The sequence below is a fragment of the Salmo trutta genome, chromosome 12 (assembly GCF_901001165.1).
Source record: "Salmo trutta chromosome 12, fSalTru1.1, whole genome shotgun sequence".
Taxonomy (NCBI): domain Eukaryota; kingdom Metazoa; phylum Chordata; class Actinopteri; order Salmoniformes; family Salmonidae; genus Salmo; species Salmo trutta.
The window spans coordinates 82,165,837-82,235,488 of NC_042968.1; the positions used below are offsets into that span (position 1 = coordinate 82,165,837).

Sequence of the window (69,652 nt, forward strand, 5' to 3'; positions counted from 1 at the left end):
GTCAGTCAGTCACTCGGTCTCTGTCTCTGTGGTGCAGCCAGGGGCTCAGGTGGTGGCTGCCCTAATGAGGCGAAGCTTTTGGCTGCTATCCTCAGTCCTACGTGACGTCATCATCACAGCCTCATTACAGGGTCCTGCACCCGGCCTCTCAGGTCTGGCTGAGACGGACTGTGCTGATACAGTAGGATCTCACACACTCATACACAAACACATTGACAATGCTCAGAGACGTGGTGGCATAGAATATACGGTATACTTTGTGCCCTCTCCCCCCCCACACTGCCAGAAGAGAAGAGCTGAGGATACAGAGCTGAGGATACAGAGCTGCATTAGATGAGGATGGGAAGAGAAATTGGATCTGAAATGAAAGGGAATTGGGAGGTGTAATAAAGGCGAGTACAACTGAGAGATACTGTGAGAAAGGTGGAGGTTACCTCTGTGTACACAGCTTTAGGAACCATGGTGCAGGGCTCTGTGGAGCACATCAGAGGCACACTGTCCCTTTTAATTACGCAGCAATCTGTTTCAGCAACTCCTTCACGCAGTTCACTGCTCTACCTGCAGGGCACAAGTGTGTGTGTGTGTGTGTGTGTGTGTGTGTGTGTGTGTGTGTGTGTGTGTGTGTGTGTGTGTGTGTGTGTGTGTGTGTGTGTGTGTGTGTGAGATAGAAGGATAAATAGAGAGAGAAAGAGAGAGGAGGAAGGGAAGAAGGAAGCGGAAGGGAGGAGGAGGAGGAGGTGGAGGAGGATAGGAAGGAAGGAAGAGAGGGATGGGGCATATAACCTGTCTTATTGTGCCTCTTTCAACCTGCTCAGTGAGCCATGTGGTTGCACTTGTAAACTCTCTGGCAATACTTGATTACCTTGTCAGTCTATTAAAATGGCTTTTGAACTGGAGGAGAGAGAGAGAGAGAGAGAAGCAACTGAGGGGATGTGTACTGAGAAAAAACTAAAAAAACTGAGAAAAAGGGTGTGCTCTGCTCTCTGCTTTTTTTATATGTCTATAGAGAAATAGCCAATGGCCAGTGCAAATGTGTCTATCGAGAGATAGCCAGTAGCCAATAAAAATGTGTCTATAGAGAGATAGCCAGTAGCCAATAAAAATGTGTCAATAGAGAAATAGCTAGTAGCCAATAAAAATGTGTCTATAGAGAGATAGCCAGTAGCCAATAAAAATGTGTCTATCGAGAGATAGCCAGTAGCCAATAAAAATGTGTCTATAGAGAGATAGCCAGTAGCCAATAAAAATGTGTCAATAGAGAAATAGCTAGTAGCCAATAAAAATGTGTCTATAGAGAGATAGCCAGTAGCCAATAAAAATGTGTCTATAGAGAGATAGCCAGTAGCCAATAAAAATGCGTCTATAGAGAGATAGCCAGTAGCCAATAAAAATGTGTCTATAGAGAGATAGCCAATAGCCAATAAAAATGTGTCTATAGCAGTGGCAATTTTAGCATGTAAATCTTGGTGGGGCAAAAAAAAAAAGTGGGACACATGCCAGCAAAGCCACAACACAACACTAAACAATACATTAATTGCACTATAACGGTGACAAAAGGTGCCCACAAACTGTTCTACATAAAGCTGTCCCAACAGCAGAGTCCCAACAGCAGTCCCAACACCTTACCACTGCTACACCTGGCTTTCAGCGGAGCCTTGTCTGGCAGCTAAACAGTTCATTCAGCTTCATTTACTGCATTTAAAAAAACATAGCTAATATGGCTGACTTGCTTAAACAAATGTGGTTTCTATTGACAATTGAGATGTACAAACTATGGCATAAGGGGACGACAAGCGGATAAGAGGCAATCCGTAATTTCAATTAAGACAGTAATGCGACGACGGACGTAGTCAATATAACTACTTGTTCAGCACTTTTGAAATGTACAGCAACAGAATTCAGAACATGGGCTGTTCTTACAGTGTACTGCTATCAGTAGCACTGTCAAAGCTGTACAAAAAAGTTTGCAAACAAACACACACCGGCCACGAACGATGTGTTTACAATACCGCGGTGGTGAAAATAGACCAAATTATTAGGGTGAGGCACATGGGCTACTAACAGCTTACTACACAACATACACTTAGTATTACCTTCTACACAACATACACTTAGTATTACATTCCCGACTTCCCAGCTGCAATTAGCCACTGTCACCGATTCCTTACATTGTTGAATTTGCGATCTCCAAATTGTTGTGTAATGTTTATGTCCAATGAGCACCGATATGTTTTATCTATATTTTCCTCTTCATTATTTATCTTCATATGACAAGGATTTTTTTATTTTATCTTTATTTAACTAGGCAAGTCAGTTAAGAACAAATTCTTATTTTCAATGACGGCCTAGGAACAGTGGGTTAACTGCCTTGTTCAGGGGCAGAATGACAGATTTTTATCTTGTCAGCTCGGGGATTCGATCTTGCAACCTTTCAGTTACTACTCCAACGCTGTAACCACTAGGCTACCTGCCGCCCTGATTAAAAATGATTTGCCAGTAGACTTAATTCATGATGATGACTGCTAGCTAAGATTGTGAAAGTAAGTTGACATGATCAGTCCAATCAAAGCTACAGTACATATAACGTGATTTGACGTCATTTCTGTGGCCAATGACCTTGAGCCTTCTTGGAAGGGCACTTCTAATGTAACTCTATGGCAGCACCCAAAGGGCTCACATTCTTGATGTCTACCCTTACTAAAGGCGGGTGACGTAGTGTCCCTATGAGTGACAGAACACTGAGCCAATCACGGTGCAATGCTGAGCCAATCACGGTGCAATGCTCCTATTTTCTGCTGGCCTGCCCCACCACCACAGAAAGCACTGAGCTTGGCTGAAACACCTGTATTTTGGAGCTGCCTGTTTGTATGCGGCTTTATTAACTCAATTATATATTCTTTTTTTTTTTTACATTGTTTGCAAACTGATATATGACACGTATTAAAGCCAAAATAACATGCAAAACAGGCAAGCCCCCCCATAAAAATACATATACATATATTTTTCAAAAAGCCCCACCTGCCCTGAATGACGGGTCACCACTGGTCTGTAGAGAGCTAGCCAATAGCCAATAAAAATGTGTCTATAGAGATAGCCAATAGCCAATAGCCAATAAAAATGTGTCTATAGAGATAGCCAATAAAAAGGGTTGCATGCACATGCAGCACAACATATTTCATAATTAGTAGGTCTATCAAACATGCCAGTCACTTTCTTTCTTTCTTTCTTTCTTTCTTTCTTTCTTTCTTTCTTTCTTTCTTTCTTTCTTTCTTTCTTTCTTTCTTTCTGTACAAGGGTAGGGTGGTATGGTCCCAGCTGTTGTCTGTCTTCCCCAGCTCTCCCAGAGGAGGCTCCCAGGTAGAACCATGCCGCTGCCACATGCCCCAACCCCAGGATCTGTGCTCCACATAGCAAACTACAGATTAGCAGCATGAGACACAGTGGGCAAAACACACTCATACAAGCTGTTATCATAGCAACAGTCTGTTCAGAAAGTGACAACGGCAAGGATGTTTTGCGTCATGTTTGAGCCGAAATGCATTATGATCTCGTTCAGTCAGCAATGTTGAGATGGCAAGTTGTGAAGGGACAATTCATATGTACAATTCTGAAGGCACAGCATGAACAGGCACAACAGGAGTATGTGTACCTTGCCATTTAAGCTCAATGTCCTCAATGCAAGGTCCAATCAATGTGCCAAGGCACATGTACTGGCACATTGATATCCCCTTGATTTGAGTACAGTTAAGGTACATGTTGTGCCTGTCAGATGTTTGCCACTGTGAATTTTACATATGAATTGGCCCTTCACAACCTGCCATCTCAACATGGCTGGGACATAAGGGTTAGTGTAGAGGGTAAACTGGGATTTTGTGAGTGGAACCTCAATTGCTTGCTGTTTGTCAGTAGCTAGATTTCCATCCAATTGGTGACAAATTTTCATGCAAATATTCAAAAATATGCAAAAATAAAATATGCACATTTTCCCACCAGAGATGTGTTTCCATTAAATTGACCTGATGCCTATAAAAGTATGTGCTTGATGACATAGTCCACATAAAACTTACTTTTGCGGTTAAATTCAAATGTAGCGAATAAAACATATAAGTTAACTGGGTTTCCATCGCATTTTCAGCTCTATTGGTGGTTTTGTCATAAAACATTTTGCGTTATAGAGCGAATGTTTCTATTCTGGTATTGACATGTGGGCTCTAGACAACAGTTTGCAGATACAGTGCATGTATAGCCAACACGTTGAGATTATTATGGACAAAGATTCGTTTTATTTGTCAAATGGCAGCCAAGCATCGATCATCATAAGACCCTCAATATTTATTGGAAAGGTGCATCAAGCTCATCACTGCACTTTCACCACCCTGTGAAGTTCATCATAATGTATTTAATCTGTAGCCTAATAAAGGGCATGCTTTCCCAAATCGTAGTGGGAGGACCACACATGTCATCCCGTGACTCAAAATGTACTCAAAATGACTCAAAATGTGATCAATATTTGCTCATAAAATCGTTTTTTTGTCAACATTTGGAAAGTTTACCGACAAATGTGCTGTTTCCATCAGGCCTGTCATACATTTTTTTATTCGACATACTGGAAACCTAATCAGCTGTCTTGACAGTACTGTAGCAAAATGTATCGTGTTCTGTGGTACAGGCTGCCACCCTCTGGATACATTCTGAACGGCATTGTAGTTGATTTCCATCTCACTTACAAATATTTAGGTAGCCTATTCTTAGAAGACTTCAACTCATTTCTAAAACTTTGTTACATTGCAAAGAAGAATTTCAGGTAAACAGCTGAAAAGCTATTGCTATAAATCGACTAGACTAATACTGTCCAATCGCGACTTGTGTTTTTATGACGTAAAATCAAGGTATGAAAAATGGCGGCTTTGTGTAGTGAGTTTGGCGATTTAGTTGAAATTAAAAAACAGCTGATCACTGTGATATCGCTTTGTAAAGAAAGAGGACTTGTACATAGCGTGAAATGGTAAGAAGCTCTATTGTTGATGTTATGATCATTGTATTTCTTTCAGTGAAGAATAGCTTCAGTTGGTGAACTCACACTTGTTAGCTAGCTAGCTTGCTAATGCTAACTAGCTATCCAACGATTAACTTGCAAGTCTTGTCAAATCTAGCCTATTTTTTTCAGACCGGTTCAGGCTCTTATTTTCTTAATACAGCTTCATATTGAAGTTGATAAAACATTGCGTTAACTACGTCAGTGATATCACCGATGGTTGTGTGAAATTATTTTAGGGCTTCAGAGTTGGCATTTGCCTTGGACCCCCTTCCCAAGAATGAATTACCTCCATCGGCAACTTTTACTGAGGTTTGTGGCTAAAGATAATATTTCCCTTATTAATGCATGAACAAGTTGCTTGTGTTTTTGAATTGAAGGCCATTTGAGTGATATGTACAATCTGTTACCTCTGTCATCCTGGTTGTAGGAGGATGGTCAGGACCTGGATGCTCTTGGCCTGGCCAAGTCCTACTTTGACCTGAAAGAGTATGACCGTGCTGCCTACTTCCTTCGCGGCTGCCGCAGCCAGAAAGCATACTTCCTGTACATGTACTCTCGATATCTGGTGAGGTGTTTCAATTCACAGCAACATCACCTCTAGAAATCTAGTTGTCAAAATGGGAATAGAGACAATACAATTGTCCAGAACACTTGTAACTCCTCAATGGGGGCCATCCAATGTAGCCTGTCATTTCAGGGATGTTGTCAAATTCTGACACTCATCTGTTTCCTTGGTTTCCAGTCTGGAGAAAAGAAGAAAGATGATGAGACTGTGGACAGCTTGGGTGAGGAGCCACCAAATAATGCCACCAAATAAAAGCATCAATGCCACCTAAATCAAAATTGTGTCTCACGACAGAGTTCAATGTCTTCCCTGTGGCTCAGTTGGTAGAGCATGGTGTTTGCAACGCCAGCATAGTGTGTGCAACGCCAGGGTTGTGGGTTCGATTCCCACGGGGGGCCAGTACAAAAACAAATGCATGAAATGAAATGAAATGTATGCATTCACTACTGTAAGTCGCTCTGGATAAGAGCGTCTGCTAAATGACTAAAATGTAAATGTCTTGATTTGTTGTTTTTGCCTGCTGTGATTGGCTGCAGGGCCTCTGGAGAAAGGTCAGGTGCGTAACGAGGCTCTGCGGGAGCTGAGGGTGGAGCTGAGTAAGAAACACAGTGCTGGAGAGCTGGAAGGATTCACTCTGTACCTGTAAGCACCTCGCACTCTCACACACACTCAAATCAAAATCAAATGTTATTTGTCATATGTGCTGACTACAACAACCTGTATTAAGCAGTGAAATGCTTACTTACAAGCCCTTACCAACAATGCTTTAATAATTTAAATAAGTGTTAAGTAAAAAAGAAAATTAAAGTAATAATTAAAGGGCAGCAGTAAAATAACAGTAGTGAGACTATATACAGGGGATACCGGTACAGAGTTAATGTGGAGGCTATATACAGGGGATACCGGTACAGAGTCAATGTGCGGGGCACCGGTTAGTTGAGGTAATATGTACATGTAGGTAGAGTTAAAGTGACTATGCATAGATTTATAAACAGAGAGTAGCAGCAGAGTAAAAGAGGGGTCTGGGTAGCCATTTGATTAGCTGTTCAGGAGTCTTATGGCTCCAGTACTGCTTGCCGTGCGGTAGCAGAGAGAACAGTCTATGACTAGGGTGGCTTGAGTCTTTGACAATTTTTAGGGCCTTCCTCTGACACTGCATGATATAGAGGTCCTGGATGGCAGGAAGCTTGGCCCCAGTGATGTACTGGGCCGTTTGCACTACCCTCTGTAGTGCCTTGCAGTCGGAGGCCGAGCAGTTTCCATACCAGGCAGTGATGCAACCAGTCAGGATCTGAGGACCCATGCAAAAACTTTTCAGTCTCCTGAGGGGGAATAGGCTTTGTCGTGCCCTCTTCACAACTGTCTTCGTGTGTTTGGACCATGATAGTTTGTTGGTGATGTGGACACCAAGGAATTTGAAACTCTCAACCTGGTCCACTGCAGCCCTGTCGATGAGCATGGGGGCGTGCTTGGTCCTCTTTTTCCTGTAGTCCACAATCATCTCCTTTGTCTTGATCACATTGAGGGATAGGTTGTTGTCCTGGCACCACACGACCAGGTCTCTTACAACCTCCCCCATATACGTGTACAGTGAGTCTTTAACCTCACAAACCTGTGCGTTTGTGCAGGTATGGGGTGGTTCTGCGTAAGCTGGATCTACTGAAGGAGGCGGTAGAAGTGTTTGTGGAGGCGACCCATGCCTTACCTCTACACTGGGGAGCGTGGCTGGAGCTCTGTAACCTCATCACCAACATTGACATGGTAATACACACACACACATACACACACAGATAATTTCTCCTCTGTACCCACTACAGTAGTTCCCAGATCTACTGGACTACATTACATGTCAATGAACTTATATAGAATATTACAATGATATACTTGTGGCTCCTCTCTCCTCTCGTCAGCTGAAGTCCCTGTCTCTGCCAGACTGCTGGATCAGAGACTTCTTCATGGCCCACATGTACACAGAGCTGCAGATGATCAAAGAGGCCCTGCAGAAATACCAGAGTCTGATTGAGTCCGGCTTCTCCAAGAGCACGTATATCATCTCACAGATTGCTGTGGCCTACCACAACATTCGAGGTCTGTCAAGTCAATAAAGTAATATGAAGAAACATTCTGCTAGGTATTTTCTTTCCTCTATTCAGTTTCACACCTATGCTTTTCTTTGTCATAGATATTGACCAGGCTCTGGCTCTGTTCAATGAGTTGCGGGAGCAGGATCCCTTTCGCATTGAGAACATGGACACGTTCTCCAACCTGCTATACGTCCGTGTGAGACCCCACTTAATTGACTGTCTCCATCTGTCGGGCTCTGTCTTTATGAACATGTCTGACTGTCTGTTGTGTTTCCACAGAGCATGAAGCCAGAGCTCAGCTACCTGGCCCACAACCTGGTGGAGATAGACAAGTACAGGGTAGAAACCTGCTGTGTCATCGGTAAGGATTCTGCCACTACACAGCTAAACAGGACTGAGAAGAAAAAAAAAGCAGGACAGAAAACCACACCTCTTCTCAAGTCAAAGCCGGACATAAACACCCTTACCAGAACTCTTTACTATGTTCAGTAATCACAGACAGACCTTTCAAGACTTAAGAAGTACAACCAACTCTACCTACAGGTGATATGTTATGTTTCTAACGAGTGTATTCTGTCTGTCCTGTGTGTAGGTAACTACTACAGCCTGCGGTCGCAGCATGAAAAGGCAGCGCTGTACTTCCAGAGGGCTCTGAAGCTGAACCCTCGCTGCCTGGGAGCCTGGACTCTGATGGGCCACGAGTACATGGAGATGAAGAACACCTCTGCTGCCATCCAGGCCTACAGGTCAGACTGACTGTCCACTATGGCATGGCTTAGAGCTGGGACAATAAACCAAAAATTATGGCTACTGACCCAATCAGTCATTTATCGAGGACATTTTACTGATATTGATAGTAATGAGTAATTTTTACTTGAGAAATGTGAAGTTTGCTAGGGCTATTTCAAACAGGACAATTTATAGCTACAACATTCAAAATAGTAGTGGTTTAATATAAAGAAATAACTGGTGCACACCACACTGGCATTACTGATCCTATGGGTCTGAGAGAGTTGTGCTCCATGCTTTTCTATTTCTGTGTATGTTTTCTTTGTTGGTCAGGCACGCTATTGAAGTGAACAAACGAGACTACCGTGCCTGGTATGGCCTGGGACAGACCTATGAGATCCTCAAGATGCCATTCTATTGTCTTTACTACTATCGAAAGGCCCACCAGCTCAGGTGTGTGTTTGAGTAAAAACCAAGGTAGAGGGTTCTGTTGTCAGTGGGTGCTTGGTATCGTGTAGTAAAGTCTATTACCAAATCCTTACATACTGTAGTGTGAATGACGTGTCACTGTGGCCCTCAGGCCCAATGACTCTCGTATGCTGGTTGCTTTGGGAGAGAGCTACGAGAAACTTTCACAGCACGTCGAGGCAAAGAAGGTTAGCAACAGCAGCATTCTCTCTACCATTTATTTTTCATTTTCCTGTAGATTTGAATGTAATATATGAACCACTGCTGTGATCTGTCATTAAGTTTTATTCTTCCTTTTTGTCCAGTGTTACTGGAGGGCGTACTCTGTGGGGGACGTGGAGAGAATGGCTCTACTGAAACTGGCAAAGTATGGACATCAAAGCATGTATATGTGTGGGTCCACTTAATGCTGTGTTGAGACTTTTATATTCCCTAATACATATGTATGTTGACAGACTTCACGAGCAGCTTAATGAGTCTGACGATGCGGCCCAGTGTTACATCATCTACATCCAAGACATCTTCTCCTGTGGGGTGAGCAACCCTGTGTGTGTGTGTGTGTGTGTGTGTGTGTGTGTGTGTGTGTGTGTGTGTGTGTGTGTGTGTGTGTTTATATTACACACACAGTACCAGTCAAGTTTGGACACACCTACTCATTCAAGGGTTTTTCTTTATTTTTACTATTTTCTACATTGTAGAATAATAGTGAAAACATCAAAACTAAGAAATAACACATATGGAATCATGTAGTAACCAAAAACGTGTTAAACAAGTCAAAATATATTTTATATTCTTCAAAGTAGCCTTGATGACAGCTTTGCACACTCTTGGCATTCTCTCAACCAGCTTCATGAGGAATGCTTTTCCAATAGTCTTGAATGAGTTCCCACATATGCGGAGCACTTGTTGGCTGCTTTTACGTCACTCTGCGGTCCCCCACTTCCCAAATCATCTCAATTGGGTTGAGGTCAGGTGATTGTGGAGGCCAAGTCAACTGATGCAGCACTACATCACTCTTCTTATTGGTCAAATAGTCCTTACACAACCTGGAGGTGTGTTTTGGGTCATTGTCCTTTTGAAAAACTAATTATTGTCCCACTAAGTGCAAACCAGATGGGATGGTGTATTGCTGCAGAATGTTGTGGTAGCCATGCTGGTTAAGTGTGCCTTGAATTCTAAATAAATCACTGATAGTGTCACCAGCAAAGCACCATCACACCTCCTCCATGCTTCACGGTGGGAACCACACATGCGGAGATCATCCGTTCACCTACTCTGCGTTTCACAAAGACACGGCAGTTGGAACCAAAAATCGCAAATTTGGACTCATCAGACCAAAGGACAGATTTTCACCTGTCTAATGTCCATTGCTCGTGTTTCTTGGCCCAAGCAAGTCTCTTCTTTTTATTGGTGTCTTTTAGTAGTGGTTTCTTTGCAGCAATTTGACCATGAAGGCCTGATTCACGCAGTATCTTCTGAACAGTTGATGTTGAGATGTGTCTGTTACTTGAACTCTGTGAAGCATTTATTTGGGCTGCAATCTGAGGTGCAGTTAACTCTAATGAACTTATCCTCTGCAGCAGAGGTAACTCTGGGTCTTCCTTTCCTGTGGCGGTCCTCATGAGAGAGTTTCATCATAGCGTTGATGGTTTTGCGACTGTACTTGAAGAAACTTTCAAAGTTCTTGAAATGTTCTGGATTGACTGACCTTCATGTCTTAAAGTAATGATGGACTGTCATTTTTCTTTGCTTATTTGAGATGTTCTTGCCATAACATGGACTTTGGTCTTTAACCAAACACTTTTTGGGTTCTACATGATTCCATATGTGTAATTTTTTTCATTTTGATGTCTTCACTATTATTCTACAATGTAGAAAATAGTAAAAATAAATAAAAACCCTTGAATGAGTAGGTGTGTCCAAACTTTTGACTGGTACTGTATGTAAATGTGATATTTCAATTTTTTTGCATTGTTATTATGAGGGTATTGTGTGTAGATTGATGAGGGGGAAAAACTATTTCATCAATTTTAGAATAAGGCTGTAATGTAACAAAGTGGAAAAAGTCAAGGGGTCTGAGTACTTTCTGAATGCACTGTATCTGTTTTACTGTTTAGAAATTAAAGCACTTTATGTATTTAGTCACCCCATTTGAAGTTGTCATAAATATTTGGACAAATTCACTTAGTGTTTTTGAGTATGGTATTTGGTCACATTCCTAGAATGCAATGGCTACATTACATAAAACTAGTGCTTGTTGGATGCAATTGCACTTTGTTTTGGATTATGTTGTGCCCAATAGAAATTAATGGTAAAAATGTTTTGTCATTTCGGAGTAACTTTTAATGTAAATAAGAATAGAATGTTTCTGAACACTTCTACATTTTAATGTGGATACTACCAGGATTGCAGATAATCATGAATGAATTGTGACTAATGATGGGTGAGAAAGTTAGACACATTATTTACCATTCATTTCTATTGGGCACAACAATCAAAAACAACAAAGTGCAAATGCATCCAACAAGTTTGTAGTCATTGCGTGCTAGGAATATGGGACCAAATCTAAACTTCTAACAATTTTATTCACAATAGGTGAATTTGTCGAAATATTTATGCCTTCAAATAGGGCGACTAGATACAAATTACTTTAATTTCTAAACGGTAAAACACCCTCAAATAAAAGGTAACATTGTGTACTGTCACTTCATATAAAACATTTTATCGCAAATCCAAAATGCTGGAGTATTTGGCCAGCATTCTGCTGGCCAAATACTCCAGCAAATACTCCAGCAAAATGCTGGAGTATTTGGCCAGCAGCATGGCCAGGTGGACTGGGGACAGCAAGGTGGACTGCTCCTTGCTGTCCCCTGTCCACCTGGCCATGCTGCTGCTCCAGTTTCAACTGTTCTGCCTGCGGCTACGGAACCCTGACCTGTTCACCGGACGTGCTTGTTGCACCCTCGACAACTACTATGATTATTATTATTTGACCATGCTGGTCATTTATGAACATTTTAACATCTTGACCATGTTCTGTTATAATATCCACCCGGCACAGCCAGAAGAGGACTGGCCACCCCTCATAGCCTGGTTCCTCTCTAGGTTTCTTCCTAGGTTTTTGGCCTTTCTAGAGTTTTTCCTAGGGAGTTTTTCCTAGCCACCATGCTTCTTTCACATGCATTGCTTGCCGTTTGGGGTTTTAGGCTGGGTTTCTGTACAGCACTTTGAGATTTCAGCTGATATATGAAGGGCTATATAAATAAATTTGATTTGAGTATTGAGCCAAATTGTTATGTGGGTTATTGCATAGGTATGTTTGTACCATTGAGTCAGTCTAGGACCAGTCCCTGTGTTGGCACAGCTGGGGGCATATTCATTACGCCGATTCTGTTGCATAACGTTTATTCAAACGGAAGCAAACAGAGACCTACCTAACTTTGTTCAATGGAAACTCGTTTTGCTCAGTTTGCTTGCGTTTTCGTTCAACTGTAAACGGTTTCCATTATGAATATGCACCTGGAGTTAGTGAAACGTTTGTGCTTACAGGAGCAGCTGGAGCATGCAGAGGTGAGCACGGCCCTGCGTTACCTTGGCCAGTACTACTTCAAGAACAAACTTTATGATGAGGCTTCACTGTGTGCACAACGTTGCTGTGACTACAATGACGTAAGCAATGCCTCCAGTTGAACTGTTGTCCGTGGGGAAAAAGTGTCCCATCATATCGAAATATATCTACATACACTACTGCTTGTCCGGTACAGCTAAAGTGTCAGTCCTGTTGGAGTTGCAGACCAGATTTATGGTGCTGGCTGATTGCTTTGGTGTCCCTCTACAGGCACGTGAGGAAGGCAAGGCTCTACTCAGACAGATCTCCCAGGTCAGAGACCATATGGAGGCCTCATCCACAGACCTGTTTGGACCGCTGTCCTCCAACAACACCCCTGTTAGGAGGGTGTCTCCCCTCGATCTGTCCTCCTTCTCCCCCTGACACACCACCCCACTGGCTAGCTGAAAGCTCTGCATCACTTTGACTAATGGGACAATCTCATCTCTGCCTTATATCCTGTTGGTTCCATGTACAGTTATGGTGAATTAGTACTTAATGCCATAGAGGGAGACTGAATGTCTACCCTTATACATAATGTAAATATTTTCTGTGTATGTTTACATGTCGGTGCAGCAGTTGCCATCCTGCTTTTGAATATGAAAGAATTCTCTGAACCATTGACAGGTGGGAGTGTCATTAAATCAATGGAAAGTAACATTAGCATGCAGTTAGAATAAATGCTTTTTTTTTTACAAGAATTTATAAATTTCACTGTTGCACCAAAGTATATTGAAAGACGACAAACATTGAAAGCAAAACCTTTACATTAGAATGCAATTGAAACATTTAAACTAAATAATGTCTAATAGTAACTCTTAAAGCACTTTAGCAGGAGGTAATATGTGCATCAGTCCTCATTCAACCAGAATCTAATGTTACCCTGCATTTTGACAAACATTTATCAGATCAGAAACTGAAAAGTTGTAGCATTGTGTTTAATACTCAGGTATACCAGAGTCCACTACAAAAACAACTTTTGCATTCATAAGGAAGATAGCAGTGCAGATACTGTAGTAACACTTGAAATAAAAAAGGCATTTAAAAACAATTGTTTGCATAACGGTAGAGGATAAAATCAGCATCCTGACTTTTAGTTCTCAAGTCAGCACTTGGTAACCCTGTACCTGCCAGAGGGGCCAGGACTTGGGGGAGGGGACTGTTGGCGGGAGCGAAGGATCCGTGAGTAGGGTGTGGTTTGAGGTTCTCGGGGGCGTCCCTGTTGTCTGCTTCGTGACGGGGTGTGTTGTGGGAAAAGGGAGCGGAAGAAGTGTCGTTTCTCTGGGGGCTGGTTCTCAGCGTTGCCTGCTGCCCCACATCCCCTCTTCTGACAGGAGCCGGGAGTAGCAGAGGCCGAGCCACAGGGGGGCATCTGACCCATCTGGGCCAGTGTCTCCGCCTTCCTCCTCAGGTCAGCCTTGACCAGCAGCAGGCCGTTCTGTAGCTCTACCAGGGTCTGGTCCTGAGGGAGTGGACAGGGTGAGGGGTGGACAGGGTTCTCTTCTTTACATTGGGGGGGGGGGGGGGGGCTACGAAGTCTACCTCCCACAGATTTCCAGTTGAATACATGCTTTTTCAAAGTGGCAGAAACACACCAACTAGTAGCAGCCCTCCCCTGCCTAGGATCACTAAGAACAAAGTGTTCCCCTGCCTAGGATCACTAAGAACAAAGTGTTCCCCTCCCCTGCCTAGGATCACTAAGAACAAAGTGTTCCCCTCCCCTGCCAAGGAATGAAGTCCTATTGAATTCTATAGGTGTGTACCTGTTTGGCCAGTGTGTGGTCTGCAGCAGTGAGCGCATGGCGCAGCCTCTCCCCACCAGTGTTGCGGCAGCATGCCCTCTCTCCAGACTGCAGGTTCAGACCCAGCCTCTGCAGGTCCAGACGCAACTGACGCAGGTTCTGCAGCAGAGGCACAAACATGTTAAAATCCCAGCAATAGTTATAGTGTTTAATACAAAAAGGTACGGCGGTAATGTGAGAGGAGACTACGCCCCTGGCTGGAGTACCGACCCTCTGGCCCTCCCCCAGCTTGCGGTCGGCAGCGTTGGTCAGGGCGTCGGAGTGCTCTGGTGGTGTGAGCTGCCCCTGGACGCGCCTCAGTTCTGGAAGAGAGTTAGTTATAAAGACCCGTGCCATTTGCCAATCAATCATCTAGACTTCCCTCGTTCCCAATTGTCCTGGTCCTCCCTCTCCTCTTACCTTGTGTTTTCTCCAGCAGCTCAGTACGACACTGGTCCAGCTCAGCCCTCACTCTGCACAGCTCTCCTGTGGTTGTGGAGGCCAGGCGCTGGGAGCGACGGGGCGTGGGACCCTCAGCCTCTCCCCCCAGGGCTAGGGGTGGGAAGAGGGGGAGCGGGGCTGGCTCTGCTAGGGACACACCTCCCTTTTTCTCCAGGGCTGCAGTCAGTGCCTCAATCTGTTCATCACGCTCCTAGGATGGGGGGGGAAGGTGGAAAGGAATCAACCATCTGTAGCATAGAAAACTCTATTCTAAACCCACTGAAAGACCTGATAACTTCATCTACAGACTGTCCTATCCCTCACCTCTATTTCCTGGTTGTAATATCTCTTGAGGCTTTTCTGCAGGTTGTTGATCTTGTCCTCAAACCTCTCCTCCATCAGAGCCTTCTCTGTCTCCAGGGTCTGGCTGAAGTCCTTCTCCATACCAGAGATGACCTCCATCATCTCAGAGAACACCTGCTCTCTGATGGTGGCCTCCAGCACCTCCTTCTCTTCCCGCTGCCTCTGCACCTCTCTCTTTAGTACCTCGATGGCCCGCAGCAGAGCCTGAACACAGCACAGACCCAGTCAGTCATTGAGGTCCAACACACACAAGTTGACATTTCATTCAGTGGGACGGAGGACATACATCTGAATCAAACATGGTGATGTCCCCATCTTCATCACTGTCCTCGTCTTCCTCAATCAGAGTGCTGTCATTGGAGTGAGGCTGGGGCTCCCGCAGCAGGGACAGGATGTAGGCCACCCGGGTCTTGGTGGATGGCCCATGGACCAGCTGAGAGAGGAGACCGACGACAGAGGTCACAACCACACCCACTGAATATTTATCTGAAACCAAGGCTGTATTATTAACTGCAAGGCGAGAGCTGTTTGTACCTGTGTGGCGATGGCAGAGAACTTGAGGGCCTGCAGGGTCTCGTCGTAGGTAGAGGCACAGGGGTTGATGTTGACCACCATGCTGGAGCGCCCGCGGCCGCAGAAGAAGCCCTGGAGGACCCGGGTCAGTTTACTGTCTCTGAACGGCACCACCTGAGGGGGTCGCGACCTGTAGGGACAGGAGAACGTGTCATCTGGACAGTACAATGCTGGGATGCATTTAATTTACATTTGATGAATTCCTCTTGTTTAGATGTGTGTGTGGCCTACTTGTTGTTCTGGTTGTGCCTCAGAGCAGCGATACAGCGGCCCAGGGTGTGGAGGGAGGTGTTGATATTGTTGGCCTCCTTCATCCTCTCCTCGTTGCGCTGGTCCTTACAACGCTCTGAGCCAGCCAGGTCACAGACAGACAGCCTAGTGGGACAGAATCACTATTATACTAATGCTAGATCAGACAGCCTAGTGGGACAGAATCACTATTATACTAATGCTAGATCAGACAGCCTAGTGGGACAGAATCACTATTATACTAATGCCAGGTCACAGACAGACAGCCTAGTGGGACAGAATCACTATTATACTAATGCTAGGTCACAGACAGCCTAGTGGGACAGAATCACTATTATACTAATGCTAGGTCACAGACAGCCTATTGGGACAGAATCACTATTATACTAATGCTAGATCACAGACACCCTATTGGGACAGAATCACTATTATACTAATGCTAGGTCACAGACAGCCTATTGGGACAGAATCACTATTATACTAATGCTAGATCACAGACAGCCTAGTGGGACAGAATCACTATTATACTAATGCTAGGTCACAGACAGCCTAGTGGGACAGAATCACTACTACTACCACCACCAATGTCAGATCAGACAGAACACTCAGGATAAGACAGTGGGTTGGAGAATGAGAAGCCTGGATGGGACGTACTCGCTGACACGTGTGGCCTGGCCCTGGTCAGCCTCTGGGTGGACGTGCAGGATCCGGGTGGAGAAGATGCTGTGGCTGCGGCTGGAGTTGTGGTTGAGGTGAGTGCTGGCAAAGCTCTGGTTCCTCCGGCCAGCCCGGAGCACTCTCCAAGCCTCCACTGCACTGCGGACCTGCACCCAGGTGAGATCTGCACAACACAAAAACAAAGGTCAGTAATGTGAATAAACTACAATGAAAAACATTAATACTATCTACATATTAGATATTATCTACAAGCATGTTCATAGTGAATGTGTGTTACCCTTGACGTAAGGGTTCCCCTGCTTGTCATCACTCAGCCGCAGGATGGCCCTCTTCTTAGGCTGGAGGCAGGGTGGAGCCTCAAGCAGGTCATACAGGAACTCATTGTAGATCTCGTAGAAGGACACCCACACAGAGAACTGAACCCCCTCCTCCAGCTCCTCCCCTCCGCTGTGAGACAGGCTGTCTGGCTCCAGACACACACTGTCAGAGTCTGCTGGGAGACAAGGGCGTGTTAAGCAGTGACCACACAACCTCCAGGATTATACTCTACATACTACCAATGCCTATATTAAAAAAGCAGCTTTGTAAAGCGGTGTAAATGCTGTATAGGTCTAAATCTAGACTTGGCTTCAGGGCCCACCAGGCGTCAGAGAGCAGAGTCATGTTACACTCTGAATGCCCTCACCCTCTAGCTGGGTGGCGATATGGCTGGTTATGGAGTGTCCACCGATGCCGCTGTCCCAGGTACTAGTGCCGCCTCGCATCCGAGAAGTCATGCCATCCTCCTGTGATAGAGAAGACACAGGGAGAGGTGAACGTGGCATCGTGACTTAGTTGACAAATGATTCCAGAGTGATTTGTGCTTCTGTTTCCCTCACATCTTTGAGCAGAGAGTCTCTGCGGATCTCCTCAGCCCGGACCTCACCGGCGTCCAGCTGGCGTACCTCCTGGTAGAGGACAGGCTTGAGGTCCATGGCCCCGTAGAGACGGCCCTGCAACTTCCTGAACAAAGACACCAGGGCCCGGGGCAGGAGGCCCGCCTCACGACCCACTCCTACAGGGGAAAGGTCACGTCAGTACTTTGTGGTACCCATCTCCACTGTATACTTAGCAAACAGCTAAACCAAGAGTGAAAATGTCTAGCTTTCTGTGGTTACATCAACCAATCCTATCTCACCCTGAATAGTGTAGGTCTTGCCAGAGTTGGTGACACCATATGTGTAGAGGAGCCGACTCTCTCCACGAAGCACATCTCTCACCATCTCCTTCATGGTGCTCTCGAAGAAGTCCTGCTGTTTGGTCTCTGGACCAAAGATCTAGAGGTACACATGAAACGACATCTGTGATCTGTGTATATTATAATGTAGTATGTGTCATAGTATAGTCTTATCTCTCAGGTCTTGTGTGAAGGTGAAACTGTACCTGTGAGAAGCTGAACTTGTGCATGCTCTGGGCGACTCCCCTCTCTGCACTCTTCATGTTCTGGGAGTCTTTGGGGGCTTTGAGCATCAGGCTCTCTTCGTTTTGCACACACACAGAGCCCTGAAATGAGAAGAGGGGAAATCTCACCTGTCTCACAAGTACTTCAAAGTTGACATGGAGAATAGGATGGAATTTAGAGTGCAGATCGTACCTGTTCCTCTCCTCTTTCCTTCTCTCCCTCAGTCAGGGGGCGGATACGCAGAAACACCTTCACTTTGTCAGTGTTCCCCTCACCACCGCTGCCTTGTCTGATCACCCCTGGCTTTGCCAATGCTTTCTGAATATTGGAGGAAAGAAAGTGGTGATAGTACTGTTCTGTGATGAACAGCATTGTTGAACATGTTCATACTATAGGCCTATCACTGACCCCCCCCCCTTGTGTAAATCAGCTACACACTTAGAAAGTTCCAATGGAAATCTGTGTTTTTGGCGCAAAATGTTTATGAATGTACAAATGACAAGCAAAAAATGTCATACAGGATTGATAGGTCAGTTAGAGGGAGTAGTCCCTAAGCCAACAGCTTGTGTAACGTCTGACCAGAGAATAAAGCATTCATGTTTGTGAGTAATAAAGCACTTGTGAAAAGATGGCCCGTCTCATTGCCTTGTGACAAATCACTGCAACCAATAAATAACTGTCTAGAGTCTACCCTAATGCCCGTTGCAAAGAAAATGACAGTCTGGGAAAACTGAAACACTGTCCAACTTCACTGTCTTCAAAAAGAGTTGTATCAAGTGTTGCAGAATAGTCAGTGATGAAAGGTGTCTCTAAATAAGCCGTGACCACAATGTAGTGGTGTGCTACCTATTAACATTACATTCACTGATAAACAAGTACTGGTAGGCCTGTAATAAAGGAACCTTAAATATGTCTTGAGTGCAGAGTGTTATGAGTTCAGTCAGAGCTAAGGCCTCACCTCTCTGATGGATGGCCGAGGTTCTAGTCCAGGGGAGATGATGGAGATCTCAGGCAGAGTCACTTCGTTCAGTCGTTGTCCTACCAAGCCGCCGATGTCAGCTGCCGTGGATTCAAACACAGCCATGCCCCCCTCCTCCTCGTCAGACAGGACTCCACACGGAGATGCCATAGACAACGCCATAACCTGTTGGGTGACTGAATTGAGATTCTGGGATCACAGAGCTGTCAAGAGTGAGTGAAATCTACATCAACACGTTTTCCAGGTTTACTAAAATAACTTTCATATGTAGAAAAGGGAGGAAGGGAAGCGCTGCTAAGGTACACAGTAGTAGGTTTTGGTAGACAGAAGGTGCTCTTTGGTAAAGGGGTAAATTGGTCATCAAAAAGAAAGGAGGACCAAGGCACTCTTCATATAATGAATTAAAATGCCTTTATTTGTAAGGTATTTTCAATGGAAATGTTCAACTGGTCTGGCATGTTGAACATGCCATACAAATAAAGGCATTTTAATTCATTATATGAAGAGTGCCTTGATCCTCCTTTTTGACATCTTTCATGTGTATTTTACATTTTAGTCATTTAAAAACTTACAGTAATGATTGCATACATTTTAAGCATTTTTTTCGTACTAGTCCCCCATGGGAATCTAACCCACAACCCGGCGCGTTATGCTCTACCAACTGAGCTACACGGGACTATGTAACTTGTTACAAGGCAATCTGATTAGAAGGGAACCTTGGATGACTCGGGGCCAAAAGTCAAGTTTGCTGGTCTGCAAAAGACTGGTGTTTATTCTAGAGGGTTAACTAGGCCAGTTTGTTTCAGATCTAAAAGTGGTTTAAAGTCCAAAGTCCCACCTCGCGTGCTAGATTCAGCCACTTCCATGCCTCAATCCCAAATGAAATTATGCCATTACTGATATTTTTAGACATCTGAATACATTAGCTACAGGGCTGCTGCTGCAGTGTTGAAAACGTGGCCAAAACTTTTGAACCAACATAAAGCAATCCATTGGCTGGCTTGGTGATTGGCAGGTACACGCAAACAGACTAACTGCTTTGTCTAACTAAACTGCCTCGGTAACTAACAGTTAACTAGCAAATAGTTTCTTAATTAAGATGTGTTGCATTTAATTTACAAAATAAAAATACATTTGTAACGCGCTTTTCATTGTACAATAATAATCTCAAATGCACTAACGTTACCTAGCAAGCGCTGATTAACGTTAGCAAAAACAAGATAATTTAGCTGGCTAACGTTCGCCATTTATCTAGCAAAGGTATTTCGCTTCAGGTAACGTTAGTTTCATCAAGTGAATGCTCTAATTCTACAGTAAATCAAATTACCTCGTCAGTCGCGGTGAGTTATCTTCGTAAATGCAACCACCCCCCCAAAAAACGACTCTTTTAAACAGAAACAACTTGCTCTATCTAGCCATGAAATGATACTTGACGATGCCCCTTGTTTTGTGCATAGACACCTCACTCAAAGGCGTCCACTGAATCAACCAATTCAAACATCGCGCTTCCTGTGCACAACCAATCACAGGATAAAGATTACACAGACGCCACACAGACCTTGACCAATAGGAAGCTCGTAACTACAGACAAAAATGACTAGAGGAATGCGAATTTAGAAAGTGTTTATTTGATCATTTGAATGTTTTAGCTAGTTATGTGTGTGTTATTTTATATCTACAAATGTTCTAATACTGTTATATAGGAAAATGCCATTGCATGGACCCTAGCCCTGGATTAAAAATCATCCGGTTCTAGTCCAGGGCGAGGTTTACATTTGGTTTACTCAAAAATTGTAGAACTAATCTGTTATCTGTGGTTTAGTCTGTTCTGGGTCCGGGAAACTAGCCCTATACATCTATGGGGGGAACTGCTGACAAACCAGTGACTGTGATTACAGAGCAAGCAATTGTGCGTACAGGGATGGGATTATCCCATTTCTGCCACAAGAGTAGCGATTCAGGTTTGAACAGAAAACTTGAACCAGGCAGGCAGCATCCCTGTAGGCAAAGAATAAGCACACAGCCATAAATGTCCTGACTCCCGACCTCTTGGTAGAATACTTTTATTTTTTATTTTTTTCATGTTTTTGGAACAGGGCGTTCCATTGAGACCAGGTCTCTTTTGCAAGGGAGCCCTGCATTTTACAATTACACTACAAATAACACGGGAAATACACCAGAATATAATAATACAAAGAGAATACAGAAAAATAAAGCACACTCAGGAAAAACAATCACATTTCTCAGCAAACTGTTTTTCAACATACAGACAGCAATTAAAATAAATCCGAAAGGTGTGACATCAATACAATATTTTTTATATTTACAAAACAATTGGAGGATGCGGGCATCGATCCCGCTACCTCTCGCATGCTAAGCGAGCGCTCTACCATTTGAGCTAATCCCCCGACATGTCAGTGCCGGACCACCGGACCATTTAACCCTGTAGTTATTTGATTCGTCGCTCTGCGGTGCTGTACATATAATGCAAAGAAAATAAGAAATAGCGCAGATAATGTACATATCATTATAGTTCTACACAGCGGCAGCCACAGTGAGTCTACGCAAAATAAATATTTCCCCTTTTCTCTTTTTTTAATCTGAATGATCTAACTTGGTTTACTGTAGACCGAGTGGGTGGGTGGAGTGAGTACAGTATCTGCTATATAGCAAGAAGATGGCGAGCGGGGTTGGAAGTGAGTAAATGAGCCTGTTGTCAAATTATATGATTTTTAATGCATGGCAACCAGATGTTCATGAGTCGTTTGCACTATAGTCTTGTGGATGATGTAACGTTACACGGCATTGCAAATCGGTGAATTGTTAATAGCCTACCCATGCTGGAATGAGCTTTGAATGAATGGCTCACTTTTCCCTTCTCGCTAGACAACGTTAGCTGACCAATTAGCAGAAGCTCGCTAGCTAGCTATTCTAAGTCACTAGCAAAATATTGCTAGTAGGTGCTTGTGCGGAAGTTCATCCTTCCATATGTCTGATTAGAAAGGTGTTGAGATGAGTGCTTCATGACTTTTGAAACATTCGTAGGGCATTTTGTAACAGCCCTCAAGATGGTAGCTAGCTTTAGGAAGCGCAACATTTATTTTCACCCCTCCTCCATACATGGCTTTGATAGGTATTCAGTGTGGCCTAACCGCCTCAGCTATTTATCTGAGAGTTTATTTCATAATAGTTGTACCTAGTTGACAACAATGGGATTTGTTTTGCAGGATCTTGGGACATCCTGACCTGTAAAATAGGATGTGATTACCAGAAATTGTATTTTTGGATATTACATGTCCTGTACTGACTCTGTCCATACCCGTACTTCCCCTCCACTCCTTATCTGCAGAACACAAGTTGCTCTCCATGGGGCCAACGGAGCCGTGGTCGGTGAGGGAGAAGCTGTGCTTGGCCACCTCTGTCATGAAGAGCGGGGACCAGAACTGGTAAAGCAGCACACGTTTAGGCCTACATCATGTTACTGTTCCTATGTTTTTGGACAGACCAGTCGAATCTTAGCCAGCCACCAACTTTCACTGAGTAAAGACTTCCAGTAATGGAAACAAGCAGTAGTCCATCTGTCACACAATTGATAATGTGAGAAAAGATTTTGGAATAGAATTGGTCAGTTGAATAGGAATTGTGATGATGCAATAATAGGATATCTATCAATACCCACAGGGTGTCTGTCAGTCGAGCCATCAAACCATTTGCAGAGCCAGGACGACCCCCTGATTGGTTCTCACAAAAGGTAGGATATGCTCCAATAAATGAACACCATGAACAAACAGGAACCTGATGATAGCATCTGAAAGAGATTTGCATTTGCCGTCCATGATGATGCAGTAACCTTATGGACAGGGGTTGATTGAGTGAGAGAGGTGGCATGGGTCCTTTGCATTAACTCTACTTTCCCTAGCACTGTTTGTTTTCCATCAGTGTTCTCTTCCACTGCCCTGGCCTGTCAATAAACTGAGTACATGTATGCAGCCTGTTGAAATAAAGGAAATAACTGGCTTATCTTCTCTCTTCCTATCTCTCTCTTTTTCTTCTAGCACTGTGCCTCCCAGTACTCAGAGCTCCTGGAGACCACAGAGACCCCAAAGTGAGCACAGCAGTCACTGTTATTTTCTGTCTTTTTCTGTGTGTGGCTGGATCTGTGATTGTTCTGTTGTTGCATTTCCTATGATCAGAGGGGGGGTTGGAGAACATGGGCAGTATGTTAGTGTGAAGGGGGAGGCATTGGTTTATGGATAACATGATCTTGTCTGGATGGCTTATGTTAATGGCATGGTATCTCTCCCCAGACGGAAACGTGGTGAGAAAGGTGAGGTGGTGGAGACGGTGGAGGATGTGATAGTCCGCAGGCTCACGGCAGAGAGGATTGATGAACTGAAGAGACTGATCAAAGACACACAGGAGAAGCACAGGTACACAGATTGTGGCAGGTAGGTAGCCTAGTGGTTAGAGCGTTGGGCTGGATCGAATCCCCGAGCTGACAAGGTAGAAATCTGTCGTTCTGCCCCTGAGAAAGGCAGTTAATCCACTGTTCCCCGGGCACCAAAGACGTGGATCTCGATTAAGGCAGCGGAAGACACGTCAGTAGAATACATTCATTTGGACAACGGACTAGGTATCCCACTTTCCCTGTGTGCAATCTCTGATAGAGGGACAATCTATTCAAGAGACTATAATGGCCTTCAGTAGATCTTTTCTGCTACTTGATTGACCCAACTCTGATGTCAGTTGTTGACCTGCTGCATTCACAGGAAGCTGAAGACCGAGGCAGAGCTGATCCAAGCCGGGCACCTGGACTCCAAGCTAGAGGATCTATGGGGAGAGATTGTGCAGTATGACCCTTTTATCTGTCAGCCTTTGTTACTATTTCTTCATCTATTTACATCACAGGAGGCTGCTGAGGGAAGGACGGCTCATAATAATGGCTGGAATGGAGTGAATGGAATGGTATCAACCACATGGAAACAAGGTGTTCGATACCATTCCATGTATTCCGTTCCAGCCATTACTATGAGCCCGTCCTCCTCAATTAAGATGCCACCAGCCACCTGTGATTTACATGTATATTTGTATTTTTCTGAAAAACTTTACTTTCTGTGCCTGTCAGGAAGAAGAAACAGGAACAGGACGAGGCAGACGTGAAAAGGAAGGTCACAGACACAGCCTATCTAGGTAAAAGATAACCCACTTCATGCACACCACCAGCTGCTTTTGCCTGTAGCTTTTCTTAATCTACTCAGTAAATATAACCGTATTTTCTGCTATTGCTCCGTGGGCACCCCTTTGTATATGTCTCACTCCAAACGTTGTAAAACACAATATACCAGATAGTATACAGGTTGCTGAAGATGTAGTTATGTTTCTTCAATGATTCAATAAACCCACAGGGGATGTTGAAATAAAAAAACATCATTCCAAGGGGTTTGGATGAGGAGCTCTATCAGAAAGTATACCGAAGGCTGAGATAGATGTGTACACAGCCACAAAGGTGGTCAAAGTGAATAGTAGATCAATTGTAGTGTGATTGGTCAAACTAAGAACAGTCTCACCCCGCCGCCCCACCCCCTTCCAGCCAGACAGGCGGTGAAGAACACCCCTAAACGAGTGCCCAGTGTGACCGTGCGCTCTCCCCTGGGGTGCGGCTCGCCAAGCCTCGAGTTCTGCCAAGGGGACACACCCCAGAGCACACCCGAGGACCCCAGCACCTCAGTGACTGTGAGTCCCTGTCAGCTACAGGGGAACGGGGCAGGGGCAGGGGCAGGTAGAGAGATGATTGGAGTTCAGTAGAAACATAATTGATTTGATATCAATTAAATGTGGTGGAACGTGCTACACAGAATGCCTTTTCCTCGGCCTGCCTGCCTCTCCCTTGCATGTTATTCTCCCCCTGTTCCCTTTTCCCAACTTCATTTTCTCCCCTCCTCTCTCTAGGCACCAGGAGTAGCAGGGTTCATGCCCCTGACTGAGGCCTGTGGGCTGGGTGGTGCAGAGTCAGGCCTGGGCACTGTTCTGGATGAATCCCCACAAAAGAAGCTCTTGGGCCAGAAAGCCACGCCGCCACCATCCCCTCTCCTCTCTGAGCTACTGAAGAAAGGGAGTCTCCTACCCACAAGCCCCAGACTGGTATGTCTGAGAGGAAATAGTATTCCATAGAGATTGTTCACTTTCATAAGATTTTAAAATGTAACTACCCATAGCCATTTAAACATCTCAGACACACCGTCAGATGAATCCTTTTGCAGCTACAGAGTGCTGTGTTTGTCTTATAGGTTGGAGACGGCGACCTGCCTGGTAATATGACAATAGCACATGACCTACAGCTCACAGGCTCTGTTCTACCTGGCAGTCTAGCAACAGGTACACACACTCACACTTATCAGTCCCTCCAGGACTTTGCAATTCTGCGATCACAACTTTTTTTAGCAATATCAACAATTCCCCACATATTAAATTTGACCAATTACCACACTATTTCCTCTTAAAACTGTCTGATCACAACGTTACAAAAAGAGGGCTCGCAATTTTAACTAATCACAGCATTTTTACCGCTTAAATTAGTTCAATCAAGTCAACAAACGTTTTCCCCATCTAATAGTTAAAATGTAGTATTGCTTAGCGTTGCATTTTGATTAGATCAAGGCTCTGCCTGCTCTCTCTGCACGCTCTGTGTGTGTGTGTCCGCGTGTGTGTGTGTGTCCGTGTGCGTTAGGTGCCCCTACACTTTCTCGTCTGCTGGAGGCTGGGCCTCAGTTCTCAACTCCGCTGGACTCCTTGGCCAGCAGCACAGACTCCTCCAGTGTCCTTCTCACTGCTGCTTCCCCCCCCACTATGGACTCCCCTGCCTCACTACACACAGGTCTCTCCCTTTCCCTTCCTGCCTCCCTCTCTCTGCTTCTATACTGTACAATCACTGCCCATCCATCCTCTTCATTTTTCCGTCAACACTTCTTCCCAAGCATCTCCTCTGTGTCTGTCATCATTTACATTTACATTTAAGTCATTTAGCAGACGCTCTTATCCAGAGCGACTTACAAATTGGTGCATTCACCTTATGATATCCAGTGGAACAACCACTTTACAATAGTGCATCTAAATCTTTTGGGGGGGGGGGGTTAGAAGGATTACTTTATCCTATCCCAGGTATTCCTTAAAGAGGTGGGGTTTCAGGTGTCTCCGGAAGGTGTTGATTGACTCCATCAGATTGTGGCCATAAGTGTGTGATCAGTCTGTCACCTGAACGTCAGACTCCTGTACATGACTTGTCAGTCCATCTCATCTCCTCCAACATGAAGCACATCCCCATGATTATGTCCTCAGTCTGTTGTCTTTACGCAGAGATTGGATTTGAATCATATAAGGCGGTTAGTAATGTGTGTGTGTGTGTGTGTGTGTGTGTGTGTGTGTGTGTGTGTGTGTGTGTGTGTGTGTACAGGAGGGAATGAGGTGGGGGCCTCCCAGCCTGGCCCAGGGGATGGGACAGAAGAAGACCTAGTGACAGTGTCTTACATGGCAGAAGAATTGGACCTGGAGACAGTGGGGGACATCATCGCCATCATCGAGGACAAGGTGCTCCTTCTACGCCTCACACACCTAAAAACATGAGATGTGTTCGAATACCCATACTAACATACTGTATACTACAGTCGTGGCCAAAAGTTTTGAGAATGACACAAATATAAATGTTCACAAAGTCTGCTGCCTCATTTTGTATGATGGCAATTTGCATATACTCCAGAATGTTATGAAGAGTGATCAGATGAATTGCAATTATCCTGAGACCATTCATGTGTGGGGTTGCTTCTCAGCCAAGGGAGTGGGCTCACTCACAATTTCGCCTAAGAACACAGCCATGAATAAAGAATGGTACCAACACATCCTCCGAGAGCAACTTCTCCCAACCATCCAGGAACAGTTTGGTGACGAACAATGCCTTTTCCAGCATGATGGAGCACCTTGCCATAAGGCAAAAGTGATAACTAAGTGGCTCGGGGAACAAAACATCGATATTTTGGGTCCATGGCCAGGAAACTCCCCAGACCTTAATCCCATTGAGAACTTGTGGTCAATCCACAAGAGGCGGGTGGACAAACAAAACCCCACAAATTCTGACATACTCCAAGCATTGATTATGCAAGAATGGGCTGCCATCAGTCAGGATGTGGCCCAGAAGTTAATTGAAAGCATGCCAGGGCGGATTGCAGAGGTTTTGAAAAAGAAGGGTCATCACTGCAAATATTGTCTCTTTGCATCAAATTAATGTAATTGTCAATAAAAGCCTTTGACACTTATGAAATGCTTGTAATTATACTTCAGTATTCCATAGTAACATCTGACAAAATATCTAAAGACACTGAAGCAACAAACTTTGTGAAAATTAATATTTGTGTCATTCTCAAAACTTTTGGCCACGACTACATACTTAATGGGTATATACAACATACTATACTATTAGTTAATTTTAGTATACTGTAAACAAACGGTATCCTTTCAGTTGAGCATACTAGCGCTACGCCTGTCTACCGGAAGTTGATGCTGTTGCTATGCAACCTTTTGCTAGCTTGTTAGCATAACAAATGACTAGCTAGACATTTTACGACTTCGGGTGTGTTAGTAAATTCAATCTGGAGTACCAGAGTGCATTCTGGGCATTCGTAAATTCCTAGCATTGTCAGCGTTTCCCTCTCGGAGTGTTCAGAGTGCACACTGGACGCTCTGGCCGAGGAGTAGGGTTGATCCGAGCGTTCGTTCTGACCATCACAACACCGGCAGTCAAGCTCACAAGCTAACTGGCTAGCTACTTCCAGACACATATGAGAGAACACCTCACTCTGACCATTTTTCTCGCCCTAGCAGAGCTGGTTAGTCTGTTTTCATGTTATCCAGAGCGTTGGTGACTGTAACTGTGCTGCTGAAAACAATTTAATTGCGCTTTTTGCCGACGTTTACTGACACCTGCCATATTCAATGGGTGATGAGCATTCGTAAATTCATCAGTTATTCTGCACTCTGGCACACTAATACGAGAGTGTTCTGAAATCAGAGTAGATAGCCAGAGTGAATTTGTGTCCATTGAGAATGCACAACGACTATACCACTTAGCTAAGAATGATGTGAATAATCAAGTCAATAAATGTTAGTTAGATATCATATAGTTATTAAACAGGCAAGTTCAATGTATTAGTAGCCAACTAACTTTAGGTAGCTAGCTAACATACCGGTACCTTAAATGATATGCTATGTGGTGCGTAAAGGATAGCGTAGCCAACATACCGGTATATACTGCTGTAATGCTATGTGGTGCGTAAAGGATAAGGATAGCGTAGCCAACATACCGGTATATACTGCTGTAATGCTATGTGGTGCGTTAAGGATAAGGATAGCGTAGCCAACATACCGGTATATACTGCTGTAATGCTATGTGGTGCGTAAAGGATAAGGATAGCGTAGCCAACATACTGGTATATACTGCTGTAATGCTATGTGGTGCGTTAAGGATAGCGTAGCCAACAAATTGTCAGCCAACATAACATGCAGCGTAACTTATTTGAAAAGTCCTTACTTTATTACATTGTTCCACATTTTCTTAACATTTGTCATAATTAGTTAAAGCAACGAATTTGTATCCGCTCTCATCGGACTTATTTTCTGCCATTTTCTTCAAATCTGAATACGTTGTGAAGCCACGCCCATTTTGGGAAGAATTGCATTAATAGTGAAATAGTGTCCACTGTTTGTATACTTCGTATTTTGGCGAATGTAGAACGACATCCGGGAACTTTTGGCATACTAACTACAGATATATCCATATTATGACCAATAACGCATACTATATACTCAATTTCCGTCACAAATAGTATGGTTAGTGCGGTTAGTATGAGTATTCGAACACGGCTATGGATTGATACTCAACTGTTCTGCCTATAAAGCCATAGTGATATCAGCCTCCTCTCCTTAATAACAGTACATTTAATAGGTCTTCCTGGGGTGTCTTAAAGTGACAAGCTGTGACCTGTCATCCTACAGGGTGATGAGAATACTGAGGCTTTGGATGCGGCTGCAGTGGAGGCTGCTCTGTCCCTGTGTGAGGAGACAGGCCATGCCCTGTCTGGCCATTGGGAGCCAGGGCCCTTCAAGTCCCCTGAGTCTGACCCTTCTGGGGCCTCACACCTCTCCTCCCTCGCTGGCAGTCTGGAGGTGAAGAGGGAGGTCCTGCAGTTACGGGGTGGGACCTCTGCATGTGACAGCCAGGACAACTGTCCCTCAGGGTACCCGCACCCCCTGGGCATCAGCGGCCTTCCTCCCTCCTCCTCTTCCTCCTCCTGCTCGTCTATGATGCTGGAGCACAGCCAGGCTATTGGGGCTCGTCTGCAGCCTGGGGCCATGGGCGGGGCCATGGGCGGGGCCATGGGCGGGGCCGATGGGGAGGGAAGCCCAGTCTCTTCCCACGCCACCATCAGGTGTGAGAGTGAAGAGTGGACGCAGCAAGGAGCTGACACCCCACATGCAGGTCACTCATAGCCCTGGCACATCAGACTGGCAGTCATACACAGGGGCTCAGACACCTGCCTTGGGCACAAGCTCTTGAGTAAACACGTTTGCCACCTGTTCTCATCATCTCTTTCTCTTTTCACTTTCTCTTTCTCCCTCAGACTCCGAGGATTGCCCCATGACAAGAAGACATTCCAAGGTACACCTCCCCCTCACTGAGGAGAGAACAGGCTTGTGCTGCTGATACCTGTTGTCCTTGTGTTAGAACCTGAAATCCAATGTAGATCCATCCAACTCAATCTCTCGCCCTCTCTCTCTGAACCTGTGTAGGACGTGAAGGAGGAAGAGGGGGTGAGCGACGGAGAGGAGGGGAGTGCCTCAGAGACTAAAGAGGGCCTGGATGGGGATGAGGAGGGGGACGGAGCAGAGGCCTACCTGTCGGAGGCAGAGGGGGAGACCGAGCTGGAGCCCCCAGCCAGTGAGAGTGAGGACGGTTACAGTCTGCACACAGCCTCCTCCTCTCTGCAGCTCCACACCACTGCAGACTCTATCCCCAGCAGCCCTGCCTCCTCCCAGTTGTGAGTTACACACACACACACTGACACACACACACACACACCACCAAGCATGTCTATGTCTGGTCAAAACTCCCTCTCTCTTTTTCTCTGTCTATTCAGTTCAATGTGCAGTGAGGACCAGGAGGCCAGACAGGCTCAGAAGATCTGGAAAAAAGCCATCATGCTGGTATGGCGTGCAGCTGCCAATCATAGGTAAGAATCTCACTCATGGAACCCTGGGCTATAACAGGATCCTACCTGCACCATGCTCCAGGCCTCTCATTTCAGCTTTTGAAAGTGATATATTTGCTGTTTTCCTGATGCAGGTATGCTAATGTATTCCTGCAGCCTGTGACTGATGACATTGCCCCGGGGTACCACAGTATTGTTCACAGGTAAGCGCTGACATAGGGAACAGGTAAGCACTGACATAGGGAACAAGTAAACACTGACCACTGACATAGGGAACAGGTAAACACTGACATAGGGAACAAGTACAACACTGACCACTGACATAGGGAACAGGTAAACACTGACACAGGGAACAGGTAAACACTGACCACTGACACAGGGAACAGGTAAACACTGACCACTGACATAGGGACAAGGTAAGCACTGACATAGGGAACAGGTAAGCACTGACATAGGGAACAGGTAAACACTGACATAGGGAACAGGTAAACACTGACATAGGGAACAGGTAAACACTGACCACTGACATAGGGAACAGGTAAACACTGACCACTGACATAGGGAACAGGTAAACACTGACCACTGACACAGGGAACAGGTAAACACTGACCACTGACACAGGGGAAACGTGTAAACACTGACCACTGACACAGGGGGAATGGGTAAACACTGACACAGGGAACAGGTAAACACTGATCACTGACATAGGGAACAGGTAAACACTGACCACTGACACAGGGAACAGGTAAACACTGACCACTGACACAGGGAACAGGTAAACACTGACCACTGACATAGGGAACAGGTAAACACTGACCACTGACACAGGGAACAGGTAAACACTGACCACTGACATAGGGAACAGGTAAACACTGACCACTGACACAGGGAACAGGTAAACACTGACCACTGACACAGGGAACAGGTAAACACTGACCACTGACACAGGGAACAGGTAAACACTGACCACTGACACAGGGAACAGGTAAACACTGACCACTGACACAGGGAACAGGTAAACACTGACCACTGACACAGGGAACAGGTAAACACTGACCACTGACACAGGGAACAGGTAAACACTGACCACTGACACAGGGAACAGGTAAACACTGACCACTGACACAGGGAACAGGTAAACACTGACCACTGACACAGGGAACAGGTTAACACTGACCACTGACACAGGGAACAGGTTAACACTGACCACTGACACAAGGAACTGGTGCTTTCTTTGCTGGCTTGGCCTTCCCATTCAGTCTATCTGTCGGACAACCTGACCATGCTCCTCTCTCCTCACCCCTCTCTCTCTCTTCCACCCCTCTCTCTCTCCTCCACCCCTCTCTCTCTCTCCTCCACCCCTCTCTCTCTCCTCCACCCCAGGCCCATGGACCTGTCCACCATTAAGAAGAACATTGAGACCGGTCTGATCCGCACCACGGCAGAGTTCCAGCGGGACATCATGCTGATGTTTCAGAACGCGGTGATGTACAACAGCTGTGACCACGACGTGTTCCACATGGCCCTGGAGATGCAGAGGGACGTCCTGGAACAGATCCAGCAGTTCCTGGCCACACAGCTCATCATGCAGACCTCAGAGTCGGGCGTCAGCGCCAAGAGCCTGAGGGGCCGAGAGAGCACCCGCAAGCAGGACCCCTCGGACAAGGTGTTCTGCTCATTGGGACGGCACGGGGTAGAGGGTCTATAGATAAGAATGGGAGGAGAGTGGGGGAGAATGGAGAGTCCAGGAGAGGAAAGGAAGGTGAGGATTTGGGGATGCAAGGAGAGCCAGATTAGGGGTCCGTTTAACCTCAGAGGAAAGGAAAGGGCACAAGTCTCTTACCATTGGCAGGCAGCAAAACGCAGTGTCCTAGATTTTATATGGGGCACATGTATGTCAGCCATAGTGTTTTCTTAATACATGATCTGTGCTTCACTGTTCATTTTATCAATTTCCCCATTGACATCCTTCACTATTCTCCACTATGAGTTGTCATGGATGGAGACCACACGGTTGGTTGGCTTCATGGGCTTGGATGGTGTTAAACTCATGATAGTAGATAGGAACCTGACTCCCTCAGATGTATGTCTGGTAATACTGTTGAATTGCATCACAGACAAGGACACAAAATAGTTGAAACACATGCATTGCTCCCATACCTGTGCATATATAAACTCAGCAAAAAAAGAAACGTCCCTTTTTCAGGACCCTGTCTTTGAAAGATAATTAGTAAAAATCCAAATAACTTCAGATCTTCATTGTAAAGGGTTTTAACACTTTCCCATGCTTGTTCGATGAACCATAAACAATTAATGAACATGCACCTGTGGAACGGTCGTTAAGACACTAACAGCTTACAGATGGTAGGCAATTAAGGTCACAGCTATGAAAACTTAGGACACTAAAGAGGCCTTTCTAATGACTCTGAAAAACACCAAAAGAAAGATGTCCAGGGTCCCTGCTCATCTGAGTGAACGTGCATTAGGCATTCTGCAAGGAGGCATGAGGACTGCAGATGTGGCCAGGGCAATAAATTGCAATGTCCGTACTGTGAGACGCCTAAGACAGAGCTACAGGGAGACAGGACGGACAGCAGATCGACCTCGCAGTGGCAGACCACGTGTAACAACACCTGCACAGGATCGGTACATCCGAACATCACACCTGCGGGACAGGTACAGGATGGCAACAACAACTGCCCGAGTTACACTAGGAACGCACAATCCCTTCATTGGTGCTCAGACTGTCCGCAATAGGCTGAGAGAGGCTGGACTGAGGGCTTGTAGGCCTGTTGTAAGGCAGGTCCTCACCAGACATCACCGGCAACAACGTCGCCTATGGGCACCAACCCACCGTCGCTGGACCAGACAGGACTGGCAAAAAGTGCTCTTCACTGACGAGTTACGGTTTTGTATCACCAAGAGTGATGGTCTGATTTGCGTTTATCATCGAAGGAATGAGCGTTACACCGAGGCCTGTACTCTGGAGCAGGAATCGATTTGGAGGTGGAGGGTCCGTCATGGTCTGGGGCGGTGTGTCACAGCATCATCGGACTGAGCTCGTTGTCATTGCAGGCAATCTCAATGCTGTGCGTTACAGGGAAGACATCCTTCTCCCTCATGTGGTACCCTTCCTGCAGGCTCATCCTGACATGACCCTCCAGCATGACAACGCCACCAGCCATACTGCTCGTTCTGTGCATGATTTCCTGCAAGACAGGAATGTCAGTGTTCTGCCTTGGCCAGCGAAGAGCCCGGATCTCAATCCCATTGAGCACGTCTGGGACATGTTGGATCGGAGGGTGAGGGCTAGGGCCCATTCCTCCCAGAAATGTCCGGGAACTTGCAGGTGCCTTGGTGGAAGAGTGGGGTAACATCTCACAGCAAGAACTGACAAATTTGGTGCAGTCCATGAGGAGGAGATGCACTGCAGTACTTAATGCAGCTGGTGGCCACACCAGATACTGACTGTTACTTTTGATTTTGACCCCCCCCCCCTTTGTTTAGGGACACATTATTCCATTTCTGTTAGTCACATGTCTGTGGAACTTGTTCAGTTTATGTCTCGGTTGTTGAATCTTGTTATGTTCATACAAATATTTCCACATGTTAAGTTTGCTGAAAATAAACGCAGTTGACAGTGAGAGGACGATTATTTTTTTGCTGAGTTTAGGAACAACGTGAGACAAAGGTCACTGTGAGTCCACGCAGTTCAATTTCTCACAACTCTCAATCTGATGCATACCTAACATGCACACACACTTTCTTGTCCATCCTTTCACAGCCTCTGTGTCTGTTGGCTTTTTGTGTATGTGTGTGGGTTTGTGTGCACGTGTATTTTATGTGTGTGTACCTCAGCTTGTTATATAATGTATGTGAAGACAGCCATGGCAATACTCCAACCTTGTGTTCCTCTCGAATTTCTCAAGCTCTGGCTGGTAGATAGCAGGAAAGAAGGTCACAGTTTAGGGAGACAATCTATTTTCAATTTAGCGGGACAGATCCAATTTTTATTATAGTATTTGAATTTTGCTATGCTACAAAATGTCATATTTGGTCACATGGTACATATTGTTACATATTGTCACTGGGATGTTTATATTTGGTTAATCACAAAAAATGGCTCCAACAATCTCTTCATAATCCAAGTGAGGAATTGGTTTCCCACCTGTTTTAAGAAAAGAAGTTGCCTCAGTTCTTGAACCACTTCTGTGAGATGGGTTCTGTACCTGCTGCTCTATGTTTGCCCACAGGGTTATATCGTATACAGTATTTATAGTGTCCATGAGTAGGGGTGTGCATTTATGTTATACCCTCTCTTGGATGGGTCTGTATCTTTTTAAGGTGGCGTATGTAGTTCTCTTTTCTCTGTTGTCGGGATGTGTGCTCCACTGCTCCTCTTCTTTCCTTGTTTTCTGTGTGGGTGTGTCTTTGATCCCTCTTTCTGACTGTATCCTTTGTCCTCTCACAGGACAGTGTCCCCATGGCCTCTCCTGCCTTCCTTCTCTCTCTCTTTGTAAGTACCCGGTCTGCAGTTTATGGCCTGCAAGACTACAGCTGGGGTATTCACATTCTGCAGTTTATGACCTGTCAGACTACAGCTGGGGTATTCACATTCTGCAGTTTATGACCTGTCAGACTACAGCTGGGGTATTCACATTCTGCAGTTTATGACCTGTCAGACTACAGCTGGGGTATTCACATTCTGCAGTTTATGACCTGTCAGACTACAGCTGGGGTATTCACATTCTGCAGTTTATGACCTGTCAGACTACAGCTGGGGTATTCACATTCTGCAGTTTATGACCTGTCAGACTACAGCTGGGGTATTCACATTCTGGCCCTAGGTCACACAAATCAAATTCAAATCAAATGTATTTATATATCCCTTCTCACATCAGCTGATATATCAAAGTGCTGTACAGAAACCCAGCCTAAAACCCCAAACAGCAGGCAATGCAGGTGTAGAAGCACACTGCTTGAATCAACTTTTTCAACATTTCAATGAAGTTACGTTGAACCAACGTGGAACAGACGTCTGTGCCCAGTGGGTAGTATTTTCTATTTCTTACACTTCCCCCCTCTCTCTCACTCGCTCCTACACACACACGCAGACATATAGCACAAGAACACAAATTGGCTCACTTTCATGCACACAAGCTAATAGACTCAAGCATTTTGGTTTGTAATTTGCATTGAATCTAAATGTTTTTTTATTTTACCTTAACTGACTTGCCTAGTTAAATAAAGAACAAATTCTTAATTTCAATGACGGCCTAGGAACAGTGGGTTAAGTGCCTTGTTCAGGGGCAGAATGACAGATTTTTATCTTGTCAGCTCGGGGATTTGATCTTGCAACCTTTCAGTTACAAATCCAACGCTCTAACCACTAGGCTACCTGCTGCCCCTGAACGACTGTGTTTTCCAGGGTGATGGCTAGTTTTTCAAGCTTCTGGTTGCATCAGAGTTAACCCATCTCTTCTCTGTGCCTATCTATACAGGATGGGGGCACCAGGGGGCGCCGTTGTGCCATAGAAGCCGACCTGAAGATGAAGAAATAAGCTGCAGGGAAGCAGCTGAAGACTGGAATACGTCTGATTGGTGTCCTCCGTGGTCATGTCCCACTTGATTATGCTAACGAAGGACACCACAGTTGGGGTCAATGTCGTTTCATGTCCTGTCACTTCAATTGGACATGGCGTGTCTCGCTGAGAGAGCCATTCCTGAATTGCAGTTTAGAGAAAACGCAGCGACAGCTGGGCGATAGACAAATCCATATCATGATAAATAGAATAAGTTTATAACATTAATGTGCAGCAGTTCTTTATTACCTTAACTAGTACTTTGAATGTTGTAGCTATCACCCATATTAGCAGACTCATTTTATTTCAAACTTCACATTTCTCCAGTATAGGCTTCTTATCATAATGAAAGACATCAGCAAAAAGTCCACGATAAGTGGTCGGTGTCGATCATTTCCAGTTTATCGTCCCAGCTCTAAACTCAACCCCAGCACCGAGAATCACTTATACCCCAACTCCTGAATGTGTCAACAGAAAACATATAGACCTTGCATTGTGTATGTCAATTGTTTGTTAAGTCCTCTGTATAGTATTGTACAGGCATGTCCTTTGTGTACATATGGTGGCCCAATAAATATTTGTCGCAAGATTGTGGTTCTCCAACTCAAAGCAAGTAGTGTGTGATAAAAAAGAAGCTATAATCCTTAGTTGACATGTCCATTTTTGGACTTGAATTAATGGTATCTATTGATTCTTGAAAAATAACTTAAATGCCTAAAACTAAGCTGTTGTACCCCATCAGAACCCAAAATATAAGACTGCTGTTCTCCAATGTAAATGAAAACTGTGTAGCCTGAAAACACTGTTCAAACAAATGTCTCATGTATGGTTAGTCGATACATAGCTCTGTCTATGGATGTGAGAGTGGTCACATTTCTCCAGGCCCATCCCTCAGTTTTTCACCCAAAACAGAGGCGGGGCAACTGCTTTGATATTGTTTCAATTAAGGTTTCTAGCTTCAAAAGAAATCCAACAAGGACTAAGGCTGGGATTTAATATGATTGTGTGTTGTCGACAATGTTCAGAGACCGCAATCACGGTAAACGCTGCATATGACAGCGCAATCAGGCTGAAACTCTGCCTGAGCTGGGGTGTAACACCAGTAGGGTGAGAGTATAGCCATCTGGATCAATGCTCTGTAGACATACTAGACAAAAGCAACCCATAGACACCAAGGGATTGTTTAACTTTTTAATAAACCAGCTTGAAAACCTGCTCTCACAGCACAAATCAACTGGACACCAGAGTTCAGCCAAGAGACAACTGGGTCTCTAGTTAGCATCAGGTCTAATCTGTAATCCATTACTGCCCCAACCGCATCCTGTCTGTCTGCCACTAGTGTGGCTGTTAACCCTTCGTCTGCTGGATATATGATCTGACTAAAGGAAGGTCAAGCATTAAAAGATTATTGAACAAATGTTCATTTGGAGAAATGTTTGAAAGCTCTTAGTAAAGTAACAGTTGATTAAATGAATGGGCAGGATGAGTGGATTTCTCTTAATAGTCCTTTCCAGAGGTGTGCTGCAGCAGCTATTGACTGAGCACCTGATGTGTAACAAGGACATGGATAAAGAAGAAAGAGGGCAGAACATGGGGCTGCATGCATTGGGGAATAGAGACTAGGACAGCAGGTTCCAAATATTACGTCATCAAGAAGTGCTTCAGAATGAACCAGAAGGACCAAATAATGGACAAGTACAACTATGGCAACGCCGTTTGGCAAAGTCTTAGAGCACAGCAAAATAAAATAAAAGTATCAATGTATTTCACATAAAACAGAAATCTGCAGTTAGATTGTAAGTGAATCTAATGTAGTAGAGATACAGTACATAGCTCTGGCCTTTCTCTAACCAGCAGGCATGACAAATCTACATTTTCTTCACAGTTTAAGACCATATAGATCTGTCTTTTCAAATAGAAGCTCTCGTTTGCCTTAGTCTCTGGAAACCTATTCTACAAGTTAGTGGTTTTCAGGTCCTTGCATTCTTTCTTCACAATTAAGAATGTTCTTTCCAATTAAAAAGTGACTCGCTGCTCTTTCCAAGACCTACACAATATACTCCATTAAACTCACGCCACAGAAACAAAACATGGAAATAAATGAGTAACCCAGCAGCAATGCTAACATGTTTCAAACAGGTGACTAACACAGTGTACGTGTGAACAGAAACGTTGTAAGCAAGCCTATATTCCTTAATGTAAGGAAGCAGTAACAAGGCTCCTGTACATCAATAAAACAATCCCAGAGCCAGCCAGACTGGGCTTTATGTTGTTATCCACAGAGCCAAGGTGGGCGACTCATAGTACATGCACCTCCACTTTCTTCCATCCGAGATGAGAGAAGGCACAATGTTTCAGATCAAAGGGCTTTGGCTACCACTGTGCTCTATCCAGAGAAGAGATGTTCTTCAAAAAAGTGACCCGATTGAATAAATAAAATAAATAAACAATATTAAATTATTAAAGTGTAGAATTCCCAGCTGGAAAGAGATGCCTCCCTCTCCTGTCTAAGCCCCTCATTCTCCTCTCTGTCGGCCCACAAAGCGGTACAGCTTGTCACAGTTGTCCAGCTTCAGAGACTCAGCCTTCGCCTTCAGTCTGTCATCACGGTACAGTTGTGCAAGATTCGCCAAATCCGACTCTGAGGAATGAGAAAAACATCAGCTCATATATGGATACATTCATACTCTACAACATGAATAAACCATGTGTTGACTGAGAGAGCCACATGTCTCAGGTGGCTGTCAATGGGGAGAGAGCCAAGCTGCCAGAACCTGAATGCAGCTGGACTTACTCTGTTGTTTCTCCTTCCAGCAGCTGCTCTGCAGGTGTTCGATGTAGTCACTCTCTATGGTCTTCTCCAGCTCTTCCAGGGACTCCCCACGGTACTCCTTCTGGAAGCCCTTGTCCACGTAGTAGGGAACACCCATGTTCTGGGTCTCCCGGGATACCACCAGGCCCATGGCCCTGAAATAAACATCAAATCAAATTTTATTTGTCACATACATATGGTTAGCAGATATTAATGCGGGTGTAGCGAAATGCTTGTGCTTCTAGTTCCAACAGTACAGTAATACCTAACAAGTAATCTAACAATTCCCCAACAACTACCTAACACACACACATCTAAAGAGGTGAATGAGAATATGTACATGTAAGTATATGGAGGAGCGATGGCCGAGCAGCATAGGCTAGGTGCAATAGATGGTATAAAATACAGTACACACACACACACACACACACGTGATATGAGTAATGTAAGATATGTAAACATTATTAAAGTGGCATTATTTAGAGTACATTGCATAAAGTGACTAGTGATTCATTTATTAAAGTGGCCAGTGATTGGGTCTCAATGTAGGCAGCAGCGTCTCTGGGTTAGTGATGGCTGTTTAGCAGTCTGATGGCCTTGAGATATAAGCTGTTTTTCAGTCTCTCCAGTCCCAGCTTTGATGCACCTGTACTGACCTCGCCTTCTGGATGGTAGCGGTGTGAACAGGCAGTGGCTCAGGTGGTTGTTGTCTTTGATTATCTTTTTGGCCTTTCTGTGACATCGGGTGCTGTAGGTGTCATGGAGGGCAGGTAGCTTGTCCCCGGTGATGCGTTGTGCAGACCGCACCACCATCTGGACAGCCTTGCGGTTGAGGGCGGTGCAGTTGCCGTACCGGGGCTGTAATACAGCCCAACAGGATGCTCTCGATTGTGCATCTGTAAAAGTTTGTCAGGGTTTTGGGTGACAAGCCAAATTTGAGCCTTCTTCACCACACTGTCTGTGTGGGTGGACCAATTCAGTTTGTCCGTGATGTGTACGCCGAGGAACTTAAATCTTTCCACCTTCTCCACTGCTGTCCCTTCGATGTGGATAGGGAGGTGCTCCCTCTGCTGTTTCCTGAAGCCCACGATCATCCCATTTGTTTTGTTGACGTTGAGTGAGAGGTTGTTTTCCTGACACCACACTCCGGGTGCCCTCACCTCCTCCCTGTAGGCTGTCTCGTTGTTGTTGGTAATCAAGCTCACTACTGTTGTGTCGTCTGCAAACTTGATGATTGAGTTGGAGGCGTGCATGGCCAAGCAGTCATGGGTGAACAAGGAGTACAGGAGGGGGCTGAGCACGCACCCTTGTGGGGCCCCAGTGTTGAGGGTCAGCGAAGTGGAGATGTTGTTTCCTACCTTCACCACCTGGGGGCGACCCGTCAGAAAGTCCAGGACCCAATTGCACAGGGCGGGGTAGAGACCCAGGGCCTCTAGCTTGATGAGCTTGGAGGGCACTATGGTGTTGAATGCTGAGCTGTAGTCAATGAAAAGCATTCTTACATAGGTATTGATTTTGTCCAAATAGGACAGGGCAGTGTGAAGTGCAATAGAGATTGCATCATCTGTGGATCCGTTAGGGCTGTTTGCCTCGAAGCGAGCATAGAAGTAGTTCAGCTCGTCTGGTAGACTCGTGTCATTGGGCAGCTTTCGGCTGTGCTTCCCTTCGTTGTCTAATAGTTTGCAAGCCCTGCCACATCCGACGAGTGTCAGAGCCGGTGTAGTATGATTAAATCTTAGTCCTGTATTGATGCTTTGCCTGTTTGATGGTTCGTCGGAGGGCATAGCGGGATTTCATATAAGCTTCCGGGTTAGAGTCCAGCTCCTTGAAAGCAGCAGCTCTAGCCTTTAGCTCAGTGCAGATGTTGCCTGTAATCCATGGCTTCTGGTATGTATGTACGGTCACTGTGGGGGACGACATCGTCGATGCACTTATTGATGGAGCCAATGGCTGATGTGGTGTACTCCTCACTGCCATCGGAGGAATCCCGGAACATATTCCAGTCTGTGCTAGAAAAACAGCCCTGTAGCTTAGCATCTGCTTCATCTGACCAGTTTTTATTGATCTAGTCACTGGTACTTCCTGCTTTAATTTTTGCTCATAAGCAGGAATCAGGAGGATGGAGTTATGGTCAGATTTGCCAAATGGAGGGCGAGGGAGAGCTTTGTATGCCTTTCTGTGTGTGGAGTAAAGGTGGTCTAGAGTTTTTTTCCCGTCTGGTTGCACATTTAACATGCTGATAGAAATTTGGTAAAACGGATTTAAGTTTCCCTGCATTAAAGTCCCCGGCTACTAGGAGCACCGCCTCTGGGTGAGCGTTTTCTTGTTTTCTTAATACAGCTCATTCAATGCTGTCTTAGTGCCAGCCTCAGTCTGTGGTGGAATGTAAACCAATATCAAAAATACATATGAAAACTCTCTAGGTAGATCGAGTATCTCATGATAAGCTGTAGACCACAGTACCTCAAGCGAGCAATAGCTTGAGACTTCCAGTGTGATGGCGATTGCATCGTCTGTGGACCTGTTGGGACGGTATGCAAACTGAAGTGGGTCTAGGGTGGCCGGTAAGGTGGAGGTGATATGATCCTTAACTAGTCTCTCAAAGCACTTCATGATGACAGAAGTGAGTGCTACGGGGCGATAGCTGAACTAAATGACTATCTTTGCCTTGTTGGGTACAGGAACAATGGTAGCCATCTTGAATATGTTGGTAAACACACCAGCCTGCGCATGCTCTGAGGACGCGGCTAGGGATGCCTTCTGGGCCAGCAGCTTTGTGAGGGTTAACACTTTGAAATATTTTACTCACGTCAGCCACAGAGAAGAAGAGGGAGGGGGGTGCAGGCCTTGTTAGCGGGCAGCGACGGTGGTACTATATTATCATCCAAGCGTGCTAAGGTGTTTAGTTTGTCTGGAAGCGTGACGTCGGTGTCCGTGACGTGGCTGGTTCTTTTTGTAGTCCGTGATTTCCTGTAGACCCTGCCACATACGTCTCGTGTCTGAGCCGTTGAATTGCGACTCCACCTTGACATACAGTCAGTCCCACTAAATGTTTACAAAGGATACCCAATACACCTCACCCTCTTCAGGGTCCTCATGCACTCTGCACCCAGCATTTGACAGTTACCATGCTAACAGTCTGTGAAATAGGTTCAAATGGAGTCTATTTGAGAGACAAACTTATCATCAAGAAGCTTGGTTGATGTTGCAGTGGACTCACGGTTTGTAAAAGAGACCGTAAGGAGGGTTGGTGGCCATCAGTTGGGTCACAACAGATATGAGGATCAGCACCAGAACAGGAAGAAGCTGCAGGAAGGCTGTGAAGGTGTTCTGCTGAAGAAAGGCAGAACCAGAAGAAGTTCATAAACCCATCACATATCTGGAAATACATTTAAATCAATGTACAGTAACGTTTCAAGGACTCGTTTGCTTACTGCAACAACAACAATCTGGTCTAGGCATGGTGAAAGCTTCTACTCTTATTCACAGCTGGTCTGTTTCACTGGTCAACCTTCAACCCCCACTGTAACTGATCCTCTTGGAGCAGCATAAGGTTCTCCATTTAACTGCCTATTGCAGCACCTCAGAGGGAGATGGTATCCAATGACAAACAGGATCAAATCTAAAACCCCCACCCAACCTCAGGAAGTGGAGTTCTTTCAAATCAAGGTCCAGCATCAATTGTAAACCCATAAACACATCAGCTGTAGCTCTGTTGGTTAAACTGTACACCCATAGGAAATCAGCTGTAGCTCTGTTGGTTAAACTGTACCCCCATAGGAAATCAGCTGTAGCTCTGTTGGTTAAACTGTACCCCCATAGGAAATCAGCTGTAGCTCTGTTGGTTAAACTGTACACCCATAGGAAATCAGCTGTAGCTCTGTTGGTTAAACTGTACACCCATAGGAAATCAGCTGTAGCTCTGTTGGTTAATCACACAGCCACAGAACATCTATGAGTTGAACTGGTGGGATTTTCTGAGATCTCTCATGTGGGCACCGACTGACCTGACTGCGGTTCTCCCCCACCTCCTCCTCGCGCCTCTCATATGCACGTCGCCGACGAGGCTGATAGAAGTTAGAGTAGGTGGCTCCTCTGTTGGTGTACACATGGATGTTGCCTGAGGGAGCGGAACAGACATGATTTACATGCTCTGAACTACTTAGCAACAACTGACAATGAGTCACTCAAATCCAAAATTCAAGTAACAGAGATAAACGCACACACCAACTCTTTCAGAAACACACACACAAACTGACCTGTGGGAAACCTTCCTCCAAAGAAGATGTTGAAGAGTTCCTCAGGGGAGATGTCGGCCTCAAAGTCCCTGTTGAAGTTGCGGTAGTGTCCGTGGCGAGCGTGGGCGGTGCTCTCAGACGGAGCCTGTTCTCCATATTGGTCATACTGATGACGCTTCTCAGCGTTGCTGAGCACCGCATACGCATTGCCTATGGCTGTAAAGAAAAAAATACTTATCAGGCCAACGATTTGGTGCCGTCTGACGTACAGAGCCACAACAGCATGAGAAGGGAGGAGCTAGTCTAATTATCTGCACCGGCAGTTCCACAAAAATACAAATCAAATCTAATTTTATTGGTCGAATGCTTGGTAAACAGCAGGTGTAGACTAACAGTGAAAGACTTTCTTACGGGTCCTTTTCCAACAATGAAGAGTAAAAGATAAATGTAATACAAAATGTAAATAGTGACACGAGGAATACATACACAGTGAATAACAAGTAAAAATAACATGGCTATATACAGGGAGTACCAGTACCGACTCGATGTGTAGAGGTACAAAAAGTGTGAGTGTGTGTAGCGTCAGTATGCTTGCGTGCGCATGTACAGTTGAAGTCGGAGGTTTACATACACTTAGGTTGGAGTCATTAAAACTCCTTTTTCAACCACTCCACAAATTTCCTGTAAACAAACTATAGTTTTGGCAAGTCGGTTACGACATCTACTTTGTGCATGACACAAGTCATTTTTCCAACAATTGTTAACAGACCTATTATTTAATTTATAATTCACTGTATCACAATTCCAATGGGTCAGAAGTTTACATACACTAAGTTGACTGTGCCTTTAAACAGCTTGGAAAATTCCAGAAAATGATGTCATGGCTTTAGAAGCTTCTGATAGCCTAATTGACATCATTTGAGTCAATTGGAGGTGTACCCTGTGGATGTATTTCAAGGCCTACCTTCAAACTCAGTGCTCAGCAAGGAAGAAGCCACTGCTCCAAAACCGCCATAAAAAAGCCAGACTACGGTTTGCAACTGCACATGGGGACAAAGATCGTACTTTTTGGAGAAATGTCCTCTGGTCTGATGAAACAAAAATAAAACTTTTTGGCCATCATGACCATCGTAATGATTGGAGGAAAAAGGGGGATGCTTGCAAGCCGAAGAACACCATCCCAACCGTGAAGCACGGGGGTGGCAGCATCATGGTGTGGGGGTGCTTTGCTGCAGGAGGGACTGGTGCACTTCACAAAATAGATGGCATCATGAGGTAGGAAAATTACGTGGATATGATGAAGCAACATTTCAAGACATCAGTCAGGAAGTTAAAGCTTGGTCACAAATGGGTCTTCCAAATGGAAAATGACCCCAAGCATCTCCAAAGTTGTGTTAAAATGGCTTAAGGACAACAAAGTCAAGGTATTGGAGTGGTCATCACAAAGCCCTGACCTCAATCCTATAGATAATTTGTGGGCAGAACTGAAACAGTGTGCGAGCAAGGAGGCCTACAAACCCGACTCAGTTACACCAGCTCTGTCAGGAGGAATGGGCCAAAATTCACCCAACTTAATGTGGGAAGCTTGTGGAAGACTACCCGAAACATTTGACCCAAGTTAAAACCTCTTCGGGCTAGGGGGCAGTATTTTCACATCCGGATGAAAAGCGTGCCCAAAGTAAACTGCCTGTTACTCAGGCCCAGAAGAAGGATATGCATATAATTGGTAGATTTGGATAGAAAACACTAAAGTTTCTAAAACTGTTAAAATTATGTCTGAGTAAAACAGAACTGATATGGCAGGTGAAACACCGAGGACAAACCATCCCCCAAAAAAAGAAAAATTCAGGTTACCTCTATTTTCAATGGCTAGTACTATAATTATAAGCCCAAATCCTCCCAAATTGCAGTTCCTAGGGCTTCCACTAGATGTCAAGTCTTTAGAAAGAGTTTCATGCTGGTTTTTGGAAAAATTACCCAGAAATTGTAGTTTTTCTAGGTGGCTCCCATTTTGGCTTGTAGTGTTTCAATGCGCATGGACGAGTGCGCGTTCTTTTTGTTATCTCCGGTAAAGACAATAACGATTCTTCGTCTTAAATTTTATAGTTTATTTGCGTAATAGGATACCTAAGGTTTGATTATAAACGTTGTTTGACTTGTTTGGAAAAGTTTAGCAGTAACGTTTGGGATTCATTTTGTATGCATCTTGACGGAGGGAAACGGTGGATTTTTGACTGAAGCGCGCCAGCTAAACTGAGTTTTTATGGATATAAAGACGGACATTATGGAAGAAAAGGATCATTTGTGATGTACCTGGGACATTTTCGAGTGCCAACAGAAGAAGATCAAAGGTAAGGCATTTTTTATATCGCTATTTCTGACTTTCGTGTCGCACCTCCCTGGTTGAAAATGATTTGTTATGCATTTGGATGATGGGGCGCTGTCCTCAGATAATCGCATGGTTTGCTTTCGCCGTAAAGCCTTTTTGAAATCTGACACGGCGGCTGGATTAACAACAAGTTAAGCTTTATTTTGATGTATTGCACTTGTGATTTCATGAAAGTTTAATATTTATAGTAATTTAATTTGAATTTGTCGCTCTGCAATTTTACCGGATGTTGTCGAGGGGTTCCGCTAGCAGAACGTCTAGCCGTAACAGGTTAAACAATTTAAAGGCAATGCTACCAAATACTGATTGAGTGTATGTAAACTTCTGACCTACTGGGAATGTGATGAAAGAAATAAAAGCTGAAATAAAATCGCTCTACTATTATTCTGACATTTCACATTCTTAAAAAAAAGTGGTGATCCTAACTGACCTAAAACAGGGAATTTTTACTAGGATTAAATGTCAGGAATTGTGAAAAACTGAGTTTAAATGTATTTGGCTAAGGTGTATGTAAACTTCTGAGTTCAACTGTATGTGTGTGTTGGGGTGTCAGTGTAAGTGTGTGTGGGTAGAGTCCAGTGCAAGACAGTAGGTGCAAAAAAGGGTCAATGCATTTAGTCCGGGTAGCCATTTGATTAGCTATTAATTCAGTCTTGTTTAGCACTCTTATGGCTTGAGGGTAGAAGCTGTTCAGGGTCATGTTTCCAAACTTGTTGCATCGGTACCGCTTTCCGTGCGGTAGCAGATAGAACAGCCTATGGCTTGGGTGGCTGGTGTCTTTGACAATTTATTTGGGCCTTCCTCTGACCCATGGGCCCATGCCAAATATCTACAGCCTCCTGAAGGGGAAAAGGTACTGTCGTGGCCTCTTCACAACTGTGTAGGTGTGTGTGGACCATGTTAATTCCTTAGTGATGTGGACACAAAGAAACTTGAAGCTCTCTCGACCCGCTCCACTATAGCCCCATCGATGTCGATGGATGTGTGCTCGCCCCTCTGTTTCCTGTAGTCCATGATCAGCACCTTTGTCTTGCTGACGTTGAGGGAGAGGTTGTTGTCCTGGCACCACACTGCTAGATCGCCGACCTCTTCCCTATAGGCTGCTTCATTGTCGTCAGTGATCAGTCCTACCACCGTTGTGTTGTCAGCAAACTTGGTGTTGGGAGTCGTGCACGGTTACGCAGTCATTGGTGAACAGGAAGAGGGGGACTGAGCACATCCCCGAAGGGCCCCTTGTTGATGGTCAGCGTGGCGGATGTATTGTTGCCTACCCTCACCGCCTGGGGTAGGCCCGTCAGGAAGTCCAGGATCCAGTTGCAAAGGGAGGTGTTCCGTCCCAAGGTCCTGAGCTTGGTGTTGAGCTTGGAGGGCACTATGGTGTTGAATACTGAGCTGTAGTCAGTGAACAGCATTCTCACGTAGGTGTTCCTTTTGTCCAAGTGGGAAAGGGTAGCATGGAGTGCAATAGAGATTCAGTCATTTGTGGATCTGTTTTGGCGTTATGCGAATTGGAGTGGGTCCAGGGTGTCTGGGATGATGGTGTTGATGTGAGCCATGAGATGCCTTTGAAAGCATTTCATGGCTATATATGTGAGTTCTATGGGGCGATGGTAACCTGCCTAAATAACTTTGGCGTTCTTGGGCACAGGGACTATGATTGTCTGCTTGAAACAAGTTGGTATTACAGACCGGGTCAAGGATTGGTTGAATAAAGGACAGCAGGTAGCCTAGCAATTAAGAGCGATGAGCCAGTAACCGAAAGGTTGCTGGTTTGAATCTCCGAGCGGTGACAAATCTGTCAATGTGCCTTTGAGCAAGGCACTTAACCCTAATTGCTCCTGTAAGTCGCTCTGGATAAGAGTGTCTCCTAAATGACAAATGTCTTTTTGGTTTTTAAAGAATGTAAAATGTCAGTGAAGAGACTTGCCAGGTGGTCAGCACATGCTCCGAGTAAGTGTCCTGGTATTTTGTCTGGCCTTGCAAATGTTAACCTGTTTAAAGTTCTTACTCACATCGGCTACAAAAAGCGAGCTCATACAGTCGCCGGAACAGCTGGTGCTCTCATGCATAGTTCAGTGTTGTTTGCCTTGAAGCTAGCATAAAACGGTAATTAGCTCATCTGGAAGGCTTGCGTCACTGGGCAGCTCGGGGCTGGGTTTCCCTTCGTAATCTGTGATACCGCAATCATCCAAATTAACGTTAGTGATCGCTGTTCTGATGTCCAGAAGCTGCTTTTGGTTTATAGGAAATTGCGAGACATTATGTACAAAAAAAACCACCAGAAAATAGCAGAATTGGTCAGGAGCCCGTAAGATTGCAGCTATCCACTGCAGCGCCATCTTCTTACAGTGGCCCTATTTATTTATAATTTTAGGAGCACATGAGAAATGCTCACATGATCATCTAATGTGACCAGAGGAGGAAGATCTGATACCGATAAATCCTGGATCAGGAGAGGGAAACACAGCAGTAAGAGGCATCCCTTTACCTTTAAATGCATCTGTGGCTCCCGGGGCACAATTCTTATCAGGATGGAACTTCAGTGCCAGCTTTCTGTATGCTTTCTTCAGATCTTCATCACTAGCGTCTTTAGGAATGCCCAGGATCTCATAGAAATCCTTGCATTTCTTTATCCTGCATGGATCAAACAAAACAAAGAATCTTATGAAATCTGACATCACAACATTAATGTGTACAATGTGCACTTTTACTGGGTGGACATCTTGACAAAATGTAGCTGTGGTCTCGGAGTGCTCAAAATGAATGATGGCCTATCACAAAATAAAATATAGAAAGACTCAGGTAAAGACAGTGTGAGTATGATTTAATACTAGGGGGCAGGTACCTGAAAACACCCTGACGCTGATCCTCTGTGTAGGTCTGCTTTTCCTCACTGGCTCCTCTGCGTGCCTCCTCTCCATCCCCGTCCTCTTCATTTGATCGGAAGCCACGTGGTGGGGGTATGTGGGGCTCCTCTGGAGCAGCAGAGCTCCCATTCCTCACTATGGCATCAATCAGCACTGACGGAAGACCGAGAGATCAGGCAAGCGGGTAAATAGCAATAGATGAGACATCAAGACTGAGGCTGGCTAAGATTAACTTTTGGTGTGGCGCGGGATCTTCCTTGATTTAAAGAGTAAAAAACACAAAACAATTTGCGATTGTTTATACCGATCTAAAGACGACACATAAATCCACAATACTTTAGGCTAGAAACAAGCAGTAAAATGCCAGTGAAAGACGTGACTAACATGCTGACCAGACCGCATCACGCCAATGTTGATTTTTATCCTCCTACACCAGACATGATCAAGACACGCATGTTGAAACATCAAAACGAACACAAACTATATTAATTTGGGGACAGGTAGAAAAGCATTAAGCATTTCTGGCAATTTAGCTAGCTAGCTTGCTGTTGCTAGTTAACTTGTCCTGGGATATAAACATTGGGTTGTTATTTTACCTGAAATGCACAAGGTCCTATACTCCGAGAATTAATCCACAGATAAAATGTATAGTAATATCTCCTACTTCAGGCATCTACTTCTTTGGACTTTATATGGTGGTTGGCAACCAAACTTAAGGTGCATTACCAACTGGAGTGTAGACCTCAGTTCATCTTTCAAATCACCCACGTGGATATATGCGCCAAAAAACAATGAGGAGATGACACGTGAGTATATGCTCCTAAAAACCAATGAGATGGGAGAGGCGGGACTTGCAGATTTGTATCTGCTTTCAAACCACCTACGAAGGTGACTTGAAATATCTGCTTCCATGTGCTTTTTGGCTGTTGAGACTTCAGGAAAACCGATTCTAAATCAGATATGCAAAAAAATGGATTTTAATCAATTCAAAACTGCCAATGTGAACAAGGCTTAACTTATGAGAGTTCACAAATTATGTTTGAGGACAAGGGAATCTTTTTTTGTAAAGCGTGCCAAAACGAATCAACCACATGAAAAAGCAAAACGGTGGTGGAGCACCTGAGATCCAATCAACACCAGACTCGAAAGGCGAGCTAACAAGTATTTATGTAAATAACCCAACTTACTTATTTTAATAGTAGGGTAACAGAGTAGCCAACTCATTATGTTGCATAAGCTATCTTCACCGGTTGCAAACTGAGGTAAACTTTGCAGGCTAGCTAGCTACGTTAGATAGCTAGCTTGCACTAAGCTAGGAAGCTATTTCGGAGGTAAAAGTTGTCTAGCTGTGATGTGTGTGAACTCTGGTGTGTGTGGGGGGGGTTATCGGGTTCTGCCCGCTTGTGTGAGAGGGGTGTGCTACTCACATCTTCGTAAAAGTTGTCTAGCTGTGGTGTGTGAACTGTGTGTGTGTGTGTGTGTGTTGGGTTCTGCCCACGTGTGTGAGAGGGAGTGTGCGCAATGTACAGATGTGGCACATTCATCAAAGGCAACAGTGGTGAATATTGCTAGCTTTCCTAGCCTGTATTTAAATCACTGACCTAAATAGGTTCAGGGTTAGCATGGAGGAAATAATGAACAGAACAATATGGGAAAAAAGCTAATTAATGATGGGGTGTCCTTTTGTTTGCGGGGTTGTTGGGATCTCTGTGTGTGTGTGTTATATGTATAGTGCTTTTGGAAAAGTATTCAGACCCCTTGACTTTTTCCACATTGTTACATTACAGCCTTATTCTAAAAATGTTCCCCTCAATCAACACACAAAACCCCATGACAAAGCAAAAACAAGTATATATTTTTTTATTTTAGAAATGTTAGCAAATGCATAAAAAAATACAAAAGATGGAAATATCACATTTACATAAGTATTCAGACCCTTTACTCAGTACTTTGTTGAAACACCTTTGGCAGCGATTACAGACTCAAGTCTTCTTGGGTATGACGCTATAAGCTTGGTACACCAGTATTTGGGGAGTTTCTCCCATTCTTCTCTGCAGATCCTCTCAAGCTGTCAGGTTGGATGGGGAACGTAGCTGCACAGCTGTTTTTAGGTCTCTCCAGTGATGTTCGATCGGGTTCAAGTCCGGGCTCTGGCTGGGCCACTCAAGGACATTGAGACTTGTTCCGAAACCACTCCTGTGTTGTCTTGGCTGTGTGCTTAGGGTCGTTGTCCTTTTGGAAGGTGACCCTTTGCCCCAGTCTGAGGTCCTGAGCAGGTTGTCATCAAGGATCTCTGTACTTTGCTTCGTTCATCTTGCCCTCGATTCTGACTAGTCTCCCAGTCCCTGAAAAACATCCCTACAGCATGATGCTGGCACCACCGTGCTTCACCGTAGCGATGGTGCCAGATTTCCTCCAGACGGGACGCTTGGCATTCAGGCCAAGGAGTTCCATTTTGGATTCATTAGACCAGAGGATCGTGTTTCTCATGGTCAGAGTCCTTTAGGTGCCTTATGGCAAACTCCAAGACGGCTGTCATGTGCATTTTACTGAGGAGTGACTTCCATCTGGCCACCCTACCATAAAGGCCTGATTGTTGGAGTGCTGCAGAGATGTTTGTCCTTCTGGAAGGTTCTCCCATCTCCAAAGAGGTACTCTGGAGCTCTGTCAGTGACCATCGGGTTCTTGGTCACCTTCCTGACCAAGGCCCTTCTTCCCCAATTTCTCAGTTTGGCCAGGCGGCCAGCTCTAGGAAGAGTCTGGATAGTTCCAAACTTCTTCCACTTAAGAATGATGGAGGCCACTGTGTTCTTGGGGATCTTCAATACTGCAGAAATTTTTTGGTACCCTTCCCCAGATCTGTGCCTCGACACAATCCTGTCTCGGTGCTCTACAGACAATTCCTTCGACCTCATGGCTTGGTTTTTGCTCTGACATGGCACTGTCAACGGTGGAACATTAACGCATATAGACAGTTGTAGGTTTTTTCAAATCATGTACAATCAATTGAATTGACCACAGGTGGACTCCAATCAAGTTGTAGAAACATCTTAAGAATGATCAATGGAAACAGCATGCACCTGAGCTCAATTTCAAGTCTCATAGCAAAGGTTCTGAAAACTTATGTAAATAGGATATCAGATTTTTATTTGTCATACATTTGCAAAAATGTCTAAAAACCTGTTTTCGCTTTGTCATTATGGGGTAGTGTGTAGATTGAGGGAAAAAACATTTAATACATTTTAGAATAAGGCTGTAACGTAACAAAATGCGGAAAAAGTGAAGGGTTCTGAATACTTTCCAAGTGCACTGTATTTGCGGACAGAAGTTAGTTTAGCCAAAATCAGATAATTTAAAGTTATCCTTGGTTTTTCATTTATATTAACCATGTTTTTATTGTTATCCTACTGGTCAATCAAGAATTCAGACTCTGGAAGAGTGTTTGGCTAAGACACTATGTCAGAGAGGAAGGAGTTGGTCCTGGACTTTGTGAAAACACTGATCGAGGCACCAAAGTTCTCCACGTTTCTAAACAAACACTCAAAGCAAGGAGGGAGTGTTCCTGCAGCATCCCATCTTTGCACTGAATACCTACCTGACCTTTACCCGCACTACATCCAGTATACCTACATGAGCTTTACCCGCACTACATCCAGTATATCAAAGATTGCGTGAAGGGCAAGGATCTCTACGTAATCTTGGAAGAGACCACCGACACCTGTGGGAGGTGCCCCCTAAACATTCTACTTCAGCCAGTGGGTGAGAGATCCATAATGGCAGACTTTACCTTTTTGGACAGGCCTTAAAATGAACGTGCCAAATGCGGGTAGATTTTGGCATTGGAGGGTAAGATGTCTATTTCACCAGCCACGTTGGCGGGCGGTCAGGGATTCACAGTGGTAGCATTTATGAATAAAAATAGTCAAGTACCAAGTGCCTTTAGAAGTGATTTACACCTTGACTTTTTCCACATTCTGTTGTGTTTAGGCCAGTGACACAATCTCAATTGAATCCATTTTAAATTCAGGATGTAACACAAAACCCCATAAGAGGATTATGTTTTTCGAAATGTTTACAAATTAACCGTTTTTTTATTGCATGCACTCAGTGTGCAATAATAGTGTTTAACATGATTTTTGAATGACTACCTCATCTCTCTCTGTACCCCATACATACAGATAATTGTAAGGTCCCTCAGTTGAGCAGTGAATTTCAAACACAGATTCAACCAAAGACCAGGGAGGTTTTCCAATGACTTGCAAAGATCGGCACCTATTGGTAGATGGGTTAAAAAAAAAAAAAAAATAAGAAAAAAAAAAGACAATATCCCTTTGAGCATGGTGAAATTATTCATTACACTTTGGATGGTATATCGATACACCCAGTCACTACAAAGATAGTCGTCCTTCCTAACTCAGTTGCCGGAGAGGAAGGAAACCACTCAGGGATTTCACCATGAGGCCAATGGTGACTTTAAATCAATTAGAGAGTTTAATGGCTATGATAGGAGAAAATTGAGGATAAATCAACAACATTGTAGTTATTCCACAACACTAACCTATAGAGTGAAAAGGAAGCCTGTACAAAATAAAAAATATTCCCAAACATGTATCCTGTTTGCAATAAAGTACTAAAGTAAAACTGCAAAAAATGTGGCAAAGAAATAAAGTTATGTCCTGAATACAAAGTGTTAGGTTTGGGGCAAATCCAACACATCACTGAGTACCACTCCTCATATTTTCAAGCATGGTGGTGGCTGCATCATGTTATGGGTATGCTTGTCATCGGCAAGGACTTTCAAATAAACGAAATCGAGCTAAGCACAGGCAAAATCCTAGAGGAAAATCTGGTTCAGTCTGTTTTCCAATTGACACTGGAAGACAAATTCACCAGGCCAAATATACACTGTAGTTGCTTACCAAGACAACATTGAATGTTCCTGGGTGGCCTAGTTACAGTAGACTTTAATCAGCTTAAAATCATTGGCAAGACTTGAAAATGGCTGTCTAGCAAAGATCAACTACCAACTTCACAAGAGCTTGGAGATTAAAACAAAAATAAATGTGCAAATATTGTACAATCCAGGTGTGCAAAGCTCTTATAGGGACATAACTAGAAATGCTCACATCTGTACTTGCTGCCAAAGCTGATTCTAACATGCATTGACTCAGGAGTGTGAATACTTATGTAAATGAGATATTTCTGTATTTCATTTTTAAAAATTCTAAAAACATGTTTTTACTGTCATTATGAAGTATTGTGTGTAGGTGGGTGAGAAAAAAAAAATCTATACATTTTTAATTCAGGCTGTAACAAAAACATTTGGAATAAGTCAAGGGGTATGAATACTCACTGTATGATCACATTTATAACTAAATAAATGCTGCAGTAGCTATTTACAAAATATTTCAGCCGTTCTGTTTCATAGCTGGTAAATGAATCGCATAAAGTCAAATAACTACAAATCCTATAGCCTATCCCACCTCGCGCAGCAACACTGCTGAGTGAAAGATTCATTTTTAGAAGAGCTGGCACAGGCATAAAAGTTGGTCTAACTGACTTGAAATGAAAGTTTACTGAAGTGAGACTTTGTCCTTGTGTTTCTTAGATATTTACATTGTTTTGTTCACAAGTTAGGTTGTTTTAAAATGTTTGAGTTTCAACTGTTAAAAGGCAGAGAAGACTACGCGTATTACTAGTCAGGCTCGCTCAACCTCACGGCAGAGATACTTTTAACGCGTAAATTCGGATAGCCACGCTTGCTTCGCCCTCATGTTGGTGCTAGCAAGCTGGCTAGGTATCAACAGCCAATCCAGTAGGGGCTGGAAACTAAACTGGAGGGAGTAGGGGCTGGAAACTAAACTGGTCAATGATGACGTGTGTCGCAAAGTATTTGCTTAAAGTTCATCTCCCCCAATTTTGGTCCCGCCCAATTTTGGTCCCGCGAGGGCTTTCCATGTTGTCACCCCCAAGATGCTATGTGGTCACAAAAAAATGAAATAAAATGAAGCAAAATATATAATTACTTCTTAGTAACATATTATTTTAGAACCATTACAAAAGCATGCTCATCTTTTTTTCTTTTTTTTTGGCCCCCAAAAATATTTTGGCTGGTAAAAGAAATATCTGAGTGTCAGGTAGATTTTTGAAATGCACAGGTGCATGTCAATAGACAAAACTGATGCCAGAGAGGTGAGAGCAGTGGATCTCACTCTCTTCTTATTCAGGCTGTAACACAACAAAATGTGGAAAAATTCAAGGGCTGTGAATACTTTCTGAAGGCACAGTCTTTAGGAAAGGATGTTGGCCCTGTTACATTTCTGTCTACACCTCTCTAGGTTTCGTTTATTTAGCAGACGGCCTGATTGACTCTTCAAACAAGTGATTCAAGTTCAGATATAAGTGTTCAACGTATTACAGTGTAAGACTCATTTTGTCAATGAAATTCTTGAATCTTAGTTCCTACATACAAAAACATATGTTATTTAATTCAAGTTTACGGTCTGAGTTGTATAAGCCACATTCCTTCATTGTTTTTAATTTGAAATGCATACATCCTCCAGGCAGAAAAGAGCTGACTCTTCCCACAGAACATTTCTCTCACTCACTCTAGCAGAAACAGCATTAAATTCATGACACTATGTATATATTATATGTATTCACATCTGTTTACACTGATTGTACTCAAATAAAAAAAGTTAAATGTGGGTGTAATGTTTTACATGTAACAGATTACCTTTATTTGTATACAATTAAGTGTCCCATTCAACTGCATGATGTGTAAACATACACCAGAGTTAAAAAAAAAGCTTTATCCAGAAATCTCTGTAGAAAGTAAAACAAATTCCAGCAGATTCCATTTGGGCCTAACTACAAAATTCTAAAGTTGTGGTGTAAAATAAATTGGACTTTGCTTTGGAAGTAATCTCATGCAATGTGTGAATCTGTTGACAAACTTTATGTAAACAAGAATATGTATAATTAAATTGAGGGTTCATATAAATTTGCATGACATTTTTCAAATGTGAAAATGGGGGCTCTAGGGGAAAAGGTTGGGAACCGCTGTATTAAAGTAATATTATGTACTAGTCACTTATATTCAGACGAGTTACTTAAGACAGTTAACCAAAAATGATACTAACTAACCAGTTTGGCTGGTTGCAGCTGCACCACCAGGTTGAGCAATAACACGGATAAGTTAATGAAAGAAACATTACTAACGTAACGTAACGTTATACATTGGATTGTGGTTTACAGGCTAGTAAATCCACTTTTAGTTTACAGGCACACAAGTTATCGAAAGATATTACCTGCGTTATAAACCGACCACATTGTAAATATCATTCAGATGACATGTAGCTATAACATACGCTTAACATGTTCACTGATTCGATGGGAACAACATTATCAAATTCACAAGATACAGACGTTGCACTTTCTATTTTAACATTCAAGTTGGCAAGCAAGGCTAACATTGACAAGACAGCCATTACGGCACATTTACCTCTGGCCCGGGTGCTGGGGAATATTTTCTGGGCTTCATACAACAGTTGAAGGGCTTTTTCTCTCCGCCCTGACCGCAAGCACAGCTTTGCTTTCTCTATCAATCGATCAGATTCCTGTTTATCCATTATGACAGCTATTCGATGGCTAGCTAGTTAGCTTATTCCCACCGAGGCCTGCAACCTCAAAAAACTACACTCGCTACACAAATGCGGTTGACTGCCTAAAATCTTAAGAATTTAGCTAATAGCTATTTTATGTTGAGGTGTACCTGGGCGTTGTCTGTCAACTGAAATTAACGGTAGCTAGCTAGCTTTGTTTACAGATAACAAGCTAGCTAGCAATAGGTTAGCTCTGAGATTTCACCGTAGCTATCAGGTATCATAGCGGTGACGACTCCCACATTAGAAGCCAGACATGAACACAGGTGTAAGCGTCTAGTCAATTCGTCCAAATACCAACAGAAAAACTTGAACTAGTTAAAATCCATGCAATACGGGAAGAAATGTAATACCGACATTAACCAGTCCCGTATTAACACAGAGCTTCTTTGATATTAACCTCCATTGCCAACAGGAAGCGGAAACAAGCAGAATTAAAAGCCAAGTTGACCAATGGAAAACCTCCACCCTTGACCTATGGACTCATCTGTAGTCCAGCAATGTTACTTGTAGATTATTTTGGACATTGTTGCAGCTTCTGATCACTGCATTGTTGTAGCATTATAACAAACATTTCAGACAGAGTTATACAATGTTGTCTTGTGAACAGTATATTCTGTATTTTGTTTTATTGGCAGCAGTAATTCACAAATAAAAAAATGATTTACAAAAGTAGAAAAATATATATACACTACCGTTCAAAATTTTGGGGTCACTTAGAAATGTCCTTTTTTTATAAAGAAATGCCAAACGATTGTCCATTCAAATTGATCATAAATACAGTATAGACATTGTTAAAGTTGTAAATGACTATTGTAGCTGGAAACATCGAATAGCCTTCACTTCTCAGAACAAGAATAGACTGATGAGTTTCAGAAGAAAGTTCTGTTTCTGGCCATTTTGAGCCTGTAAACAAACCCACAAAATGCTGATGCTCCAGATACTCAACTAGTCTAAAGAAGACCAGTTTTATTGCTTCTTTAATCAGAACAACAGTTTTCAGCTGTGCTAAGATAATTGCAAAAGGGCTTTCTAATGATCAATTAGCCTTTTAAAATTATAAACTTGGATTAGCTAACACAACGTGCCATTGGAACACAGGAGTGATGGCTGCTGATAATCGGCCTCTGTACACCTATGTAGATATTCCATTAAAAAAATCGGCTGTTTCCAGCTACAACAGTCATTTACAACATTAACAATGTCTGCACTGTATTTCTGATCAATTTTATGTTATTTTAATGGACAAAAAAATGTGCTTTTCTTTCAAAAACAAGGATGTTTTAAGTGACCCCAAACTTTTGAACGGTAGTGTATATATATACAGTGAGGGGAAAAAGTATTTGATCCCCTGCTGATTTTGTACGTTTGTCCACTGACAAAGAAATGATCAGTCTATAATTTTAATGGTAGGTTTATTTGAACAGTGAGAGACAGAATAACAACAAACAAATCCTGAAAAACGCATGTCAAAAATGTTATAAATTGATTTGCGTTTTAATGAGGGAAATAAGTATTTGACCCCTCTGCAAAACATGACTTAGTACTTGGTGGCAAAACCCTTGTTGGCAATCACAGAGGTCAGACGTTTCTTGTAGTTGGCCACCAGGTTTGCACACATCTCAGGAGGGATTTTGTCCCACTCCTCTTTGCAGATCTTCTCCAAGTCATTAAGGTTTCAAGGCTGATGTTTGGCAACTCGAACCTTCAGCTCCCTCAACAGATTTTCTATGGGATTAAGGTCTGGAGACTGGCAAGGCCACTCCAGGACCTTAATGTGCTTCTTCTTGAGCCACTCCTTTGTTGCCTTGGCCGTGTGTTTTGGGTCATTGTCATGCTGGAATACCCATCCACGACCCATTTTCAATGCCCTGGCTGAGGGAAGGAGGTTCTCACCCAAGATTTGACGGTACATGGCCCCGTCCATTGTCCCTTTGATGCGGTGAAGTTGTCCTGTCCCCTTGGCAGAAAAACACATAATGTTTCCACCTCCATGTTTGACGGTGGAGATGGTGTTCTTGGGGTCATAGGCAGCATTCCTCCTCCTCCAAACACGGCGAGTTGAGTTGATGCCAAAGATCTCCATTTTGGTCTCATCTGACCTCAACACTTTCACCCAGTTGTCCTCTGAATCATTCAGATGTTCATTGGCAAACTTCAGACGGGCATGTATATGTGCTTTCTTGAGCAGGGGGACCTTGCGGGCGCTGCAGGATTTCAGTCCTCCACGGCGTAGTGTGTTACCAATTGTTTTCTTGGTGACTATGGTCCCAGCTGCCTTGAGATCATTGACAAGATCCTCCCGTGTAGTTCTGGGCTGATTCCTCACCGTTCTCATGATCATTGCAATTCCACGAGGTGAGATCTTGCATGGAGCCCCAGGCCGTGGGATATTGACAGTTCTTTTGTGTTTCTTCCATTTGCAAATAATTGCACCAACAGTTGTCACCTTCTCACCAAGCTGCTTGGCGATGGTCTTGTAGCCCATTCCAGCCTTGTGTAGGTCTACAATCTTGTCCCTGACATCCTTGGAGAGCTCTTTGGTCTTGGCGATGGTGGAGTGTTTGGAATCTGATTGATTGCTTCTGTGGACAGGTGTTTTTTATACAGGTAACAAACTGAGATTAGGAGCACTCCCTTTAAGAGTGTGCTCCTAACCTCAGCTCATTACCTGTATAAAAGACACCTGGGAGCCAGAAATCTTTCTGATTGAGAGGGCGTCAAATACTTATTTCCCTCATTAAAATGCATATCGATTTATAACATTTTTGACATGCGTTTTTCTGGATTTTTTTGTTGTTATTCTGTCTCGCACTGTTCAAATAAACCTACCATTAAAATTATAGACTGATCATTTCTTTGTCAGTGGGCAAACGTACAAAATAAGCAGGGGATCAAATACTTTTTTCCCTCATTGTATAGGCCTGGACCCTCCACCAATCCATCACAACTGGTCTGCTGATATAATTCAGCCAAAGTGATCTCAACCAGCCTCTGGGTTGTGGATGTTGGTGATGATCCATCTGCTAGGCACCGGCCCTCTAGCTTCCTGAACACCGTGTCTCCCACTCGCCTAGTGTCATAATCGACTACCAAACTGCTCCCTGTTTCATCTATTGCTGCTCATTGGACCCTATGATCTCTTGGCTACACAGCTGATCCCTGCTGGACAGTTCATTAACACAGTACTTCATTTTGTTTATCTGTCAACCCCAGCCTCAAGCCCTGTGTGTAGCTAACTGACCCTCTCTGCCCATTCATTGCCATTTACCCATTGTTGTTGTCCTAGCTCTTTACCCATTGTTGTCTTAGCTCTCCCAATAAACACCTTTATTTAAGAACAAATTCTTATTTTCAATGACAGCCTAGGAACAGTGGGTTAACTGCCTTGTTCAGGGGAACAACAACAGACTTTTACCTTGTCAGCTCAGGGATTCGATCTTGCAACCTTGCGGTTGCTAGTTTGACGCTCTAACCACTAGGCTACCCTGCCACCCCTGATTGCTTTATGCCTTTCTCTAATGTTAATATGCCTTGTATACTGTTGTTTAGGGCAGCACTCCTTGTTTTATTTTACTGCGGAGCTCCTAGTCCCGCTCAACATCACTCAGATAGCCCCCTTGTCCCACCCCCCACACATGCGGAGACCGCACCTAGCTTAACTGGCGCCTCCAGAGATACAACCTCTCTCATTGTCACTCAATGCCTAGGTTTACCCCCACTGTACTCACACCCTACCATACTCTTGTCTGTACACTATGCCCTGAATCTATCCTACCACGCCCAGAAATCTGCTCCTTTTATTCTCTGTTCCCAAAGTACTAGACAACCAGTTCTTATAGCCTTTAGCCGTACCGTCATCCTCTGGTGATGTAGAGGTTAAACCAGGCCCTGTGTGTCCCGAGGTGCTCTCATTTGCTGACTTCTGCAACCGCAAATGCCTTGGGTTCATGCATGTTAAAACCAGAAGACTCCTCCCTAAGTTTGCTTTATTCACTGCTTTAGCACACTCCTCCAACCCTGATGTCCTAGCCGTGACTGAATCCTGGCTTAGGAAGGTCACCAAAAATTCTGAAATGTCCATCCCCAATTACAACATTTTCCGTCAAGACAGAACTGCTAAAGGGGGCATAATTGCAATCTACTGTAGAGATAGCCTGCAGAGTTCTGTCATACTATCCAGGTCTATGCCCAAACAGTTCGAGCTTCTACTTTTAAAGATCCATCTCTCCAGAAATAAGTCCCTCGCTGTTGCCGCTTGTTATAGACCCCCCTCAGCTCCCAGCTGTGTCCTGGACACCATATATGAATTGAAGGCCACCCATCTATCGTCAGAGTTTGTACTGCTAGGTGACCTAAATTGGGATATGCTTAACACCCCAGCTGTCCTACAATCTAAGCTAGATGTAGAAATCTAAGCTAGATGTAAAAATTGAACTAAGAACAGATATAGCCCTTGGTTCACTCCAGACATGACTGCCTTTGACCAGCACAAAAACACCCTGTGGCATACTGCACTAGCTTCGAATAGTTCCCGCGATATGCAACTTTTCAGGGAAGTCAGGAACCAATACACACGGTGAGGAAAGCAAAGGCTAGCTTTTTCAAACAGAAATGTGCATCCTGCAGCACTAAGTCCATGGAAAATAAGAGTAGCTCCTACCAGCTGCCCACTGCACTGAGACTAGGAAACAATGTCACCTCACCACGGTAATCGAGAATTTCAATAAGCATTTCTCTACGGCTGGCCATACTTTCCACCTGGCTACCCCAACCCCGGCCAACAGCTCTGCACCCCCTGTAGCAACTGCCCCCCCCCCACTTCTCCTTCATCCAAATCCAGACAGATGATGTTCTGAAAGAGCGGCAAAATCTGGATCCCTTCAAATCAGCTGGGCTAGACAATCTGGACCCTCTCTTCCGAAAATTATCCACCGCAATTGCTGCAACACCTATTACTAGTCTGTTCAACCTCTCTTTTGTACCGTCTGAGATTCCTGAAGATTGGAAAGTGGCCAGGGTCATCCCCCTCTTCAAAGGAGGAGACACTCTAGACCCAAACTGTTACAAACCTATATCCATCCTGCCCTGCCTTTCTAAAGTCTTCGAAAGCCAAGTGAACAAATAGATCACCGACGATTTCGATTCCCACCGTACCTTCTCCGCTATGCAGTCTGGTTTCCGAGCTGGTCACGGGTGCACCTCAGCCACACTCAAGGTCCTAAACGATATCATAACCGCCATTGATAAAATACAGTACTGTGCAGCCGTCTTCATCGATCTGGCCAATGCTTTCGACTCTGTCAATCACCGTATTCTTATCGGCAGATTCAACTGCCTTGGTTTCTCAAATGACTGCCTCGCCTGGTTCACTAACTACTTCTCAGATAGAGTTCAGTGTGTCAAATTGGAGGGCCTGTTTTCCGGACCTCTGGCAGTCTCTATGGGGGTGCCACAGGGTTCAATTCTCGAGCCAACTCTTTTCTCTGTATTTATCAATGATGTCACTCTTGCTGTGGGTGATTCTTTGATCCCCCTTTACACAGACGACACCATTCTGTACACATCTGGCCCTATTTTGGACACTGTGTTAACAACCTCTAAACGAGCTTCAACGCCATACAACACTCCTTCCGTGGCCTCCAACTGCTCTTAAATGCAAGTAAAACGAAATGCATGCTCTTCAACTGATCGCTGCCCGCACCCGCCCGCCTGACTAGCATCACTACTCTGGATGGTTTTGACTTAGAATATGTGGACAACTATAAATACCTAGGTGTCTGGTTAGACTGTAAACTCTCCTTCCAGACTCACATTAAGCATCTCCAATCCAAAGTTAAATCTAGAATCGGCTTCCTGTTTCGCAACAAAGCCTCCTTCACTCATGCTGCCAAACATACCCTCGTAAAACTGACTATCCTACCGATCCTTGACTTTGCCGATGTCATTTACAAAATAGCCTCCAACACTCTACTCAGCAAATTGGATGCAGTCTATCACAGTGCCATCCGTTTTGTCACCAAAGCCCCATATACTACCCACCACTGTGACCTGTATGCTCTCGTTGGCTGGTCCTCGCTACATTTTTTTTTCTTTCTACTGTATTATTGACTGTATGTTGTTTACTCCATGTGTAACTCTGTGTTGTTGTATGTTGTCGAACTGCTTTGCTTTATCTTGGCCAGGTCGCAATTGTAAATGAGAACTTGTTCTCAACTTGCCTACCTGGTTAAATAAAGGTGAAAAACATATTCGTCGCCAAACCCACTGGCTCCAGGTCATCTATACGTTTTTGCTAGGTAAAGCTCCGCCTTATCTCACCATAGCAACACCCGCAGCATGCACTCCAGCAGGTATATTTCACTGGTCATCCCCAAAGCCAACACCTCGTTTGGCCGCCTTTCCTTCCAGTTCTCTGCTGCCAATGACTGGAACGAATTGCAAAAATCACTGAAGTTGGAGACTTATATCTCCCTCACTAACTTTAAGCGTCAGCTGTCAGAGCAGCTTACTGATCGCTGCAGCTGTACACAGCCCATCTGTAAATAGCCCATCCAACCAACTACCTACCTCCTCCCCATATTTGTTTTTGTTTTTCTGCTCTTTTGCACACCAGTATTTCTACTTGCACATCCTCATCTGCACATATCACTCCAGTGTAAATTGCTAAATTTGAAATACTTCGCCACTATTGGCCTATTTATTGCCTTATCTCCTTACTTAATTTGCACACACTGTAAACAGATTTTTCTATTGTGTTATTGACTGTACGTTTGTTTATCCCATGTGTAACTCTGTGTTGTTTTTGTCGCACTGCTTTGCTTTATCTTGGCCAGGTCGCAGTTGTAAATGAGAACTTGCTCTCAACTGGCCTACCTGGTTAAATAAAGGTGAAATAAAATTACAAAATATATGAAACAGAACACACAACATTATCTCCATAAAGGCAGTTTTGATATCATCACACAAATACATGTGATATTTGTATTAGAATGGCAACATCAGACACAATGATAGGCCTAGTTCTAGCTTAATGTATAATATCCCCACAGGTATGAATTCAGGTGCTGTGTGGACTCCAGGTAACTTGATCTCAGATGTATAGAACAATCACTGTACTATTTTGTTTGAGTAGTTTGGTGATTTCTGTGTTTTGGAACGGAACATCTAGGGTCTTTATTTTCACACCAGCTGAAAAAAAGAACACAATATGCAATATTAACTTCAATCCATTGGATATGTGCTTTTATCTATTCTCTATAAGAAGTGGTTGTATCCATTGCAGTTAGTGCTGGTGAAGAGTTATTTCCTGAGCCCACCTTATTGTTCAGTAGGTCCCTGTTTAGCTCCTGCTCCTCATAGTCCAGTGTTGTACTGTGAATGGAGGAGACCTGGGGGGAGTCTGTGTCTGGGGAAAAAGAGAGAGATGTTTTAGGCTCACACCATACTCCCACATGTCTTGTATCACTGTGAATATCAAGCCAATTTCCCCCCAATAATCATCAGCAATTATAACTATTATAAGGAACAAAAACAGAGGCCCCTCAATATTGGTTTGGGGACTATTTCAAAGTGAAGCACTACTGTGACATTTTCCCTACCAGTTTCTGTGTTAATGGTCTTCATGGAGATCAAAGTGATGCTCTCTTTTTCTCCACTAAACGTGACATTGCTATGGAAAAAAATAGATGAATTACAAACATAAACAGAGACACATTCAGTTTTGTCGTACCCTATCAACACTATGCATGTGTATACTTTGGTGTGCATACCTTTCAGACACCACAGAATCACTGCTCTTTTTACCTGTGGAACAGAAACTGTGGTGATTCTCTTTGTCTGGCATGTTTGACATGATACTCTTCATTTACTATAACTACTCTCTTCTCAAGCTGGCATGGCCATAGCTTTGGAGAACCCCAGGCATGAACAAGGCATTCTGCCTTATCCCAAGGGTTCTCAGCTATAAGCGCTGCTTACCGGTGGGACCATGTGAACTGTAATCCAGGAGCTCTGTTTTAATGTTTAGCAACGTCAATAATCATCGCTTGCGATACACTTTTTCTAAACATATTTACATTTACATTTAAGTCATTTAGCAGACGCTCTTATCCAGAGCGACTTACAAATTGGAACGCATCTTTCATATCAGTGGGAAAAAATCTTTCAAATAAAAAATATACACTTACTGTAGCAGGTTTGCACAGATGCATACGGCTGACAAACTACAGTTCCACTACACTTCCTTCCGAGTTATGCTTCCACACAGATGTTAGGAGCGTGCTATATAGCTAATTAGTACATGTGGTTATCTCCGTTGTCTGTCTTCCTTAAACAAGCGCTGTAACATGGGAATATGGCCGTGGGGGAACACTAACCCTAACCCTATAAAGGTGTGTGGTAATTTACATTTAAAAATATATATAATTTCTCACTGACATGAAAGATACATTCCTTATGTTTCCAAAACCGTACCGCAAGCCAAAGTGTGTTAACGTTCAGAACAAGCGTCAGGGCACTTAACAAAACTCCCCCGGCCAGAAGATACCTTCATGAATAAACGCTAATGGTAGTTAGCGTCTAAGAAGAGAGATCTTTACAGGTGTTAACATGGATACACATAACATACATATAGATACTGTTACTCTCATGTATCCATTTTCTCACATGAATGATCATCCTTTACATTTACCTTCCTCCTTGGAGTTGCTGCACTTGTCTTTTAGGTTGACCACTGTTACTAAAACCACCATGATAATGACGAGAATGAGGATTAAACTCATGACACCTGTAGGGGAGCAACATCCCAGACAGAGTTAGTTGTACTCCACCTGAGTATAGGATATTAACATTGCACTGTTACATAACAACGTTTTAATCATCGTCATCATCATCATCATCCTGTATCGTTAAGGGTACCAAAGGCGAGCATGGTGAGGCTCTTGTCCGGTGACTGAGTGGGAGGGATGTCTGTGTGTGTCCCTTTGGGTCCCTCAGGGGAAGTCACAGAGGTCGAAGTAGTTGCTGTTGCAGCAGCTGTTGATCCTAAGACTGAACACATAAACAGGCATGTAAGTCAACTTACAGCAAACACCACATGAGAAATGCTCATTTTCAAAGATATTAGGACATGGAGATTGTTATACGGCACACATGTAAGGTTGACCGTAAATGCAGCTTGTGATCATAACACACAAGTGACATGGCCAGGTCACAGTTGTAAATGAGAACTTGTTCTCAACTAGCTTACCTGGTTAAATAAAGGTTAAATAAAAAAAAGTAAAAAAATGTCCCCTGTGAATGACACATGGCTTTCTCAGAATTCCTCACCTCTGTAAAGCACAGCATTCAGACAAAAGGCACATCAACTTGTCATCAGTAGACAGAGGACTAAGACAGACAGAGAAATAGTGTTTACCTGGTCCAGCAGTAGTGTCTTGTGAGTGCGTACTAGGTATTTTAGTCTGAGCAGAGCTTCTGACATTAGGACACGATAGTGGAATTGAGGATGTGGGTGTCTCATTGTCACTGCTGGTATTTCCTGAAACACATCCACAACAACATCAACAAAACTCTTACTGCCTTAGGTTTATTGTAGCCCTCTGTTGGACGCTAGTCACACAAGGATTTCGCTACACCCGCAATAACATCTGCTAAATATGTGTATGTGACCAATAACATTGGATTTGATTTTGATTTAGTACAGAATGCTACATTTTCTCTGTATTACCAGGTGAGGTTGTTGACTGCAGGACACTGAGGGTTGTCACAAGAGGGTTGTTCCCTAGAAAAACAACAAAATAAACACAATACTTTCTCTCAGTTCTACTCAAACATAAGCAGTGAGAAAACACAGCAGATAAGCCCTATAGAAGACCAGAGTTACCTGGCGGTGAGGTTGCTGGGGATGATGTCACATCAGTCATTGGATGGGCTGTAGTTGGGGTGGTTGCGCTGCCAGCCACATGAATAGTGTTGGATGACAGTGTTGTGGGTGAGGTCACTGTGGGTTGAAATATCTTCATCAAATAACAGTGACCTACATGGTCAGGTGATTCTTGAATGTTGACTACAATATCAGTTTCTGAGGATGGTTAAACAGCTCTGGTGATCAAGCAGTCCCCAGTCAAAATAATTTATCCAACCAAATGAATTCATTCTTAACCAGAGTCAGAGAGTTAAAGCCAACTAGGTCTAAACTCACCCATGGTAACCTCTATCTGGTTGGTCTGATTGATGGCAGATTGGGCTGAAACTGTAACAGACAGCTCTAGTAAGGTCTAGCTTCCACTGAACATCACAGTATCAAAACAGCTTTTGTCCTCTGGCTAATTAAACACATCTGATATCATTAAAAAGCACTATATTTAGTCATCTCCTGTTTCTCTAGCGTGATACGTTTAATGTACAAGTACAATTTCTATCAAGAGAGGAAACTGCTCAAAGTAATACGTTAAACAAATTGGATGTCAAACAGAGAGTTGAAAGACTATTGAAGCAATATCTATGTAAGACTAGTACCCGTAATCTGACCGTGTTGCCTTTATTAATCTAAACCTACCGGCTGGAATGAGGAGAAACACACTCAGCAGAGGGACAGGATACAGAAGCAGATCCATGTCCAAATCCACAGCTTTTCCTCTGTCTGGAGCTTTGCAAATTCCCACTGTGTGTATGTATTATTGAATGTGTAAAATGTGTGGGGTCACTCAGGGCAAGAGAACCCACTGTCATGAACGTACTAGAGAGAGTATGGAGTCTCTCTGAGTGTGTCCGTGTATGGCAGCTCTCTCAACTTGTGGCCTGAGTGTGTGTCTGTGTGTATTTGCCTGTGTTAATGAGAGAGTATGGTTAAGGTCCTGGAAGCGAGATGTTGCCGTCGTGTTGCATAGAGTGGTGGTTAGTAGTTACTTGCCCTCTACCGTGGGTTCAGTGTGAGGTGGGAGTGGTTGCCATGGCCTGTCTGACGCTGTTCCCAGAATTTCCTGTGGAAGAATGGCAGGAAGCAGATGGAATGCCCTCATGGAAACTGTAGAGAAAAGCACATTCGCCCACTGTTTGGGATTCAGGTTGACTGTGAAAAAGCAGTTCCCTTGAAAACAGTGAAGCTGCACATTTTACACACACACGCACACACACACACACACACACACAGAAAAAAAAGTATGAAATTGTATGAAATGTATGCATTCGCTACTGTAAGTCGCTCTGGATAAGAGCGTCTGCTAAATGACGTAAATGTTTATGTAACTTTATCCCACGGAGCATATTGTATTGGGCGCGGCCTAAATTGTGAAAAGGCATCCTAGTCCCATCATGTTGCACAATGTGAGAATATATTTCCTATCTATTGATGAGAAACTGGAAGCCACACTATTGGTTCATGCATATTTTATTCAAGAGTAAAAAACGTGATTTGTCCCATAGGGCATGCTTACAATGTGTGTATCGTTTATGAAGTCAAATGGCAAAACTTAGTTCCGGAGAAAATTACAAGAAAAAACTGTCACAAAATCCATGAAATTCCTTCTTCAAAATAAACCACGTCTAGACCAAACAAGGATCAGAAAACAGTGGAAGGAAAAAATAACCTTAAGCTTAATTGTGAGAATAATACCAATATCATCAAGAATTATAATGAGAATATATTGTTTTCCTTTTAAAAGTAAGTGAGACACAGGATTTTCATTGTGTCCAATTTGTTTACATTTGAACAAACCATGCGATCATGCTTTGGCAGCCTGAATGTTGCTTTTCACTGAGTAATATGTTCATTCACACAATTGAACAACTTCTGTACACCAACAGAACAGAAAAAGGCTTCACACCTTAAAAAGAGCATATGTGACTGTACAGCAAAACAATCAAATTAAATAAACCAAGAGTAATGTAAAAAACTCAAAATATTGATGAAAAAAAATGAAAAACAAAATAATCAAAGGACGCAAGAATAAAAAATTATTATATAAAAAACAAAGGGCAACTTTACAAAGAAAATTTGATGAAATAAATAATTCAAGTCTACTATATTGAAACATCACAATTATAATGTCACATATCAATAAGGAACTTAATTGCATGCATCGATGCGTTCCATACCGTGGATGCTGTTAAAAAACGTTGTCTTCGTTATTGTCCATCTTTATAACTCATTATATATATATATTTTAGATCATTTTTTACTGCAACAGAAGATTTGACGTTCTATGTGCATTCTCTCTTTAGTTACAGGCAGGTGAGAAACAATCAGGTAGAGGGTGACAGAAGGTAGACCCCGAGCTGGGACATGACAGACTGTGGCTTTGGTTGGTGGAGAGGCCATAGTCAAGCCCATGTTCCACCCCTACCCCTTCCCCCGCAGGCTCATGGCATCTTACCACAAAATAAATCAAGAAAGAAAAGTTTTCAGGTAAGATCGCATTGCAAGTAGTAAAATCTACATATTTTTCATTTTCAAATGTCCTTTCTTACAAACAAGATTTAGTATTTTTTTATTTGTATTCATTAATACTAGTAGCAAAACATGTTGACTAGCGAGATCATTTCTGTATGAGATGAGATCTTGAATGAAACTCTGATTCAAAATAGTAAAATGTGTGTGTGACATGGTACTGTACCAGAGTGTCTGGTGTCAGACCCCATGAGGACGTACTGTAACAGACATGGGAGAACGCGTGGGACTCCAAACCCTGCCCACTTGGTCTGTGATCGGATTGAGAGAGGGAACAACAAACACACCCACAGGACCACACCCCTGGCCCTCATCCCAACAGGTTCCCCTACATCCCGCCCCGCTGGCCTCTCCTCTCCTCCTCCCTGTCCTAAGCTCTGGCCCCACTCCCTTCTGTGCTCAGTTTCCCTTTGTGGGGACCTGGCGTCTAAAAAATAAACCACCTGACCCATTTGAACGAGATGTAACATTTGATTTGTTTCTCTAATTGGATGAAAGAGCAGCAGGCGGTAGATGCAGATGTTGTGTTGTCTGTGGGTGTGTTATGTTATGTCTATATTCTGAGGCCTGATATCACGATTTGGCGATGTCTTGGCGCACAGCACGGCAGTCACATGGACTCTGGGGCGGGCCGCGGGGCAAAACATCACTGGCTGTTGCTGTCGTCATTGTCATTGTCTTCCGTGCCGTTGGCCTCGGACATGTTCATCTTGCCCATGGACTGTCCCACGTGGTTGACCCCGACTCTTCGGGGAGGCATGCGCTCATTGATACGGTCTAGGCCCTTGGCCTCCTCGAAGCTGGCAATCTTATGCTGGGGAGAGAACCCACGGATGGCTGCAGGGAGGACAGGTGGGAGGAGAGAGAGGACATACAGGGAATCAGTATCACTGTATCATGACATAATTTATAAATTATAAACCTTGATTTTAAATCCTTTGATATACCTCTTTGTGCACTCTCATAGGAAAATGGTTAAACATAACCTACATTATATGCTTTTTACATAAAATATTATTGGGAAGTACCATACTTTGGCCTGAATGTAAGGCTTCATTTAGACAGGCAACCCAATTCTGATTCAACCCAATTCTGGTCTTTTGACCAATCAGATCAGCTTTGAAAAAAAATCTGCTGTGAAAAGATCTGATGTGATTGATCAAAATATCACCTAATGTTGCAGGCGTAAAAGAAACATACTGGTCTTAAGAAGAAAAAAAACTGGCGGGGGAGGTTCTCTTCTGCACTGTTCAACCAATCCAGTAAATGTGGAGGAGGAGTTAAGATGGAGTGTCGCCTTGGTAATGTCCAAAAGCAGAAGTCGTGTCGCAGGCTTTCTTTCTATTTCCCATGAAAATTGGAATATCCAGTTGTTGGGGACTCGGCAGAGGATAGAAA

The 69,652-nt window shown here is 43.9% G+C and overlaps 6 protein-coding genes and 1 non-coding gene across 18 annotated transcripts in view; 2 read left to right on the plus strand and 5 right to left on the minus strand.

The window, feature by feature from the left end:
• Positions 1-4,711: 4,711 nt before the first annotated feature.
• LOC115204429 (cell division cycle protein 23 homolog) lies at positions 4,712-13,154 on the plus strand. Its single transcript, XM_029769988.1, has 16 exons — positions 4,712-5,005; positions 5,275-5,347; positions 5,466-5,603; positions 5,781-5,823; positions 6,140-6,245; positions 7,232-7,364; positions 7,514-7,691; positions 7,786-7,883; positions 7,967-8,048; positions 8,280-8,433; positions 8,750-8,869; positions 8,997-9,072; positions 9,190-9,251; positions 9,340-9,418; positions 12,434-12,553; positions 12,723-13,154. The coding sequence occupies exons 1-16, from the start codon at positions 4,899-4,901 to the stop codon at positions 12,873-12,875; spliced, it is 1,722 nt and encodes a 573-aa protein (XP_029625848.1). The 5' UTR covers positions 4,712-4,898; the 3' UTR covers positions 12,876-13,154.
• Positions 13,155-13,415: 261 nt separating this feature from the next.
• kif20a (kinesin family member 20A) lies at positions 13,416-20,475 on the minus strand. Of its 2 annotated transcripts, none has more exons than XM_029769980.1 (17): positions 20,324-20,475; positions 18,976-19,172; positions 18,210-18,335; positions 17,999-18,118; positions 17,754-17,892; positions 17,455-17,630; positions 17,262-17,361; positions 16,854-17,066; positions 16,553-16,739; positions 15,881-16,024; positions 15,611-15,779; positions 15,363-15,509; positions 15,038-15,280; positions 14,693-14,924; positions 14,504-14,595; positions 14,255-14,392; positions 13,416-13,953 (listed from the first exon to the last, which is right to left on the minus strand). In XM_029769980.1, the coding sequence occupies exons 2-17, from the start codon at positions 19,156-19,158 to the stop codon at positions 13,597-13,599; spliced, it is 2,766 nt and encodes a 921-aa protein (XP_029625840.1). In that variant the 5' UTR covers positions 19,159-19,172; positions 20,324-20,475; the 3' UTR covers positions 13,416-13,596. The 2 variants fall into 2 exon arrangements, with proteins under 2 accessions (XP_029625840.1, XP_029625841.1); XM_029769981.1 differs by having other exon boundaries at positions 18,976-19,161; positions 20,324-20,465.
• Positions 20,476-21,331: 856 nt separating this feature from the next.
• trnaa-agc (transfer RNA alanine (anticodon AGC)) lies at positions 21,332-21,404 on the minus strand. Its single transcript has one exon. It is a non-coding gene; the product is annotated as a tRNA-Ala (tRNA).
• On the plus strand, positions 21,368-36,422 carry LOC115204428 (bromodomain-containing protein 8). Of its 5 annotated transcripts, XM_029769984.1 has the most exons (20): positions 21,620-21,692; positions 22,346-22,442; positions 22,678-22,747; positions 23,052-23,101; positions 23,304-23,426; positions 23,766-23,846; positions 24,122-24,186; positions 24,587-24,729; positions 24,946-25,137; positions 25,284-25,371; positions 25,724-25,870; positions 26,447-26,580; positions 29,038-29,521; positions 29,664-29,701; positions 29,833-30,080; positions 30,180-30,272; positions 30,386-30,454; positions 31,635-31,917; positions 34,723-34,767; positions 35,753-36,422. In XM_029769984.1, the coding sequence occupies exons 1-20, from the start codon at positions 21,674-21,676 to the stop codon at positions 35,810-35,812; spliced, it is 2,529 nt and encodes an 842-aa protein (XP_029625844.1). In that variant the 5' UTR covers positions 21,620-21,673; the 3' UTR covers positions 35,813-36,422. The 5 variants fall into 5 exon arrangements, with proteins under 5 accessions (XP_029625843.1, XP_029625844.1, XP_029625845.1 ...); XM_029769983.1 differs by lacking the exons at positions 21,620-21,692; positions 35,753-36,422 and adding an exon at positions 21,368-21,550 and having other exon boundaries at positions 34,723-35,162; XM_029769985.1 differs by lacking the exon at positions 34,723-34,767.
• Positions 36,423-37,010: 588 nt separating this feature from the next.
• LOC115204430 (dnaJ homolog subfamily C member 18-like) lies at positions 37,011-56,226 on the minus strand. 2 transcript variants are annotated; one of them, XM_029769990.1, is made up of 8 exons: positions 55,644-56,226; positions 48,118-48,292; positions 47,761-47,906; positions 42,905-43,099; positions 42,653-42,765; positions 41,866-41,975; positions 38,628-38,800; positions 37,011-38,474 (listed from the first exon to the last, which is right to left on the minus strand). In XM_029769990.1, exons 1-8 carry the CDS (start codon positions 55,768-55,770, stop codon positions 38,350-38,352), a joined length of 1,164 nt encoding a protein of 387 aa, XP_029625850.1. In that variant the 5' UTR covers positions 55,771-56,226; the 3' UTR covers positions 37,011-38,349. The 2 variants fall into 2 exon arrangements, with proteins under 2 accessions (XP_029625850.1, XP_029625849.1); XM_029769989.1 differs by having other exon boundaries at positions 41,866-41,978.
• A 6,512-nt stretch (positions 56,227-62,738) lies between these two features.
• Positions 62,739-66,730, minus strand: ecscr (endothelial cell surface expressed chemotaxis and apoptosis regulator). Its single transcript, XM_029769991.1, has 11 exons — positions 66,365-66,730; positions 66,008-66,058; positions 65,690-65,806; positions 65,534-65,587; positions 65,222-65,344; positions 64,723-64,854; positions 64,496-64,591; positions 63,576-63,609; positions 63,405-63,475; positions 63,123-63,211; positions 62,739-62,994 (listed from the first exon to the last, which is right to left on the minus strand). The coding sequence occupies exons 1-11, from the start codon at positions 66,420-66,422 to the stop codon at positions 62,986-62,988; spliced, it is 834 nt and encodes a 277-aa protein (XP_029625851.1). The 5' UTR covers positions 66,423-66,730; the 3' UTR covers positions 62,739-62,985.
• Positions 66,731-67,177: 447 nt separating this feature from the next.
• ppp3ca (protein phosphatase 3, catalytic subunit, alpha isozyme) overlaps positions 67,178-69,652 on the minus strand; it is a 53,380-nt gene continuing 50,905 nt past the window's right edge. For 2 of the 6 annotated variants that reach the window (XM_029769992.1, XM_029769996.1), the window contains one exon: positions 67,178-69,091. In XM_029769992.1, coding sequence (XP_029625852.1) covers positions 68,901-69,091 — 191 coding nt within the window. In that variant the 3' untranslated portion in view covers positions 67,178-68,900. The other 4 variants (XM_029769995.1, XM_029769993.1, XM_029769994.1 and 1 more) reach the window with 3 other exon arrangements.

Coding starts and splice junctions, on each gene's coding strand:
- ecscr (XM_029769991.1), bottom strand. CDS start 66,422: ATGGATCTGCTTCTGTATCCTGTCCCTCTGCTGAGTGTGTTTCTCCTC. Junction 63,610..64,495: donor CAGCAACTCCAAGGAGGAAG/GTAAATGTAAAG, acceptor TCTGTTCCACAG/GTAAAAAGAGCAGTGATTCT. Junction 63,476..63,575: donor GATTCTGTGGTGTCTGAAAG/GTATGCACACCA, acceptor TTTTTTCCATAG/CAATGTCACGTTTAGTGGAG.
- LOC115204430 (XM_029769989.1), bottom strand. CDS start 55,770: ATGGATAAACAGGAATCTGATCGATTGATAGAGAAAGCAAAGCTGTGC. Junction 48,293..55,643: donor CCCCAGCACCCGGGCCAGAG/GTAAATGTGCCG, acceptor GTCTTCCGTCAG/TGCTGATTGATGCCATAGTG. Junction 42,766..42,904: donor TGGAGGAAGGTTTCCCACAG/GTCAGTTTGTGT, acceptor CCGCTCCCTCAG/GCAACATCCATGTGTACACC.
- kif20a (XM_029769980.1), bottom strand. CDS start 19,158: ATGGCGTTGTCTATGGCATCTCCGTGTGGAGTCCTGTCTGACGAGGAG. Junction 17,893..17,998: donor ACAAGTTCAGCTTCTCACAG/GTACAGTTTCAC, acceptor GTGTACCTCTAG/ATCTTTGGTCCAGAGACCAA. Junction 14,393..14,503: donor AGCTGGGGGAGGGCCAGAGG/GTCGGTACTCCA, acceptor CCTCTGCTGCAG/AACCTGCGTCAGTTGCGTCT.
- LOC115204428 (XM_029769982.1), top strand. Junction 25,871..26,446: donor CCCTGCCTCACTACACACAG/GTCTCTCCCTTT, acceptor GTGTGTGTACAG/GAGGGAATGAGGTGGGGGCC. Junction 30,081..30,179: donor AGCCCTGCCTCCTCCCAGTT/GTGAGTTACACA, acceptor CTGTCTATTCAG/TTCAATGTGCAGTGAGGACC.
- LOC115204429 (XM_029769988.1), top strand. CDS start 4,899: ATGGCGGCTTTGTGTAGTGAGTTTGGCGATTTAGTTGAAATTAAAAAA. Junction 5,006..5,274: donor CTTGTACATAGCGTGAAATG/GTAAGAAGCTCT, acceptor AAATTATTTTAG/GGCTTCAGAGTTGGCATTTG. Junction 5,604..5,780: donor ACATGTACTCTCGATATCTG/GTGAGGTGTTTC, acceptor CTTGGTTTCCAG/TCTGGAGAAAAGAAGAAAGA.